The following is a 72089-nucleotide window of genomic DNA, read 5'->3' as shown; positions in this document are numbered from 1 at the left end:
TCATGGAGCCTCACAGATGTTCAAAGCATTGTTGGGACCTCCCAACACCAAACTTAGAGTTTGACTGTGGGGGCTTTGGTTGACTCTGCAGTGAGAGAAGCTTTTTATGCTTCCTCTCCATGGTTACAGAAGGAGATCTTTGAGTTTTAAACACAAGGTTGTCCTCATTTAGTTGAAGGACCAACTCTCCTCTGTCCACATCAATCACAGCTTTTGCTGTGGCTAGGAAGGGTCTTCCAAGGATGATGGATTCATCCCCATCCTTCCCAGTGTCTAGGATTATGAAATCAGCTGGGATGTAAAGGCCTTCAACCTTTACTAACAAGTCCTCTACTAATCTATAAGCCTGTTTCATTGATTTGTCTGCCATCTTCAGTGAGATTCTTGCAACTTGTACCTCAAAGATTCTTAGTTTTTCCATTACAAAGAGTGGCAGGAGGTTTATCCCTGACCCAAGGTCACACAGAGCCTTCTCAAAGGTCATGGTGCCTATGGTACAAGGTATGAAGAACTTTCCGGGATCCAGTTTCTTCTGAGGCAATGTCTGCCTTATCAATGCACTGAGTTCATTGGAGAACAAGGGGGGTTCATCCTCCCAAGTATCATTACCAAATAAACTGGAATTCAACTTCATGATGGCTCCTAGATATTTAGCAACCTACTCTTCACTGATGTCTTCATCCTCTTCATAGGAAGAACAGTCATCAGAGCTCATGAATGGTAAAAGGAGGTTCAATGGAATCTCTATGGTCTCTAGTTGAGCCTCAGATTCCTTTGGTTCCTCAAAAGGAAAACTTCTTATTGGTCAGTGAACATCCCAGGAGGTCTTCCTCACTAGGATTCACGTCCTTCTCCTCCTCTCTGGGTTCGGCTACACCAAGTAAGGTAATGGCCTTGCACTCTCTTTTTGGATTCTCTTCTGTATTGCTTGGGAGAGTACTAGGAGGAGTTTCAGTGACTCTTTTACTCAGTTGGCCCACTTATGGCTCCAAATTTCTAATGGAGGACCTTGTTTCATTCATGAAACTTAGAGTGGCCTTAGATAGATCAGAGACTATATTTGCTAAGCTAGATAGACTCTGCTCAAAATTCTCTGTCTGTTGCTGAGTGGATGATGGAAAAGGCTTGCTATTGCTAAACCTGTTTCTTCCACCATTATTAAAGCCTGGTTGAGGCTTTTGTTGATCCTTCCATGAGAAATTTGGATGATTTCTCCATGAGGGATTATAGGTGTTTCCATAGGGTTCACCCATGTAATTCACCTCTGCTATTGCAGGGTTCTCAAGGTCATAAGCTTCTTCTTCAGAAGATGCCTCTTTAGTACTGTTGGATGCGGTTTGCAATCCATTCAGACTCTGAGAATTCATGTTGACTTGTTGAGTCAATATTTTATTCTGAGCCAATATGGCATTCAGAGTATCAATTTCAAGAACTCCCTTCCTCTGAGGCGTCCCATTACTCATAGGATTCCTTTCAGAAGTGTACATGAACTGGTTATTTGCAACCATGTCAATGAGTTCCTGAGCTTCTGCATGCGTTTTCTTTAGGTGAATGGATCCACCTGCAGAATGGTCCAATGACATCTTAGATAATTCAGACAGACCATCATAGAATATATCCAGGATGGTCCATTCTAAAAGCATGTCAGAAGGACACTTTTTGGTCAGTTGCTTGTATCTCTCCCAAGCTTCATAGAGGGATTCACCTTTTTTCTGTTTGAAGGTTTGAACATCCACTCTAAGTTTGCTAAGCTTTTGAGGAGGAAAGAACTTGGCTAAGAAAGCCGTGACCAGCTTATCCCAAGAGTTCAGGCTATCTTTAGGTTGAGAGTCCAACCATATTCTATCTCTGTCTCTTACAGCAAATGGGAAAAGCATAAGCCTGTAGACCTCGGGATCAACCCCATTGGTCTTAACAGTATCACAGATTTGCAAGAATTCAGTTTAGAACTAAAAAGAATCTTCTGATGAAAGTCCATGAAACTTGCAATTCTGTTGCATCAGAGAAACTAATTGAGGCTTTAGCTCAAAATTGTTTGCTCCAATGGTAGGGATTAAGATGCTTCTTCCATGTAAGTTGGAATTTGGTGCAGTAAAGTCACCAAGCATCTTCCTTGCATCTCCACCATTATTATTATTATTTTCGGCTATGTCTACTTCTTTTTCGAAAATTTCTGTCAGATTTTCTCCAGAGAGTTGTGCTTTAGCTTCCCTTAGCTTCCTCTTTAGAGTCTTTTCAGGTTCAGGATCAGCTTCAACAAGAATGTTCTTATCCTTGTTCCTGCTCATATGAAAAAGAAGAGAACAGAAAAGAAAATATGGAATCTTCTATGTCACAGTATAGAGATTCCTTATATGAGTATAAGAAGAGAAGAATGGAAGAAAGAAAAGATAAGAATTCGAACACAGAGGAGAAGAGTTGGTTCGAATTTTTGAGTAGAAGAGAAGTGTTAGTAGATAAATAAATAGAAGGAGATGAGAGAGGAGAAAATTCAAAAATTAAAAATAAAATAAAAAAAATATTTTTTTGTTTTTATGTTGACTATTAATTAGAATTCAAAATTTAAGATGGGAAATAAAATTGAATTAAAATTTAAGACAATTAGTTAATTAAAACAAATTTTGAAAAAGGGGTTAGTAATTTTCGAAAATAAGAGAAAGAAAAGTAGTTAGGTGGTTTTGAAAAAGATATGATTGAAATAGTAAACTTTTAAAATCAAACAAAAAGTTAAGTGGTTAATTGAAAAAGATTTGAAAATCAAATTTTGAAAAGATAAGAAGTTAGAAAAGATTTTGAAATTAAGTTTTGAAAAAGATATGATTGAAAATTTAATTTGAAAAAGATTTGAAATGGAAATTAAAAAGATTTGATTTTGAAAATTAAAGTTGATTACTTGACTAACAAGAAACAAAAAGATATGATTTTAAAATTTAAAGATTGAACCTTTCTTAATAGGCAAGTAAAATTATTTTTTTTGAATCAATCACATTAATTGTTAGTAAAGATTTTGAAATTATGAAATTGAAATAAGAAAAAGATTTTGAAAATAAATTTTGAAAATTTCAAAAGTATGAAATAAAAAATGAAAAAGATTTGATTTTTGAAAAAGATTTGAAAAAGATAGAATTTTTAAATTGAAAATTTGATTTGACTCATAAGAAACAACTAGATTTTAAAATTTTTTGAAAAAGTCAACTCAAATATTCGAATTTTATGAGAAGAAAAAGGGAAAGATATTTTTTTTATTTTTGAATTTTTAATGATGAAAGAGAAAAACAATGAAAAGACTCAAAACATGAGAATTCAAGATCAAAACACATGATGCATGCAAGAACACTTTGAATGTCAAGATGAACACCAAGAACACTATGAATGTCAAGATGAACACCAAGAACTTTTTTTGAAAATTTTTTAGAAAAGAAAGACATGCAAGACACCAAACTTAGAAATTTTCAAACTTTAGACACTAACAAATTGAAAATGTATATGAAAAACAAGAAAAGACACAAAACATAAAAATACAAAGATCAAACAAAAGAGATCATCGAGAACAACTTGAAGATCATAAAGAACATATGATGAATTTTCGAAAATTAAAGAAAATTATAAAAACATGCAATTAACACCAAACTTAAGAATTGACACTATACTCAAACAAGAAACACAATTATTTTTGGTTTTTTATGATTTTATTAAAATTTTTGGTATTTTTCAAAAATTATTTGGAAAAAGAAAAATAAGGATTTCAAAATTTTTAATGAGAATTCCAGGAATCATGCAATGTTAGTCTAAAGCTCCAGTCCAGGAATTAGACATGGCTTACTAGCTAGCCAAGCTTTCAGTGAAAGCTCCGGTCCAAAATACTAGACATGGCCAATGACCAGCCAAGCTTTAGCATACAAATTAGGCATACAACAGCTGATCAGATGGGAGTCCACGGACTCTTGTGATGATAAGTTGAAATCTCGGTCCAAAGGATTAGACATGGCTTTACAGCCAGCCAGAATTCAACAGATCATCGTGAAACTCTAGAATTCATTCTTAAAAATTCTGAAGCCATAGAATAATTTATTAATTTTTTTTAAAAATTTTTCGAAAATAAAAAGAATAAAAACAAAAACTTAAAATTAAAATAAAATTACCTAATTTGAGCAACAAGATGAACCGTCAGTTGTCCAAACTCGAACAATCCCCGGCAACGGCGCCAAAAATTTGGTGCACGAAATCGTGATCGTTCATTCCTTGGTAACTGTTCCGAGGGTTACCTAAAACTGTAGGTCGATCTCGGACGAGATCTTCTGTACGGGTCAGAGATGATGTGTCCAGCTGATGGGTGGCGGCCGGAGCTGTCGTCTCCGACTTGTTGGACTGGCTGCACTGCTGATCCTTGATCACCGGAAGGTGGGGGGTACCTGCAAGAGACTCCGATGCTTAAGTTAGCATGGGTATTAAACAGGTTTTTAGTAGAATCAGAGTATGAGTTATACCTGGGTACTCCAGTGTATTTATAATGGTGTAGAGTGACCTTTTTAGATAAGATAAGTTAGTTATCTTATCTTATCTTATCTTATCTTTGAGTTGAGGTCAGCTTATCTTCAAGGGAACCGCCCTTATCTCTATAGGCTTGGACTACCTTTGGATTTGGGTCGTGTTCCTCTATTTGGGCCCCTTACTGGGCTTTCCTGTCGATTTGACCGACCTCTTTGAGAAGAGGTCGGATAGCCTGACCTGAGGAGGTCGGTCACTTTATTACTGAACATCCCGGATCGGATAGCTCGACCCAGGGTGTGAACAGTGCCCCTGCTTGAGCTTGGTCTTCTGCTTTGAGGTCGAGTCCTTGAATTCGATCTTTCTTTAGTGAAGCCGAACTCGAGCATTTTGTCGATTCCTTTCTTTGTAGAACCTTTTTTTGAGTGTGGAACATTTTCCTCTAAAAGAGCGTGCTTTTATATCAGCGCTTTGTTCTTAGGAACGTACGAGAGTTTAATACCTTCATTAATTGGTATTAATTGCCCCGTTTTCCTTGGCTTTTATTTTGAATTTTTGCAATCAGAAACGGTTTCACTCCTTCATTTTTCTTTGTAACTTCTCCCTTCGTTCTCTCGCTTTCTGTTTTTCGCCTACATTTTGCCTTTCTTGCGTTGCGGCGTCATTCAGCGATTTTGCCGACGATTCCGTCTTTCCATCTTCAACCTCCCTCGAAGCTTCTTCATTCGTTCAGGTTGGTTTTTCTTTCTTTGTGCCTCTTTCGTCATTTTTGCCTTCGATTTTTTATAGGGTTTCGATTTTCTCTTGAAGTCTGAATCTTTTCGCATTACTGTGTGCCTGCTTGTTTGCTGCTTAAGAGTTTTCTTTTTGCTTTTGAAATGGTCCCTTTGCATTCTTGGGGCTCACACTGCTTGTTTTCTTTGAAAGAATGTTCCTTTTGTCATGCTGATAGCTTCTACTGATGAATTCTGTCATTTTGCTTTTTCTGGGGGTTTTTTATTTCCTTGGAAAAGGTGGCATCTTTGATGACTTTTTCTTTGATATGCTTTGCCATTGTGTTTATTGATAAGCTAAGACTGTGAATTTGGAATATAGCTGTTTTGGCTTTGTCTGATTTGTAGCTTTCTGGGATGCATGCTGCTTTCTTTTTCACTTTAAAGAGTTTTTCTCGTTAGCTTTATAGGTTGTTCCCGAATCCTTGTTCTCTGACTGTCTCCAAAGGACGCCCCTGGACCTTCTGTGCGAGTTCTGGGGTTTTCCTTTTGTTGTTTGTGTCGTCTGAATCATATTAGCCGAGTTGTTTTGTCCTTCATTCGAGATGTTTTTTAGTAATCCGATCTTCTTTTCTTGTTGTAGGATTAGTTGGCCTCATGTCTTCTCGCAAAAATATTGTTGAGACGTCTTCCCAAGTCCCTGAGGGCATGGTTGATTGGGTGGATTCTATGGTTTTGTTGTGTGTTTCTTTGGTTGACTCTGAGTTCTGTCAGCAACTTAGACAATTTCATAAGATCTGTGGTAGTGGTGGTGATGAAAAGAACTATGAACTTGTATCTCCAAGTTCTGAGGAGAGGGTCTGTTTCTCTACTCGGATTGCCGGAGAGAAGAACTTTTGCGTGGTCTAGAAATTTGTGGATAAATCCTCGTTACAAGTATAGTTTCTAAACCTTCAAAAGTCCTTTCATACAAACGTTTTGGTTGTCACAAGTAACAAACCCCTTTAATTTTGATAACCGAGTATTTAAACCTCGGGTCGTCTTCTCAAGGAATTGCAGGGAGGTATGTTCTTATTATTGGTTATGAAGATTGTAAATTAGGGGTTTTAGAAAGTAAGGTAGGGGTTTTAGAAAGTAAGGGAGCAGTATGTTGCATAAGAAGAATAAAATAAATAAACAACTATAAAATAAACTCTTGGCAAGGTATGAGAAATTGGAGGTCCTATCCTAGTTATCCTCATCAGGTGTGAAGAGAATTGGGTTTTAATCCCACTTGGTCAGCCTTTACTAAGCAAAGGAAGGTTGAGTGGACTGATTGGCTTGATTCTCAAGTCCTAGTCAACTCCTGTGGAGAGACTAGCCTTAGAGAAATCCTAGCTCAAGCAGAATCTGCCAATTTCAATCACTTGCTGAGTTTGATAACTCAAGTATTACCAATCACTTGACCAAAGCCAAAAGGGAGAAAAAAATATCTAAATTAAATTGAAAGCAATCTTAAACAGAGCAAAGCAATCTTAAATCTGAAATACCTCAAATAACATTAATTAAGAAAATTATATGTAACATGGAAGAGTTCATAAATTAAATTGGGAAAATAAATAAAAATAAAGAACCTGGGATTGAGAGCCACTCCTAAAACTAAGAGAAATCCTAAATCCTAATCCTAAGAGAGAGGAGAGAACCTCTCTCTCTAAAAACTACATCTACTTCTAAAATTGTGAATTGTGAAAGCTTTTTTTTTGAATGGATGAAATCCCTTTACTTTATAGCCTCTAATCTGTGTTTTCTGTGCCGAGAACTGGGTCAGAAATAGCCCAGAATTCGCTGGTTGTGAATTCAAACACGCTGATTTTTGTCACTGCGACGCGTCCGCATGGAGCACGCGGTCGCATCACTTAGCATCAGGGTGACTATGGTATATTATATATTAAATCGAAGCCCCAGATGTTAGCTTTCCAACACAACTGGAACCGCATCGTTTGGACCTCTGTAGCTCAAGTTATAGCCATTTGATTGCGAAGAGGTCAGGCTGACAGCTTTGCAGTTCCTTCAACTTCTTGTATGCCTTCCACTTTTGCATGCTTCCTTTCCATCCTCTGAACCATTCCTGCCCTGTAATCTCTGAAATCACTTAACACACATATCAAGGCATCTAATGGTAATAAGAGAGGATTAATTTTAGCAATTACAAGATCAAAGAAGCATGTTTTCAATCAAAGCACATAATTAGGAAGGCAAATGTAAAACCATGCAAATAGTATGAATAAGTGGGTAAAGAGTTGATAAAAACTACTCAATTGAGTACAAGATAAACCATAAAATAGTGGTTTATCAACCTCCCCACACTTAAATATTAGCATGTCCTCATGCTAAACTCAAGAGAAGCTATAAAGATGAAGAGGAATGGTAAAATATATGAAATGCAACCTATCTATATGAATGCAACTACATGCAAAATATTTCTACCTACTTGGTTAAAAATAAACAAATCTTTCAAGAACAAATATGAATTGGATTTCACTAATTCAAATCATAAAAATGAAGCACAAATAGACTTGCAAGAAGAAAATAGCTTATGAAAGCAGGGAACAAGGAATTGAGCATCGAACCCTTACTGATAGTGTATACACTCTAATCACTCAGGTGTTTAAGGTTCGATCTCTCAATTCTCTACTAACCTTGCTTTCTAAGGCTTGCTCTTCATCTAACAATCAACACAAATTTAATGCACATATACACATATCAAGAGGTCTTTTAAGGGTCGTAATGGGGTTAGGGTCAAGGTAGGATTGTATTTGGCCAAATGGGCTAAAATCTGAATCCTTAATTAACTTAAACTTTCCACCTAACTTAAACAATCCATGTAATCATAATACAAAACCTAACTATCCATTAACCATATTTTTCTACATATTCATGCATTCAGATTTCAAGTACAGTACATATGCATTGCTTTCAACACTTAACTTTGGGGCATTTTGTCCCCTTTTACTTATTTGCTCTTTTTCTTTTCTTTTTCTCTCTTTTTTTTCTTTTTTTTTTTAAATCTGAAAAAAATGCAGAATGCAATGTTAATATGAATGTGATGCAAAACTCCAGGTTCAATAATAAAATAAAATAAAATAAAATAAAATTCGAAAACAAATAAAACTAAATAAAAATGAAAAAGGAACGATCATACCATGGTGGGTTGTCTCCCACCTAGCACTTTTAGTTAAAGTCCTTAAGTTGGACATTTGGTGAGCTCCCTGTTATGGTGGCTTGTGATTGAACTCATCCAGGAATCTCCACCAATGTTTGTGATTCCAGTAACCTCCGGGGTCCCAAACTAGGCGCAGAAAGCCTTCAAGTAAGTTAAAGCAAGTTACAAGGCCCCAAGAGTGTTGATTGCCAGAATGAATTCCGGGGTCCCAGATCTTGCTTTTACACCCGTCTTCTTGTTGAGCAATATTGTTCCAACCGGGTGGCAAACAGTCTAAATTCTCACTGAAGCGGTCAAACAACTTCCTAGACCCATTCAGTTGAGCTTTACACCAACCTTTGCGTTTAAACTTAAAGCTTCCAACCATGATGAACCCTGTAGGACAATTCTTACCACTGGCCATCTTCCTCTTACTCTTGATGTTACAAAGAGCTCTAAGTTGACCATCCGTCTCCAGTAGCCCATATTCAAGTGGAATTAGAAAGCTAAGGGATATGAATTTTACCCACTTGAATGTTGTGAAGGATGATGGCAACTTAGGGGGAGGTGTTTTTAATGAAATTGCAAGCTCCACTCCCTTGTGCTCTTCTCTGATAATTAGCACCTCTTTGCAAGCTTTTTCAATTTCAACCTCTTCCTCTTGGTAGCTTTCTTCCAATTCAATCTTCTCTTCATTGCTTTCCAAGGGCATGGGAGGTTGTGCTTCTTCTTCTTGAATCTCCATCTCTTTATTAACCTCTTCCAAGTCTTCAACTGTGATATGCCTTGGAGGTTGTACACCCTCCTCAGCATCAATTTCAAACGTCTTGAAAGGGGGTTCTATGACTGGACTTTCCCATGGAGGTTCTGCATCTCCTAAGTCTTCAACCACTTCTTCCTCTTCAATAATTATAGTTTCCTCCACTTGTTTCAGTACAAAGTCATGCTCCGTACTATCCACGGGAGTTTCTAGTATCTCCTTCATACTACGTTCTTCATTAGATTGTCCACATGAAGCCATGGGGTTCCTTGAGTGTCCGAACATCGGGAAGATAATTGATTTATTGCTTGATTCAATTGGTGAAGGGTTGCTTGAAGTTTTGCACATGTTTCCGTGAGACGATCACTTGATTCTTGTTGCGCTCGGCTATCATAAGTAGGATCATAGTGCTCTTGGATTGATAGATATGGAGATGGCAAATATTGAGGTGGTGGTTCTTGGGAGTGATTGGGTTGGAATTGGGGTGGTTCTATATATGGTTCATATGGCTCATAAGGTGGTTGGTGTGGTGGATACGGGTTAGGGTCATGTGATGATGTCTGGTAGTAGGGGGCTTATGAGTATGGTGGTCCAGAGTTGTGTTGAGGAGGCAGTTCATAATCATATGGTGGGCCTTGTTGGTAACTACAAGGGGTCCACCATATCTATCGTCTTGACATGCATTTGTAAATGGTTGTTGTCCATGGTAGTTTGGAAGGTGTTGTTACCTAAAGGGTTGATCAGATCCTGGCTCCATCCATCTCTGATTATTTCTGACCTTGATGTATGTTCCTGTTATAATTTCCATTCCTTACAACAACATTGGAACCAAACTCAAAGTGATAGGGGTGAGAACTCATAGTAAATAATAAAAATTAAAAACAAAAATAAAAAAAATAAGCAAAATAAAATAAAATAAAATAAAGTAAATAAAAGGTTTTTGAAATTTAAATTTTGAAATTTGATTTTGAAATTTGAAATTTGAATTTTGAAATTTAAATATTGAAATTTTAAATTTGATTTTTTTTAAAAAAGATTTGAATTTTGAAAATTAAAACTAAGATAAGGCAGGATAAAACTTTTTAAAATAAAAATTCTGAAATTTTTTTTTAAATATTTACAATAACCAATAATAAGGCACACGTTTGCAATTCTCCGGCAACGGCGCCATTTTGATGAGAAAAACTTTTGCGTGGTCTAGAAATTTGCGGATAAATCCTCGTTGCAAGTATAGTTTCTAAACCTTCAAAAGTCCTTTCATACAAACGTTTTGGTTGTCACAAGTAACAAACCCCTTTAATTTTGATAACCGAGTATTTAAACCTCGGGCCGTTTTCTCAAGGAATTGCAGGGAGGTATGTTCTTATTATTGGTTATAAAGATTGTAAATTAGGGGTTTTAGAAAGTAAGGTAGGGGTTTTAGAAAGTAAGGGAGCAGTATGTTGCATAAGAAGAATAAAATAAATAAACAACTGTAAAATAAACTCTTGGCAAGGTATGAGAAATTGGAGGTCCTATCCTAGTTATCCTTATCAGGTGTGAAGAGAATTGGGTTTTAATCCCACTTGGTCAGCCTTTACTAAGCAAAGGAAGGTTGAGTGGACTGATTGGCTTGATTCTCAAGTCCTAGTCAACTCCTGTGGAGAGACTAGCCTTAGAGCAATCCTAGCTCAAGCAGGATCTGCTAATTTCAATCACTTGCTGAGTTTGATAACTCAAGTATTACCAATCACTTGACCAAAGCCAAAAGGGAGAAAAAAAATATCTAAATTAAATTGAAAGCAATCTTAAACAGAGCAAAGCAATCTTAAATCTGAAATACCTCAAATAACATTAATTAAGAAAATTATATGTAACATGGAAGAGTTCATAAATTAAATTGGAAAAATAAATAAAAATAAAGAACCTGGGATTGAGAGCCACTCCTAAAACTAAGAGAAATCCTAAATCCTAATCCTAAGAGAGAGGAGAGAACCTCTCTCTCTAAAAACTACATCTACTCTTAAAATTGTGAATTGTGAAAGCTTTTTTTTTTGAATGGATGAAATCCCTCTACTTTATAGCCTTTAATATGTGTTTTCTAGGTCGAGAACTGGGTCAGAAACAGCCCAGAATTCGCTGGTTGCGAATTCAAACACGCTGATTTTTGTCACTGCAATGCATCCGCATGGAGCACGCGGTCGCGTCGCCTAGAATCAGGGAAACTATGGCATATTATATATCAAATCAAAGCTCCAGACATTAGCTTTCCAACGCAACTAGAACCGTGTCGTTTGGACCTCTGTAGCTCAAGTTATAGCCATTTAAGTGCGAAGAGGTCAGGCTGACAGCTTTGCAGTTCCTTCAACTTCTTGTATTCCTTCCACTTTTGTATGCTTTCTTTCCATCCTCTGAGCCATTCCTGCCCTGTAATCTCTGAAATCACTTAACACACATATCAAGGCATCTAATGGTAATAAGAGAGGATTAATTTTAGCAATTACAAGATCAAAGAAGCATGTTTTCAATCAAAGCACATAATTAGGAAGGCAAATGTAAAACCATGCAAATAGTATGAATAAGTGGGTAAAGAGTTGATAAAAACCACTCAATTGAGCACAAGATAAACCATAAAATAGTGGTTTATCAAGCGCCCTTTTTTCTACGCCTACGACTTCTTTTTTAGTCAAATGAGTATTACTTTTCTACACTGATTTTGAGACCAACCTGTTATGGTCATGTAATGTTGCTCCTTCCCAACTTCACCCCAATTCCTGGGGTTTCATAAAAATTTTTCAATTGTTGTGTCATGGATTTGGTATTCTTGCTTCACAATCTCTTTTCTTCTATCTCTTTGTTTTGACGAAGCCTGGGGTAGTAAAGAAGAAAGCCGCTTGGGTTTCTTTCCGAGCTTTCCAGGGAAAGAATGTCTTCTCCATGTTTGATGAATCTTTCTGTGATTTTAAAAATTAATTTTTCAAGGTCCGAGCTGTTGAAGGAGCTCGGCCCTTTTTTCTGGATGAAAATGACGAGCCCGCCTTTTCCTTGGAATGGCAAAAGGATGTGAGAGTATCTAGATATACATGGGAAATGTTGGATGAGGCTGAGCAGGCTTTTGTGACTGTCATGGAAGAACACTGGGGTCAGCCTCCCCATCTCGACACAAAGAAATTTTTAACCAATCCCTCTCTCCTCCAAACTGAGCTGGGTAGTTATGTTTTTGATTTTCCTCTATTGTCTGCTCCTATATTGTTTGCAAACTTTTTTCCAATTTGTGACTTGATTCCTTACTGTTGTGTTTTGCTTGCAGAGATGATTAAGAATAATGAATCTATGAAGGCCTTCAAAAGGGCGAGGAAAGATACCGCAGCCCAAAACATCTCGGCCAAGGCGGCCGGGGAGGGATCATCCTAGGCCCAGTCAAAGCCGGCCGTTCCGAGCTCACCTGGGGCGAGAAAGGTAATCTCGACTCCCCGGGTTCGTTTGGTTGATCCTCCCCAAGCCTCTGTTGCCACTTCTGGTGCTCCTCCTAACAAAAAGTAAAAAATAATTGAGCCTTTCAACCTTGATGCCCCTGATTTTGACGCGGTCGAGTTCGTAGCTCAGCAGATCGGTCCTTACGGTGCCCTCCCTATGGATGATGTATCACTCCTTCGCCATTTAGACTTTATAACTCGGAGTAATGTTAAGATGGCGCACATGGGAGCTGCCTTGTACCGAACTGCCCAAAATCTTCCTCTTCATGCCACCAAAGCCTTCATGGAGGAGGCTAAACAGGAGTTTGATCGGATGAAGGGCTTGAAGGAGGAGCTTGAAGTGAAAGTGACTAAACTGGAGAAGGAGCTGGAGAGCAAGAAGGCTAGCTCCCTTGCCTTGGCGGCTTCTGTGAGGTTGGCCGAGGACACGGCATTGAGGCATAAAGATAGCTATGTTACATCCTATCAGGAGGTAATGCGTCTGAGGGAGGAGTTGGAGTCTGCCCGAGCTGATTACTCCGAGCTCCAGGGTCATCTTGTCGGCAGCGTGAATGCTGCTTATGAGAACCTGAAGGAGCAGGTTCGAATTCTGGCTCTCGAGGTCGATCTTTCTCTCTTCAGCCTGGACAATATTGTGAGGGATGGTAAGATTGTCCCTGACGACCCAGATGATGATGATGATGTCGAACCTCCCCCTGTGCCTGCTGCCAAAGTGTCAACTTCTACAGTTCCTTCAGTTGAGGTCAGTCATCCCGTATCCGATCCGGACTGTCAAATCCTGAATCAGGATGATGGGACCGTGGATGCTGTGCCCATTCAGACTCGCCCTCCTTCACCCCGTGCTGATGCTACCGGGAAGGCTTCTGATGTTTAATTGAACTTTTTTATCTTGATTGTGTAGATAGCCCAGCTTGTGGGCTTTTAAACTCTTTATTTTGTAAATTTCATTTTGCTGACTGTTGACACTTGTTTAGTTGCTTGTTTAGCAACTTTAGGCTGAAAAACAAAAAATAGCTTCCAAGTTATTGGGGCTGATTTGGGTAGCCCCTTTGAATTTGTTTTTATCACAACTTTGCGCCTTTAGTATCATGTCGATCTTTATCTCGTCTAGGCACTTTTTCTAGGCTTTTGGTAGTGCTGGAGCCTTGTTGCTCGATCTCTTTGAGTTGCTTTTGTGCTTGTGGCTTTGATTCCTTTGAGGCAACAAACAAAAATCCTGTTTTGTTTGGACCTTTTGTGAGGTCTCTGCCAAGTATTACTTTTTGTAGCCTTCGCACTTTTTGTGGGTCGACTTCATCATGTGGGGCCTTTCTAAGTTACTTTTGTAATCCTCTTTCTTGGACCTTGTTCAGGTCTCTTTCAGGGATTATGTTTATAACTTTTATGTTTTGGGCCGACTTCGTCATGTCGGATCAAGTTATTTTGTAATCCTCTTTCTTGGACTTTGTTCAAGTCTCTTTCAAGGATTACTTCTATAACTTTATGTTTTGGGCCGACTTCGTCATGTCGGATCAAGTTATTTTGTAATCCTCTTTCTTGGACTTTGTTCAAGTCTCTTTCAGGGATTACTTCTATAACTTTATGTTTTGGGCCGACTTCGTCGCGTCGAGCCCTTCTAAGTTAAAGTAATCCTCTTTTATAGGGTTGGCCAGACCTCTTTCCAGGGTTTACTTATAACTTGGTTTGACTTGGTCTGACTTCTTAACGTCGGCCAGTCTTTTAAGTTATTATTTAGCAATCCATCAGGACCTCGTCAGGTCCTTTCTCCGGATCACTTTCGATAACTTCTTGCATTATTCTGCTTTCATCTTTGCCGATTTGTAGAAGGTGGGTTAAATCCTCGTTTAGTCGACCTTTATATGAATTTGGTTTTCATCTTTGTTGGTCTTTATCGTGATCGTGCAGTGAATTTGTTTTTCACTTTCTGCCAATCTGTCGCTTTATAATCGGACGATGAATGTTTCAGATTAATGCGTCTTGAAAACTTTGTAGAACGTCTAATATATTTTATTTAAAAGAAAATGAAAATATGTACATATAGAGTTTTTATCCTTTTGAGTCGGACAATTTCTGGATCTCAACTTGGTGCCTCATTAAAAAACCTTTTCAGGAAAAAGAGTGCATCCTATGATGAGATCTTTTACCTTTTCTAGCTATAGTACTTTCTTAGGTTGCAGGCGTGCCACGACCTAGGAAGTTCTCGCCCGTCGAGTTCGGATAGTCTGTAGTAGCCCTTCCCAAGTACTTCTATGACTCGGTAGGGTCCTTTCCAGTTTGCTGCCAGCTTTCCTTCTCCGGGTTGAGTTGTTCCAATATCATTTCGGATTAGGATGAGATCATTCTCAGCGAAATCTCTTGGCACTACCTTTTGATTATATTTGGAAGCTGTTCATACCCTGGGTCGAGCTACCCGACCCGGGATGATTGGCGATAAAGCGACCGACCTCTTCAGGTCAGACTACCCGACCTCTTCTAAAAGAGCTCGGCCAAATCGACAGGAAAGCCCAATAAAGGGCCCAAATAGAGGAACACGACCCAAATCCAAAGGCAATCCCAGCCTACAGAGATAAAGGCGGTTCCCTTGAAGATAAGCTGACTTCATCCAAAACAGGATAAGATAAGATAAGATAACTAACTTATCTTATCAGAAAGGTCAACCCACACTACTATAAATGCACTGGAGCACCCAGGTATAACTCATACTCTGATTCTACTAAAAAACCTGTCTAATACCCATGCTAACTTAAGCATCGGAGTCTCTTGCAGGTACCCCCCACCCTCCGGTGGCCAAGGATCAGCAGTACAGCATGTCCAACAAGTCAGACACAATAGCTCCGGCCGCCACCAGCCGGCCGAACACGCTATCTCTGAGCAGTACAGGAAATCTCATCCGAGATCGACCTCCAGTTTCAGGTAACCCTCGGAACATTGGCGCCGTTGCCGGGGACCCTGGAAGTCATCCCATCACCATGGCGGACAACCATAACGACGACCACGATTCAGGTCTAAAAGAGAGAACACCGCACAAGAACGCGGATGTCACGCTACAAGACACTCCGGAAATCAACAAAGACAAAGACTCGCCAAATTCAGGGGCAATAGAAGCGCTCCTAGATCGCCTAAAACAAATGGAAAAAGAAACTCAACAACAACGGGAAATCGGAAGGGATCTACAAAGAAAGATGCAGCGACGTTAGGAGTTGGAAGAAAAACTACAGCAATTAGAAGCCGATCTCAAATCAAAAGCCCCTCGGGCCAATCTCGAAGAAAATTCACGCAAAGAGCAAGACCCGTTCACCAGGGAAATCATGAAAACCAAAATTCCAAAAGACTTCAAACTCCCGGATATGACCCTGTATGATGGCACCACGGATCCCAACCACCACCTCAGTAACTTCAGAAGCAGAATGTACCTCACTGACGCCCCAGATGTTGTTCGCTGCAAAGCCTTCCCAACAACTCTCACAAAGACAGCCATTCAATGGTTCGATAACCTACCCCCCAAAGTCCATCTCAAGCTTTGATGACCTAGCTAAAAAATTCCTAGCCAGATTCTCCATTCAGAAAGATAAAGCCAAGCACGCCCCCAGTTTACTAGGGATCAAACAAGGAGATCGGGAGAGCCTCTGCAACTATATGGAGAGATTCAACAAAACATGCATGGACATACAAAGTTTACCCACAGAGGCCGCCATCATGGGACTCATCAACGGCCTACGAGAAGGACCCTTTAGCCAATCTATATCAAAAAAGTACCCGACCTCCTTGGATGAAGTGTAGGAACGAGCAGAAAAATACATCAACATGGAAGAAAACGCTCGGTTAGGAGAGACCTCAAAATCGGGGGCCTCTTACCGAGATAGAGACAAGGAATCCAAGAGGAAAGATGATCGACAAGGGGAGAAAATCAAAAAGTACCATAATTACACTCCTCTCAGGGCATCCTTGGTCGAGATATACAAAGAAGTCTGCCATACAGAAAAAATCCCCCCAGCATGGCCACTCAAAGGCAAAAAGGGAGGAGGAAGCCGGAAGGAATATTGCGAATACCATCGAGTCCGAGGACACTCCACAAACGAATGTTTCGACTTAAAAAATATCATAGAAAAATTGGTGAGAGAAGGAAAGTTAGATCGATTCCTGGCCACCCGAGATGATGATCAAAGAAAGAGACGAAGGGATGAAGATACCGAACGAACATAACGATCACCTCGGACACCAGAAAGACATGTCCACATGATACATGGCGGACTCACAGCAGGTGGGATCTCCAAATCCTCTCGCAAAAGATATCTCAAAGAAGTATATCATGTCGAAGGAGAGGAGGAAGCACTCAACATCTCGGCAATAACATTCACTAAAGAGGACGCATCCGGCGTCATCACAGGACACGACGATCCCATGGTCATCACCATCATATTAGCAAACGCCAACCTACACCGCACCTTAATAGACCAAGGGAGTTTTGCCGACATCTTATTCAAAACAGCCTTCGATAAACTCGGCTTAGAAGAAAAAGAACTTCAAGCATATCCAAACAGTCTGTTTGGACTAGGAAACACCCCGGTTCGACCACTAGGATACATACCATTACATACAACCTTCGGAAAAGGGAACCAATCCAGGGCCCTTAAAATAGACTACATCGTGGTCAATGTAAGTTCAGCCTACAATGCTCTCATAGGTCGGACAACACTCAACCAACTCGGCGCAATAGTCTCGACCCCACACCTATGTATGAAATTCCCAACACCAAAAGGGATAGCCACGATAAAAGCTGATCAAAAGATGGCACGTCGCTGTTACAAAGAAAGCCTAAACCTCAGAGGCAAAGGAGAAGAGTTCCACAAAATCGAGCTGGGCGGAGTTCAATGACGAGAAGAACTTCGTCCCCAGCCAGAGGGTGAGATAGAAAAGATTCAGATCGGGGACACCTCGGAAAAAATAACTAATATCGGCACAATCCTAAAAGGAGACTCAAAGAAATTACTAATACAAGTCTTGCGAGATAACGTCGATCTCTTCGCATGGAAAGCCGCAGATATGCCAGGCATAGACCCTAAGCTGATGTGTCATAAGTTGGCGGTCTATCCAGGATCTCGGCCGGTACAGCAGAGACGAAGAAAATTTGGGCCAGAGCGATCCCAGGCTGTGGAAGAACAAGTATAGGCACTACTGGAAGCAAGATTCATAAGAGAAGTCAAATATCCACTATGGCTAGCCAACGTTGTCTTGGTGAAAAAATCAAATGGGAAGTGGCGAATGTGCACCGACTACACCGATCTCAACAAGGCTTGTCCAAAAGACCCTTACCCACTCCCAAATATCGACGCTCTGGTAGACGCTTCCTCCGGATATAAATATCTCTCGTTCATGGACGCATACTCGGGATACAACCAGATCCCCATGTACCCACCAGATGAAGAAAATACCTCGTTCCTAACACCGAAAGCAAACTACTGCTACATTGTGATGCCTTTCGATCTCAAGAACGCAGGAGCTACTTATCAAAGGCTAATGAATAAAGTCTTCTCGGATCACATCAGAAAGATCATGGAAGTCTACGTGGATGACATGCTAATAAAAACACAAAGTGAAGAGACATTATTGTCCAACCTGGCCCAAGTATTCGACAGCATATGGAAGCATGACATGCGACTCAATCCAGCAAAATGCACCTTTGCGGTAGAAGCATACAAATTCTTAGGTTTTATGCTCACACAAAGAGGAATTGAAGCAAATCCAGACAAATGTCAGGCTATACTCAACATGAAGAGCCCAACTTGTGTCAAAGAAGTACAGTAACTCAACGGGAGATTGGCAGCCCTATCCCGATTCTTAGCAGGAGCTGCGATAAGATCTCTCCCCTTCTATGCTACTTTAAGAAAGGGAAGGCAGTTCGAGTGGACGACAGAATGTGAGCAAGCCTTCCAAGACTTTAAAAAGTTCTTAGGACAGCCACCTATCCTCTCTCGACCACGAAAAGGAGAACCACTCATATTATATCTCGCAGTAGGAAGCCGGACAGTAGCGTCAGCACTAGTCAGAGAAGACGAAAACGGACAACAACCCGTCTACTTCATTAGTAAAGCACTACAGGGATCCGAGCTGAACTATCAGAAAATAGAAAAATTTGCATATACTCTCATTCTAACATCTAGATGACTCAGCCCTTACTTCCAGGCCCACACCATCAAAGTTCGCACTAACCAACCCTTGAAAGGAATATTGCAGAAAACAGATTTGGCAGGTAGAATTCTACAATGGGCATTTGAGCTGTCAGAGTTTGACCTCTAATATGAAGCTCGGATGGCCATTAAGTCACAATATCTGGCCGACTTTATCGCAGAATTCACAGATGCCCTGGAAACCCTCACAGAGTGGAATCTCTATGTGGACGGTTCTTCAAATAAAACTGGAAGCGGCGCAGGAGTGATAATAGAAAGCAGTCAGGGAACCCAAGTTGAGCTCTCCCTCAAGTTCGGGTTCCCAGCTTCAAATAACCAGGCAGAATACGAAGCACTGCTAGCTGGTTTGAAGCTGGCTAAAGAGGTTGGAGCTCGAAAACTCAACATCTACAGCGATTCGCAAGTTGTCACATCACAAATAACAGGGAGCTACCAAGCCAAAGATCCCACCATGAAAAGGTATTTGGATAAGACCAAGCAACAGCTCGGACAAATCGGGGAATATAAGATATACCACATACCCCGAGAACAAAATGCTCGAGCTGACGCACTCTCAAAACTAGCCAACACCAAACCAAGGGGCAACAATAGAAGCCTCATCCAGGAAACGTTACAGAACCCGTCAATCTCGGAAGAGGAAAAAGTCCTAGCCATAACAAGCCAGGACCAAGGATGGATGACTCCCATAACCAACTACCTCAGAACAGAAACACTCCCCACAGAAGAAAAAGAGGCAAAAAGGCTAAAAAGGGAGGCACAGTACTACACCATTATAAACAACATCATGTACAAAAGAGAGATCTCAGTACCATTACTGAAATGCGTACCGACCTCCCACACAAAGGAAGTGTTAGAAGAAGTACACGGCGGCATTTGTGGCAATCATCTCGGAGCACGAGCTCTCGCCAAAAAAAATACTCTGGGCGGGGTTTTATTGGCCAACTCTACAGAAAGAAGCTACAGAATTTGTAAAGACATGCCCACCATGTCAGAAACATGCCAACTTTCACATCGCCCCGCCAGAAGAGCTCATCAGCGTAACTTCGCCTTGGCCGTTTGCAAGGTGGGGGCTCGACCTTCTTGGCCCCTTCCCCCAGGGGTCAGGACAAGTTAAATTTCTCATAGTAGGGGTAGACTATTTTACAAAGTGGATCGAGGCAGAGCCCCTAGCCAACGCCACCGCTCAAAGAAGCCGGAAATTCCTATATAGAAACATCATCACAAGGTTCGGGGTTTCATATTCAATAACCACAGACAATGGCACTCAATTCACAGATGCAGGCTTCAGAAAACTAGTAGCCGAGTTAAAAATAAAGCATCAGTACACCTCCGTGGAACATCCACAAGCCAATGGACAGGCCGAAGCTGCCAACAAAGTCATATTGGCCGGATTAAAACGGAGATTACAAGATGCAAAAGGAGCTTGGGCAGAAGAGCTTCCACAGGTCCTATGGGCATATCGAACGACGCCACATTCCACCACGAAGGAATCCCCCTTCCGGTTAGCATACGGAATAGAGGCAATGATTCCAGTAGAAATTGAGGAAGGATCGCCTAGAGTAGTTCATTACAATGAGGGAGCAAACTCCCAACTTCAGAGGGAAGAGCTCGACCTACTACTTGAAATCCAAGAAAGAGCTCGGATCAGGGAAGAAGCTCTAAAGCGCCGAATGGCTTCCAGATATAATCAAAGGGTAGTGCCAAGAAGTTTCACAGAAAATGATCTCATCCTAATCCGAAATGATATCGGAACAACTCGACCAGGAGAAGGAAAGCTGGCAGCAAACTGGAAAGGACCCTACCGAGTCGTAGAAGTACTTGGGAAGGGCTACTACAAACTGTCCGAACTCGATGGATGAGAGCTTTCCAGATCATGGCACGCTTGCAACCTAAGAAGGTACTACAGTTAGGAAGGTAACAGATCTCAATATTGGATGCACTCTTTTTCCTGAAAAGGTTTTTTAAAGAGGCACCAAGTTGAGACCCAGACACTATCCGACTTAAAGGGATGAAAAAATTCCCACATGTATATATTTGCACTTTCACTTTGAATAAAGTTTATTTAGATATTCTACAAAGAATTTAAGACGCATTAATCTGAAGAATTCATCGTCCGATTATAAAGCGACAGGTCGGCAGAAAGTGAAAAACAATTTCACTGCACGACCATGATAAAAATAAACCATCCGATAAAGGTGAAAGCTCGATTCACCCAAAGGACGATCTAAAGATGCCAACCACTTTCTACAAATCGGCAAAGATGAACACAGAATAATGTAAGAAGTTATCGAAAGCAATCCAAAAAGAACCTGACGAGGTCTTACGGATAGCTAAAATAATAACTTAAAGACTGGCCGATGTCCAGAAGTCGGACCAAGTCAACCCAAGTTATAAGTAAACTCTGGAAAGAGGTCTAGCCAACCTTATTAAAGAGGATTACTTTAACTTAGAAGGGCTCGACCTAACAAAGTCAGCCCAAAATAAAAAGGTTATAAAAGTAATCCCTGAAAGAGACCTGACAAAGGTCCAAGAAAGAGGATTACAAAAATAACCTAGAGAGAGAGATCGACCTAACGAAGTCGGTCTCCTAAATACGGAAAGTTATAAAAGTAATCCCTGAAAGAGACCTGACAAAGGTCCAAGAAAGAGGATTACAAAGTAACTTAGAAGAGATCGACATAAAGAAGTTGGTCTCCCACAAACCGGTTATAAAAGTAATCCTTGAAAGAGACCTGACCAAGGTCCAAGAAAGAGGACTACGAAGTAACTTAGAAGAGATTGACATAAAGAAGTCGGTCTCCTACAACGGAAAGTTATAAAAGTAATCCCTGAAAGAGACCTGACAAAGGTCCAAGAAAGAGGATTACAAAGTAACTTAGAAGAAATCGACATAAAGAAGTCGGTCTCCCACAAACCAGTTATAAAAGTAATCTCTAAAAGAGACCTGACCAAAGTCCAAAAAAGAAGATTACTTTAAATAATTGAAAAAGATTGACATAGGTCAACTACTTAAAAGGACAAAGAAGTCGGGCATGGATTGCTAAATCGGATCCACGCATCGACAACAAACCAGTTCAAAGAAGCTAAGCAAACAAGCCCTCAAAGAAGCTAAGACAGCTACAAGCAACATAAACAGATAAACACAAGATACCCAGTTCAGTTTGAAGAAGAGAAGGATTGGTTAGAAATTTCTTTGTGTCGAGATGGGGAGGATGACCCCAGCGTTCTTCCAAGACAGTCACAAAGGCTCGTTCAGCCTCATCCAACATTTCCCACGCATATCTGGAGACCCTCACATCTTTTTGCCATTCCAAGAGAAAAGCAGGTTCGTCATTTTCATCCAGAAAAAAGGGCCGAGCTCCTTCAACAGCTCGGACTTTGAAAAAGTAGTTTTTAAAATCACAGAACGACTCGTCAAACATGGAAAAGACCTTCTTTTCCTGGGTGAAACGGAAGGAGACCCAAGCTGACTTATTTTTTACCACACCGGGCTTAGTCAAGACAAACAGATAGAAAAAGAGAGATTGGGAAGCAGGAATACCAAAACCATTGCACAACAATTGGAAAATTTTTATGAAACCCCAGGAATTGAGGTGAAGTTGAGAGGGGGCAACATTACAGGACCATAACAGGTCGGTTTCACATTGAGTAAAAGGAAGGGTGATACCCAGCGGACCGAAGAAAAAATCATAAACATAAAAGAAGGGGCGATCATCAACAACCCGAGTAGAAAAGCAGACTCTCTCATCAGAAGAGGGAGGGACAAGCTCATAGTTCTTCTCATCACTGGAATTACTACAAACACTATGAAACTGTCTAAGCTGTGCACAAAACTCAGAATCAACCAGAGAGACACACATAAGAACCATCGAGTCCACCCAATTGGCTATACCCTCAAGAACCCGGGAAGGCATCTCTACAACGTTATTTCGGGAAGACATGAGGCCAACTAAACCCTACAAAAGAAAAGAAGAATGGATTACTCAAAAACATCTCGGCGGGCGAATACACAGAAAAGGAAACCCCAAGACTCAAACTAAAAACTCCTGGGGCATCCTTTGGAGGCAGTAACAAAGTGAGGTATCAAGGAAAATCTACTTACGTCCCGGCGTCTCGCAAACAAGAATAGAAGACCTCAAACAGCAAGCATTTCTCACAGGAGAAAGACAAAACACAAACAAAATAGAAAATCATCTTCCTACAGTCTATCAGCAAGAAACAACAGCAAACATACCAGGCAAAAATCGTCAAAAATGCAACCTTTTTTCAGAATCAAACAAAACTATCATTCCAAAGCTTCAAAATCAAAAGCATTTCACAACATGCAAAAATCCTAAAGGCATCAAGCAACAGAAAAAGCGAAAAAGACCATGCAAAAGATGAAGAAATTACGAAACACATAGTGATCAGGCACAGAGTAGAAAGATCCAAACTTTTCCCAACTAAGATAAAAACTTTCTCAAAACAGACACAAAATGGCGTAGAGGGAGAAAAGAAAGAAGAACCAAACCTGGAAATGAGAAAGCTGCAAAGAAAGGCAGAAAAGCAGAAGGCAAAATCCAGAATCACCCCTTCCCCCACGAAAAAGCAAAGTCACAAAGCAACGTCACTGGGCTAAAACGCGAAAGCTACAGGCGGAGGCTTCAGAAAAATCAAAGGAAAAAGTTGAAAGTGAGAAAGAAGTTACGAAGAAGAAGCGAAGAAGAGAAACCGTCTTTTGATCGAGAAATTCAAAATAAAAGCCAAGGGAGAATGGGGCAATTAAATGCCAATTAAATGCGGATATTAAAACCGCTTGCGTTCCCAAAAAAGTGCTGATATAAAAGCGCGCGCCTTTAGAGGAAAACGTTCTACATTCAAAAAGAGTCTACAAAAGGAAGAAATCGACAAAATGCTTGAACTCGGTTTCACTAAAGATCGAAGTCAAAAGGACTCAACCTCAAAAAAGAAGACCGAACTCAAGCAGGGGCACTGTTCATACCCTGGGTCGAGCTACCCGACCCGGGATGATTGGCGATAAAGCGACCGACCTCTTCAGGTCAAACTACCCGACCTCTTCTAAAAGAGCTCGGCCAAATCGACAGAAAAGCCCAATAAAGTGCCCAAATAGAGGAACACGACCCAAATCCAAAGGCAATCCCAGCCTACAGAGATAAAGGTGGTTCCCTTGAAGATAAGCTGACTTGATCCAAAACAGGATAAGATAAGATAAGATAACTAACTTATCTTATCAGAAAGGTCAGCCCACACTACTATAAATGCACTGGAGCACCCAGGTATAACTCATACTCTGATTCTACTAAAAAACCTGTCTAATACCCATGCTAACTTAACCATCGGAGTCTCTTGCAGGTACCCCCCACCCACCGGTGGCCAAGGATCAGCAGTACAGCAAGTCCAACAAGTCGGACACAACAGCTCCAGCCGCCACCAGCCGGCCGAACACGCTATCTCCGACCAGTACAGGAAATCTCATCCGAGATCGACCTCCAGTTTCAGGTAACCCTCGGAACGGAAGCCATTCGACGTTTTAGTGCTTCTTCCCTGATCCGAGCTCTTTTTTGGATTTCAGGAAGTAGGTCGAGCTCTTCCCTTTGAAGTTGGGAGTTGGCTTCTTCATTGTAATGGACCACTCTAGGAGACCCTTCCTCGATCTCTACCGGGATCATTGCCTCCGTTTCGTATGCTAATCGGAAGGGTGATTCCTTTGTGGTGGAATGTGGCGTTGTTCGATATGCCCATAGGACTTGTAGAAGTTCTTCGGCCCAAGCTCCCTTTGCATCTTGTAATCTCCATTTTAGCCCGACCAATATGACTTTTGTTAGCAGCTTCGGCTTGTCCATTGGCTTGGGGATGTTCGACGGAGATGAACTGGTGCTTTATGTTCAAGTCGGCTACTAATTTTCTGAAGCATGCATCTGTGAATTGGGTGCCATTGTCTGTGGTGATGGAGTATGGAACCCCGAACCTTGTGACAATGTTCCTATATAGAAATTTTCAACTTCTTTGAGCAGTGGCATTAGCTAGGGGTTCTGCCTCGATCCACTTTGTGAAATAGTCTACCCCTACTATGAGGAATTTAACTTGTCCCGATCCCTGGGGAAAGGGTCCGAGAAGGTCGAGTCCCCATTTCGCGAATGGCCAAGGTGAGGTTACGCTGATGAGCTCCTCTGGCGGGGCGATGTGAAAGTTGGCATGTTTTTGACATGGTAGACATGTCTTTACAAACTCTGTGGCCTCCTTTTGTAGAGTTGGCCAATAAAATCCTGCCCGAAGTACTTTTTTGGTGAGTGCTTGTGCTTCGAGATGATTGCCACAGATGCCACTGTGTATTTCTTCTAGAACTTCCTTCGTGTTGGAAGTCGGTATACATTTTAGCAATGATATTGAAATTCTTCTTTTGTATAGAGTATTGTTTATGATAGTGTAGTATTGTGCCTCCTGTTTTAACCTTTTTGCCTCCTTCTCATCTGTGGGAAGTGTTGATGTTTTGAGGTAGTTAATTATAGGAGTCATCCACCCTTGATCTAGACCTGTTATGGCTAGGATTTTTTCCTCTTCCGAGATTGACGGGTTCTGTAGTATTTCCTGGATGAGGCTTCTATTGTTGCCTCCTGGTTTGGTGCTGGCTAGTTTTGAGAGTGCGTCAGTTCGGGCATTCTGTTCGCGGGGTATGTGGCGGATCTCATATTTCCAAAATTGTCCAAGCTGTTCCCTGGTTTTACCCAGGTACTTTTTCATATTGGGGTCCTTGGCTTGGTAGCTCCCCGTTATTTGTGAAGTGATCACTTGTGAGTCGCTGAAGATAATGAATCTTTGAACTCCGACCTCTTTAGCCAGCTTTAAACCAGCTAGTAGTGCCTCATATTCCGCCTGGTTGTTTGAGGCAGGGAACCCGAATTCGAGAGAGAGTTCAATTTGGGTTCCTTGATTACTTTCTATTATCACACCTGCGCCGCTTCCAGTTTTATTCGAGGAACTGTCCACGTAGAGATTCCATTCTGTGGGGGTTTCCAGGGTATCTATAAATTCTGCAATAAAGTCGGCTAAGTACTATGATTTGATGGCTGTTCGAGCTTCATATTGGAGGTCGAACTCGGATAACTCGACTGCCCATTGTAAAATTCTGTCTGCTAGATCTGTTTTCTGCAATATCCCTTTTATGGGCCGGTTGGTCCGAACCTTAATAGCGTGAGTTTGGAAGTACGGGCGAAGTCGTCGAGATGTTAGTATGAGAGCATAGGCAAACTTTTCTATTTTTTGGTAGTTCAGCTCGGATCCTTGTAATGCTTTACTGATAAAGTATACGGGTTGTTGCCCACTGTTCTCTTCTCGAACGAGTGTTGAGGCTACTGCCCGACTTCCTACCGTGAGGTATAATATGAGTGGTTCTCCTTCTCGTGGCCGAGATAGGATAGGTGGCCGTCCTAAAAATCTTTTGAAATCTTAGAAAGCTTGCTCGCACTCCATTGTCCATTCGAACTTCTTTCCTTTCCTTAGAGTAGCATAGAAGGGGAGAGATCTTATCGCTGATCCTGCTAGGAATCTGGATAAGGCTGCCAATCTCCCGTTGAGTTGTTGTACCTCTTTGACACAAGTTGGGCTCTTCATGTTGAGTATGGCCTGGCATTTATCCGGATTTGCCTCAATTCCTCTTTGTGTGAGCATAAAACCTAAGAATTTTCTTGCTTCTACTGCAAAGGCACATTTTGTAGGATTGAGTCGCATACCATGCTTCCTTATAGTGTCGAACACTTGGACCAGGTCGGACAATAATGTCTCTTCATTTTGTGTCTTTATCAACATGTCGTCCACGTAGACTTCCATGATTTTTCCGATATGATCTGAAAAGACTTTATTCATTAGCCTTTGATAAGTAGCTCCCGCGTTCTTAAGACCAAAAGGCATCACAATGTAGCAGTAATTTGCTTTTAGTGTTAAAAACGAGGTCTTTTCTTGATCTGGTGGATACATGGAGATTTGATTGTATTCGGAATATGCATCCATAAACGAGAGGTATTTATATCCGGAGGAGGCATCTACCAGAGCGTCGATGCTTGGGAGTGGATAAGGGTCTTTTGGGCAGGCTTTGTTGAGATTTGTATAGTCGGTGCACATTCGCCACTTCCCGTTTGATTTTTTCACCAAGACGATATTAGCTAACCACAGTGGGTACTTGACTTCTCTTATGAATTCTGCCTCTGGTAGAGCTTGTACCTGCTCTTCCACAGCTTGGGATCTTTCGGGTCCGAGCTTTCTACGCCTCTGTTGTACTGGCCGAGATCCAGGGTAGACGGCTAGCTTATGACACATTAACTTGGGGTCTATGCCTGGCACGTCTGCAGCCTTCCACGCAAAGAGGTCGACGTTATCTCGTAAAAACTGTACGAGTGTTTCTTTTATGTCTTCTTTTAGAGTCGTGCCAATATTGGTTGTTTTGTCCGAGGTGTCTCCGATCTGAACTTTCTCTACTTCACCTTCGGGTTGTGGACGGAGTTCTTCTCGTCTCTGAACTCCACCAAGCTCAATTGTGTGGAATTCTTCTCTTCCGCCTCTGAGATTTAGACTTTTGTTATAACAGTGGCGCGCCATCTTTTGATCTGCTTTTATTGTAGCTATTCCTTCTGCAGTTGGGAATTTCATGCATAGATGTGGAGTTGAGACTATTACGCCGAGTTGATTCAATGTTGTTCGACCTATTAAGGCATTATAGGCTGAACTCACGTTGACCACGATGTAGTCTATTTTGAGAGTTCTGGATTGGTTTCCTTTTCCGAACGTTGTGTGTAGTGAGATGTATCCAAGTGGTTGTACTGGGGTATCTCCCAGTCCGAACAGGCTGTTCGAGTATGCTCTAAGCTCTTTTTCTTCTAAGCCGAGCTTGTCGAAGGCAGTTTTGAATAAGATGTCAGCGGAGCTCCCTTGGTCTATTAATGTGCGGTGGAGATTGACGTTTGCCAGTATGATGGTGATGACCATGGGATCGTCGTGTCCTGAGATGATACCGGATGCGTCTTCTTTGGTGAACGTGATTGCAGGGATGTCGGACGCTTCCTCCTTTCCTTCGACATGATATACTTCTTTAAGATATCTTTTGCGGGATGATTTGGAGATTTCTCCTCCTGCAAATCCTCCGTGTATCATATGAACATGTCTTTCTGGCGTACGAGGTGATCGCTCGGTTCGTCCGACCTCCTCGTCCCCATTGTTAGCAAAACCGGACAGGACCGACCGGTTCGACCGAAAAACAGTGAACCGGATCCTAAGCCGGTCCGATCTGATGATCTGACCAGATGAGGCAATGAACCGGTGCAAACCAGTCAAACCCGGAGTGAACTGGTCAAACTCGGTAAGACCGGTTCGACCGAACCGCTTGAGTTTTAAAATTTTTTCAAAATGTTGAATTTGGGGGTTTTTTTTTTTTACCAAAGATAGGAGACTCGAACCCGCAACCTCTTAAATGAGTATGGGGAGACTATGCCATTTGAGCTATAACTCATTGGCATGTTGAATTTGGGGTTTGAACCCCCTTCATCCAGAAAAAGCATGATACTCAACCACCAAGCTGTTAAGCTTGTTATCAATATATATGCAAATTAATATATATATATATCTTTCAGCAAATAATTTACTTCTATTTAATTTATTTTAATTTTAGTTATAAACTCATTCATTCTTAAATTAATTATATTTTTATTTAACAATAATTATAAACTCACTTATTTTTTTATAATTATATAATATCTATTAATATTATTTTTCAATAAATACTTGTAGTATATAATAGTATAATAGATATAAACTAATTAATAAATTATTAAAATTCGAAAATAATAGTTATTTTAATATAAAAAATAAAAATATTTATGATAGAGTAAAATTAACAAATTACTTATTGTTCCTATTTCATATTGTTTTAGAATAGCTAGATATTTTTAAAATATTAGTGAAAATATGTATTTTAAATTTTAATTTTAAATTTATGACTATATTTTATTTTTTATTTACATAGGACCGGGTTAATCGGTTCAACCAGTAAGCCACCGGTTGAACCAATGACCCAGTGACCCAGTGACCTGACCGGTTCGATCACCAGTTCGATTCTGACAACTATGCTCGTCCCTCCTCCTTTTTCTTTGCTCATCGTCTCGGGTGGCCTAAATACCGATCTAGTTTTCCTTCTCTTTATAACTTTTCTATGACATTTTTTAGATCGAAGCATTCATTGGTGGAATGTCCACGGACACGATGGTATTCACAATACTCGTTTCGGTTTTCTCCTCCTCTTTTGTCTTTGAGTGGTCGAGCTGGGGGTATTTTTTCTGTGTGGCAAACTTCCTTGTACACATCCACAAGAGACACCCAAAGGGGGGTGTAATTATGATATTTTTTAATTTTTTTCCCTTGCCGATCTTCCTTCTTTTTGGACTCTTTATCTTTATCCCAGTAGGTGAATCCGGATTTTGAGGTTTCTCCTAGTCGAGAATTTTCTTCCATGTTAATGTATTTCTCCGCTCGTTCTTGCACTTCGTCCAGAGATGTGGGGTACTTCTTTGATATGGATTGGCTAAAAGGTTCCTCTCGTAGGTTATTGATGAGGCCCATGATGGCGGCCTCTGTTGGTAAGCTTTGTATGTCTAGGCATGTTTTGTTGAATCTTTTCATGTAGTTGCAAAGACTTTTCCAATCTCCTTGCTTGATTCCTAGTAGACTGGGGGCGTGCTTAGCCTTGTCTTTTTGGATGGAGAATCTGGCCAGAAATTTTTTGGCTAGGTCATCAAAGCTTGAGATGGACTTCGGAGGTAGGTTGTCGAACCATCTGATTGCTGTCTTTGTGAGAGTTGTTGGAAAAGTTTTGCAGCGAACTGCATCTGAGGCGTCGGTGAGGTACATCCTACTTCTGAAGTTGCTGAGGTGATGGTTGGGATCTGTAGTGCCATCGTACAAATTCATATCCGGAAGTTTGAAGTCCTTAGGAATTTTGCTCTTCAAGATTTCCCTAGTGAATGGATCTTGATCTTTGCGTGAGTTGTCCTCAGGGGTGGTCCGAGTAGCTTTTGCTTTGAGATCGGCTTCGGGTTTTAGAAGTTTATCTTCTAATTCTCGACATCGCCTTACCTCTCTTTGTAGATCCTTCCCAACTTCTCGTTGGTGCTGGGTTTCTTTTTCAAGTTGCTTTAAACGATCTTGAAGCGCTTCTATCACTCCCGGATTTGATGAGTTTTTGTCCCCGTTGGATTCCAGAGTATCTTTTAGCGTAGTGTCCGCATTTTTGTGCGGTGTTCTATCCTCTAGATCCAAATCGTGGTCGTTGTCATGATCGTCCGCCATGGTGATGGGATGACTTCCAAGGTCCCCGGAAACGGCGCCAATGTTCCGAGGGTTACCTGAAACTATAGGTCGATCTCGGATGAGATCTTCTGTACGGGTCAGAGATGACGTGTCTGGCTGATGGGTGGCGGCCGGAGCTGTCGTGCCTGACTTGTTAGACTGGCTGCACTGCTGATCCTTGATCACCGGAAGGTGGAGAGTACCTACAAGAGACTCCGATGCTTAAGTTAGCATGGGTATTAAACAGGTTTTTAGTAGCATCAGAGTATGAGTTATACCTGGGTGCTCCAGTGTATTTATAATGGTGTAGACTGACCTTTTTAGATAAGATAAGTTAGTTATCTTATCTTATCTTATCTTTGAGTTGAGGTCAGCTTATCTTCAAGGGAACTGCCCTTATCTCTATAGGCTTGGACTGCCTTTGGATTTGGGTCGTGTTCCTCTATTTGGGCCCCTTACTGGGCTTTCCTGTCGATTTGACCGACCTCTTTGAGAAGAGGTCGGATAGCCTGACCTGAGGAGGTCGGTCGCTTTATTACTGAACATCCCGGATCGGATAGCTCGACCCAGGGTGTGAACAGTAACGGCGCTAAAAACTTAATACGCACGTTCATAATCTTAATTCTTTGTCACAACTTCGCACAACTAACCAGCAAGTGCACTGGGTCGTCCAAGTAATAAACCTTACGTGAGTAAGGGTCGATCCCACGGAGATTGTCAGCTTGAAGCAAGCTATGGTCACCTTGTAAATCTCAGTCAGGCGGATTCAAATGGTTATAGAGTTTTAATAATTAAAAGATAAATAAAACGTAAAATAAAGATAGAGATACTTATGTAATTCATTGGTGAGAATTTCAGATAAGCGAATAGAGATGCTTAGTTCCTTCTGAATCTCCGCTTTCCTACTACTTTCATCCAATCCTTCATACTCCTTTCCATGGCAAGCTGTATGTTGGGCATCACCGTTGTCAATGGCTACATCCCATCCTCTCAGTGAAAATAGTCCAAATGCGCTGTCACCGCACGGCTAATCATCTGTCGGTTCTCGATCATACTGGAATAGGATTCAGTAATCCTTTTGCGTCTGTCACTACGCCCAGCACTCGCGAGTTTGAAGCTCGTCACAGCCATCCCTTCCCAGATCCTACTCGAAATACCACAGACAAGGTTTAGACTTTCCGGATCTCAAGAATGGCCGCCAATAATTCTATCCTATACCACGAAGACTCTGATCGTAGATCAGGAGGCTAAGAGATATGCATTCAAGCTTGTTTGCATGTAGAACGGAAGTGTTTGTCAGGCACGCGTTCATAAGTGAGAATGGTGACGAGCGTCACATAATAATCACATTCATCATGTTCTTGTGTGCGAATGAATATCTTAGAGAAGAAATAGGCTTGGGTTGAATAGAAAAATAATAGTACTTTGCATTAATTCATGAGGAACAGCAGAGCTCCACACCTTAATCTATGGTGTGTAGAAACTCTACCGTTGAAAATACATAAGTGAAAATAGGGTAGACATGGCCGAGTGGCCAGCCTCCCATGGAGGTCTCAGAACGTAAAAGTTACATAATGTGTTCCATAGATGAAATAAATCACTAAAAGTAGTTTTTATACTAAACTAGTAACTAGGGTTTACAGAAATGAGTAAATGATGCAGAAATCCACTTCCGGGCCCACTTGGTGTGTGCTTGGACTGAGCATTGAAGCTTTCACGTGTAGAGGTCTTCCTTGGAGTTGAACGCCATTTTGTAACTTGTTTCTGGTGTTTAACTCTGCTTTGCAACTTCTTTCTGGCGTTTAACGCCAAAATAGGGCAGAAAGCTGGCGTTGAACGCCAGTTTGTGTCATATAAACTCGGGCAAAGTATAGACTATTATATATTGCTGGAAAGCCCTGGATGTCTACTTTCCAACCCAATTGAGAGCGTGCCATTTGGACTCTTGTAGCTCCAGAAAATCCACTTTGAGTACAGGGAGGTCAGAATCCAACAGCATCTGCAGTCCTTCTTCAGCCTCTAAATCTGATTTTTGCTCAAGTCCCTCAATTTCAGCTAGAAATTACCTGAAATCACATAAAAACACAAAAAATCATAGTAAAGTCTAGAAATGTGATTTTCATTTAAAAACTAATAAAAATATATTAAAAACTAAATAAACCGTACTAAAAACTATGTAAAAACAATGCCAAAAAGCGTATAAATTATCTGCTCATCAATTTTGTTAAACAAAATATTACATATTCACAAATATGAAGTCAAAATATAAAGTTAGAGATCATTTGATATTCAGATTCTGATTTTGTTGGATATGAAGGCAATTTTGATTCATTGTAGGTATAATCATATGCTCGCTGAAAAGAGTTCTTTGAAAAGGTGTTGAAAAGACACTTATTACTCTTTTCATTAAAATAAATTATAGTGTACAGACCATCAAATCATACAAATTTAAAGATATGCTTTTTTTGTTCATACACTATACAACACATGGCTTGAGTGATGTAATAATATTATAATAATGTAAGAAAGAGAAAATAAACTTTGTAATTATAACCGTATCGTTAGAGACTATTATTTTGGTTACAGAATAGTAAAAACGGAATTTTTGGAAATTAAAAGATTACTTATGTTAAAGTTCTTTCTAGTATAGTATTAAATAAAAATTATTACAGCACATTGTTTATACTATATATAAAATAAAATAATTTTAGATATAAATTAAGAATAATTTTTTTAAAATAACAGTTAAGACATTATTTTTAATTAAATTTATTCGAACAACTTAAAAAGAATAATTGACAAAAATAATACTAATTTAATATTAGCTGAATTTATTTTAATTGTAACAAGTAATCAGCATGCAAAAATAATATTCTTAATTTTTTTAATAATTTTGCTTTAAATAAATTGGACAAATTACTTTAATAAACCAAATGGCACTCAATATTATTTGAATGTCCCAAACCAAAAAATGTAACGTCAAAGTCTCAAAGCACATTTCTACAATTCGATTTAATAAAACACGTAGTAAATCGAATTTATTGGATTCAAATTAGGTGTAAAATGTTCTTGAATGAAAATCGAATCAACTGAGTTCGATTTGACATTTTACTACTAAATCGAAACAAATAGATTCGATTTATAAATGAACGTAAATCGAATCATTTTAATTCGATTTATCCATTGCTTCAATTTATTGTGTTTGTTACTATAGGAATAATTCGAAAACACTTAATTTGATTTACAGAGCACTGAGGTGTATAAAAATGAGCTCATAATCAAACTTTCTGTGGTCACTAGAGATCGTGGCTAGACAAGTATAAGGACCATTGTACCGTTTTACCTCCCAACTACCTTTGCGCTGGTGGAGGCTAACCTGGATGAACCATGTGCACCCGCCCCCAAACTCCTTGCACTTGCTATAGTACTTGCGATGATCCAATTCCAATACCTTGTACTCAACACCACGGCGAATGCTATAGGTCTTCATGCTGAACACGACTTCCTCTTTATCTTGAAACTGCTGACCGACCTGAAATTCAGATACACCTCCTATATTTTGCGTGTCTCTTGCCCCAAAGCCAACAGGTACACTGAGATCCTCCTGAGGTGTCATGGCATCCAAGTCCAGAGCAAAGAAGTGCGGGGGGTACTGATTAATACCTGAACTAAATGCTCCACCACCCACAGCTGGAGTCATCCATGGTATCTCATCGTCGCTATCATCAGCTATCGTTGCGGGCAGTGGCGGAACTTGAAACAAAATTTTGGGGGGGCCAAATAGAAAATAATTGTCAAAATATTTTTTTATATGGACCTCATTTAAGATAAACTCGTCTAACCTCATCTCTCTGGTTTGGGTGATACTGCCAAATTTAAAGCCCTTTTTCAAGATCTCGTTCTAAAAAGTTAAAGTTAAAGTTAAAGTCATCAGATATAACTTTTTGAATTTTTGAAGGTTATATCTCGCTTTTTTTGTGATTCATTAAAGTAGAAGAACTATCTACATGTGTTGATATTGTATAAGTTATATGTTCTCCTTCTTAAATATTAGCCTTCCTCTTAAAAAATGTATCAATTCTTTGATTTTTCATTATTATTTTATATAAAAATTTAAATATATATCCTGTAAAATATATAAAGAAGAAGTTAGAAGGACAAATATTAAAATTTATAATATTTATTGAATTTTTTTTATCAATTTATACAAATACAATAATATTAATACTTATTGAATATTCTATTATTTTTTATCATATAAAAAATTAAATTAAATAAATAGTAAAATATAAAATAATATTAAATTAAATAAATAAAAGATATCTAATTTTTTATATTTGAACCTAAAGATAGAGATAGTGTTGTTTATTGAACTTATTAGATACTTTAAGTCATAGTAACGTATTTAAGTCAATTGAACTATTTTTTATCTTTTGAAAAAGTACTACTAAATTTTTTATAAAAAGTTTGGGGGGACCATGGCCACCCTTTGTCTGAACTAAGCTCCACCACTGGTTGCGGGCTCCACATCATCATCATCATTATCATGCAATGCATCCTCAATCCCATCAGGTACTCCAACCTCTCCAAAAACCGGAACCATCACAGGAGAACTAGGCGTCGTGAAAGCAACCTCCTCCAATGGTCCAGTCTCACCAACTGCTGCATCACAATTGCGATTCAAATTAATTGCAAAAGACGGTGAAACTACTAAATCTGGCTCAAGTGCAATTACCGGCACTGCTGACGAGGATCCAACAGGCATGGCATTAGAGCAGGCTGAATGTCCTTTAAAGTGGGTATTCCTATTCGAACCTCCAGAACTAGATGCCACATCAACAAGCTTCGCCAACAGTTCCGGAATCCTCACCTCGAAAAACTGACGGCGACAATAGATGGAAATCTTCGTCACTACTAATAACAAATGAATCATATTTGACATCATCGCGTAACGAATGATATATGATTTTGTTGCATATAAAAGATATATTTCATGGCTGAAAATTTTATTTAAATTAAACTGTAAAAATTGGGCTATCTAATTTTATTAAGTTGTTTGAAATCTTGTATTAAGAATTTAATTGCTAGATATATAAATTTAAAAAATTATTTGAAGTAAAATTAAAATTATCTTTCATCAGTAAAGACAATATAATTTTAATGGAGAAAAAATAATATAATTCATATACTTTAACTAAGTTATATATCATGTTAGAATAGTTTCTGTTAATTAATAAAAATTAAACATAAATGTAATAATATCTTAATTTTGTTTAACATGTTTAATTATTTCCATGTAAGAATGAAAAGAAAGCAAACTAATAAAATGTTAAAATGTTTATAACAAATTAACAATACACGTTATAATTATTTTTTTAAATATATACTTATAAATAAATATTTAACAATTTTTTATATATCATACGAATATTATTTCTTTATAATTATCATTTAAAAAGTTGTAAATAAAGACGTAAAGAAAAAATCAAAAAATGTGTTATTATTGTTTAAATGGTTAAATATGTATTATTTTACCGTCATATATAATTATAATTTATTTAATCTATTAGTATATTACATTAAGAAAAGAAGAAAGAAAATAAACTTAAGTTAATAATTCGAACCGAAAAAACCATGGTTGTTGTATAAGAAAAAAGAAGTGTAATAAATTTTAACCATTTTTAACTGCTTTAACCATTTTCAAACGGAGTTATTAATTAATATTTAATAATCTGCAAATAGTTGTACCATATTATAATTTGCATTTATATTGGAGCCCTCTCTAATAAAAGAAAAAAGGACACATGTTATTAGTTTTAACCACAAAAAAATATCTATATAAGATCTGTATGAAGTAAATCTTTACACTAGTGTGAGCCCCTTTTTTTTATTCCACGATATCAATGCTGCATTTTGCATTTTAAAAGATTTAGGCCAGTTTGGATAAATAACTTAAATAAGTTCTTTTGGAAAAGGAGCTTAAAACATAAGGACTTTTATTAAAAAGAGCTTATAAATAAGTTATTTTGTGTTTGGTTTTTTAGTTATAAAAGTACTTATTTTAAAGTTGTAGCGTTTGGATAAATAACGCAAAAGATATTTTTTTTTTTATAAAAGAGAATGAATATTAAAATAACCATAATAACAAATATTTTCCAATATTGAATGTTGATTTTACATAACCTAATCACTAATATTGTGTATGATATGGTAGGTGAAAATAAAAAATAAATATAAAATGTGTGTCAATGTATATTTTATTGCTGATTTTTATTTTTTATTTTTACTCCTATTAGAACTCTCTTCTCCTTTATTGAGGTCAAGAACTTGTTATAATTAACTATGAAAATAATAATAAGCTATAAAATTACATATGAAAAAAATAAAATTAAAACTGAAATTTCATACCACACTTGAATACAAATTTAATAATAAAAAATAGTGACAAAATGATAAAAAAAATACTTAGAAGGAATATATGCAGTAAGTTGTTCAGATGTAATATTGTCTGAAAATGTGGTGGAGGATCAATACTTCCATCAGATGTTTCATTACGTAAAAATGGTGAGACTTGGAACATTGCGTGAGAATGATGGTGGAAAGCCTAGTGCTTCTAGCAGACCTTGTATGAAAATAGTGATGAAGAGTCAGTATTTTTCATAGAATCAAGAAGAAAAGTAGATTTTTTTTTGTTTTAAAATTAATTTTTTTTTAAGTAAGTGGTAGAATGACTTCTCGAGAAACAAGAAGTCATATATTTCTACTTCTTCAAAAAGCTGCAAATTAACTTTTCAGGAAGTTAAAAGCTTTTTTTAAAATAGTGCTAAACACATAAATGGTGACTTTTTATAATTCAAAAATAAAAAAAAAGTAGCTTCTACTACTTCCCAAATAGGCTCTTAATCAATTGGTTAAAGAAACAATAATTATTTATTTAGGTCAAACATTCATACTAAAATTCACCTACTATTTTAAGGGTAGTGAGACCATTAGAACGTTTATTCCCTTGTATTTGGCCATTTTTTTAGAGCACAAGAGAATCAAAACTACGAGAAAATTATCGATATTTGATATGCATTTATGAGATTCAAGTAATAAGAAGGACAATGTCTCATATACAGTACTTGATTGGGTATCGTTAAATTTATAAAAAAAATTATATTTTTTTTATTTTTTAATATGTTTAACAAATTTTTAATAATAAAAATAAAAATATTAAAAATTTAAAATTTTTTTTAATAAATTATAATTTACATCTTTTTGAAAAATTTTTTTTAAAAGAAATATATTTTTCACATAATAAATAAATAAAAAACTTTTATATTATTATATTCAAATATAATTAATAGATAAATTTTTTATGAGATATTTAAATATAAAATCATTTTTATTTTTTTAAAAAATCTTTTAAAAAAATAACTCAAAAAAAAACTTTCTTAAAAGTTTACACAATCAAGCCCATAATGTGATTTACATAAATATTTGTCTAGTAGAATATTCTAGAACAAATAAATAAGTCAACACAATATAAATTTGATGAATAAATATATGAAAATTATCTTTAATTAATATTAATTTATTTTTATTGTAAAATAATTTTTTAATTTTTATTTTTTTAAAATTTAAAATTTAGAATTTAAAATAAAAATAAAATAAAAAAAATTGTAACTTAAAAAATTAACTTCTTAATTGAACTCAAATTTGATATAGTAGTAAATATGGTGTGATCTATTCTATTATATAAAAATCAAATTTCTACACTTAATAATGGAGCTGACGTGGCATGCTTCTGAGAGTGTTTCCGATTTATTTCTTTTAATTCTATAAAGCAAATCAATTATAACTAATTAATGATATCAATTAATTAATTTGATTAGACATTCAAATTTCACAATTAATTATACCAATTAATTTATTTAGTTAATTATATTAATTATTTGATTTGATTTTATTAGATTAAATATCAAATTATTTTAGTAAATAATAAATATGATAACGAAATACATGAATTAATTTAATTAGTTTATTTTTTTCAATGTCATCTATTTATACAAAATTATAATGTGTTTTTTATTCATTCCTTCTCTTTTCTTTCTTTCTTTCTCTCTCTTGTGTTTAGGGTACAATTTTTGTAATTTTTTTAATTTTTATTTCTTTTATCACTACTTATACATTTTATTTTTTTATATTTTTTAAAAAATTTTGTCTATTTTAGTTGTTTATTATTAGGCACATATTTTTTTCCTTCTGACTTTTGATTAACAAAAGATATGTGTCTTTTTTATGGTATTTTTAAATAATATTACTATAATTTTATTTTATAATATTCTCTTTTATCATGTTTACTTTATGTGTTTAAGGAGGTGACTTAAAGTTATAATATGATATATAAAATTATAGTATGATTTACAGTATGCTAAAATATCAGGACATTATCGTATAGATATTTTTAATTTGTCCATTAAATTCAATCATATAGGATCTTGAAAATTATGCAATTCTGTAATTATTTATTTTTTCATTTAATTATTGTATTGGTCATTTACATTAGTGAGACTATTTTTATTATTAATATTTATAAATATACTATTATCTGTATAATTAATTAAATCATCTTATTCATTTAAGTTTAATTCTATTGAATTAATTATTCGAAATGTCATCGTTATTTCTATTTTTAAATATTTTTTTCCAATATTATTTAACAATTATAATAACATGATAATAGTTAAAAAAAGACAGAATAAAAATTTTTTAATATAAAAATAAGGCAAAAAGAATAAATTTATTTAATAACTTTTTCAGAATATATATGTTTCTTCTTTATAAATAATTATTGTAAGGCATCAAAAACTCTAACAATTATTAAGAATAAATGATCGTTATGAAAACAATGCCAATTTAAATGATATATAAATAAACCATGCCAAACATAACCTACAACTTACAAAGGTTACTTATGAAAGAATATAGTTTATAACATTTATTTTTTTTACTATTTATTTCAAAAAAATCTTAATTACTTAACGATGTTTATTTTATGGTGAATTCTACCCAACCCTCTCTAAAATAACATGTAAGTTACCCTTCATGATGTGTCGCATTTTAATTGGTCATTACTTAACTATAGTTGGGTTATTTTGTAATTTATTATTTGAGATGGGTAATTGTATAATTTCTTAAAATATTAAAATTCTACCCCATTAATTGAAGCACGTTCTCATGCAATCTCTTTCTACAGTGCATCATTCCTTAACGAGTCGTTGAATTTCCATGGCTTGTAACTTCTTCGTTCTTCCCAGTATAGTCAGCACCGACTTCCAGTATAGTCAGCACTGACTTCATTGCTATCTCATGTCCTCTCACTCAATCTCTTTTTTTTTTACCATGGATCATTCCTTACCAATATAATTAATGGTTAGTTTGGTTATTAAATTTTTTTCATTAAAAATAATATATGGAATATATATTCATATGTAAAATATAATATAATATAATATAATAAATTTATTAAGAGTACTTAAAAGTATAATTAAAATCAGAAATATATAAATATAATAATAAAATTTGTACTCTAAACAAGTAAACATATCTTTTATCATACATAAATTATTTAAAAAAATATAAATTGTTAAAATTAATAACACAAATTTAAAATGATAAAATTCAACTTTCTTACAAGTAATTTTTATAGTATTTTTATTCTTTTAATTTTTAATTTATTAATATTTTATTATTTAATTAATGATTAAACAAATTATTTTCATGAGAAATATTTTTTGTATAATCTTAAAGAAGAGACCAATATACCAATTTAAAAATTAATGTAAAAATGATATTTTAAATAAAAAATAGTTAATACTAAAATTTTTAAATACAAAAGCAAATTATATAGATATTCAGGATATAAATATAAAATACATGTTTAAAATAAATAAAGGAGACAAAAATAATTATTTATTTCTCATGAATACTTCCATTTTATCTGTTTTATTTATTTTATGCATATATTTTATATTTATTTTTTAAATATTTATACAAATTATTTTTATATTTAAAAATTTTAATATTAAATATTTTTTATTTAAAATTTCATTTTTACTTTATTTTTTAAACTAATATATTGGTCTCTTCTATAAGATAATACAAAATATAATTTTTTATAAAAATAATTTGTTTAATCATTAATTAAATAATAAAATACTAATAAATTATAAATTAAAAGAATAAAAATATTATAACAAATACAGTAAAAAATTGGATTTTATTATTTTAAATTTGTATTATTAATTTTAATAATATATTTATTTTTTAAATAATTTATGTATGATAAAAAATATGTTTACTTGTTTAGAGTACAAATTTTATTATTATATTTATATATTCATGATTTTAATTATACTTTTAAGTATTTTAAATAGATTTATTTTATTATATTATATTTTAAATATGAATATATATTCCATCTTGTAATTAAATAAATATATATTTTTTTAATGAAAAAATTTAATAACCGAACTAATCATTAATAATGTTGATGTTGGTAAAGAGTGATTCATGGCCAAAAAAAAAAAGGGGAGATTGAGTGAGAGGACAAGAGATAGCAATGAAGTCCGCGTTGGCTATACTGGGAAGAACAGGGAAGTTACGAGTCATGGGAATTCAACGACCCGTTAAGAAATGATGCACTGTAGAAAGAGATTGCGTGAGAACGTGCTTCAATTAATGGGGTAGAATTTTAATATTTTAAGAAATTATACAATTATATTTAATTTTATTTTATTAAAATAAATAATATTTTATCATTTAATATTTTATTTGATTCATTAAATTACATCAATCATAACTAATCAAATATTTAATTTAATTAAAATAGATATTAAATTATTTAAAATTTTGTTTGATTCATTAAACTACATAAATATTAAATGATTTAATAAATAATATATAAGGCGATGAAATAAATAAATTTATTTAATTTAATTTATTATTATTATTATTATTATTATTATTATTATTATTATTATTATTATTATATATAATAAAACGAGTATTAATTAATTGATGCTTAAAAAAATGAGTATTAATTATTAAGAAGGTAACGAATTTATACTTTATATTAATTAATAGATACTTAAATAAATGATTTAAATTGGTCACATATATTTTTTAATTACTCTTTTATTAGTACGGTCCAGTAAATAAAACAGATATTAATCATTGTAGTGAATAAATATTTATTATTCTTAAATAAATTCATTTAATTCATTTAAAAATATTGAAGGATTCCAATTCTATATGCTACGATTTTATTTTGTTATTAATGTATATATATTCCTATATTATATATTCTATGATTCTTATATTTTCAGATAATATTTTCAAATTTTCTTTAGTTTAATTTATTATTTTTAGTCGTCAGAATTTATTATTTTTAGTAATTATTTTTAGACATTAATTCAATTTTTTTAATTTAATAATTTAATAATATATTTTAATTATATATAATTAGAATGTCCTTTCTATCCCTTTTTCTTTTTTATTTTGTGCTTTGGATGTAATGTTTGTAGTTTCTTTATTTTTATTTTTTCTATCTTAATTTTGCTAAATATTTTAATAATTTTGTTTTATATCAATTATTTTTTTTATGTATTTTGATTAATAGAATTATTTTTTAAAGACGTTTTAAATTTGTTATAATATTTTTATAAAAGTTGATTAATAAGTTTTTCTTCAAAAAAAATTTCTTAAAATTTGTTTAATGAAATCGTATTTTAATTTTTCTCCTTTATCTGTTATATTCATTGATTATATTAATCTTCTATTACAATACATTTTTTTTATTTTACATATTATTTATTTTACCTTCTTTTACTTCTTTTAATTATTCTTTTTATTTTATTTTTAATTTTTTATTTTATTTTTACTCCTCATATATAAATTTATTATAATTCATCACATGCATGTTTTTTTTTAATTTAAGTAACTTTTTTAGGTTATATTTTACCATTGATGCTCTATATTGTTTAGCGTGTTTGTTTTTAATTTTATTATAATCAAACTAAAAAAATACTAATTATCTTTTTTTTAATTTTAAATATTATTTACTATCTTATTGAAAAAGTGAATAATAATAATCACTCACATAATTAAAATATATCATCCTAATATACACATGACACTACATATATCAAGGATTATTATATGTGATAAATTATTTCTTTATTTTTCTAAAGATAATTTATATGTAATTTAACTAATTTTTATAACATACGATTTATTGCATAATTTTTCTCTTCTTAATATGAATAAATTGGTGAATTTAATATATAAAATATAATTTATATTATTTAACTTACGAAATAAGTAACTTAACCCAATTATCTAAGACAATAAATATAATAGTACAAGTACCTATATATTTATTAGTATTAAAAAATATACAAATAATATAAACATGATTTTGTTTGTAGAATAACAATAATAAAGGTTATTAATTAAGTTAATTACATAATAAAAAATTATAAATAATTTTTTAAATAATAATAAAAAATAAGATCACTATTTTCACATACTATAAAGTTTTTAAAAAAAATTAGACAATAAATCAATCCTCAATAAATTATATATTAGCTCTGTTAAAAAAATTAAATGATATATTAGACATTACTATTTGTGTACTAATATATATATATATATATATATATATATATATATATATATATATATATATATATATTGATGTGCGGAAAACGATCCAACACAAAACTCACCGGCAAGTGCACCGGGTCGCATCAAGTAATAATAACTCACGGGAGTGAGGTCGATCCCACAGGGATTGAAGGATTGAGCAATTTTAGCTTAGTGGTTGATTTAGTCAAGCGAATCAAGATTTGGTTGAGAGATTTGTGATTTGCAGAATTTAAATTACATGGAAAGTAAAGGGAATGGGTAATTCGCATGAAATTAAAGAGAACTGAAATTTAAAGTGCTGAATCTTAAAGAGCAAGAAATTAAAGAGCAGAAACTTAGAACGCAAGAAATGTAAATTGCAGAATCTTAGAGTGCAAGAATTGTAAATGGCTTGAATTGTAAAGGGAATTGGGAATTGGATTTGCAGAAATTAAACAAGGAAGAGTAAAATTCAACACACAGAAGAATGGAAGATGCCTTGGGTTGAATCGGATCTAAAACAGAAATATAAAGAGCTTGAAAAGCAGTAAACAGAGAAATTGAAAATGGAAATCCAGATCTCAGGACTCAAGAGACTAGATAACCAAGTCTAGATCTCAATGCCTTCCTAGATCCAACAAGAGCAATTGCAAAGGAAATGTAAATTGCAGAGAAAGTAGAAGAAGAAGCAATTAACAGAAACTGAAATTCAATGATGCAGAAAATTATACAAGATCCCAAGGTGAGATTGAAACAGAATTTCTTCAATTCTCCACCCAAGATCCGAAGCAAGAAAAGTAAAGAGTATTCAAGCAAGAACAAGGAAGAAGAGAGATCAATTCTCCTCCCCAAATTCTCTTGAATTAAAACAACAATGCCAAAATGTAAAAGTGAGCTCTCTACAAACTACCAAATCAAAACCGAAAAGAAAAGCTCCCCGAAAACTCTCCACGAAAACTAAAAGAAAAGCTCCCGAAAAACTTAAATCCTATGCTATTTATACACTTTCTTCAAATGGTCTTCAAGCCTTCAATTGGGCCTTTGCTCTTGATGGAATTGGGTTGATAGAGGCCTTGGTTGAATGCTCTTGGAGTTTGGAGAAGAACCGAAGTGAACCGGGTTTGGAATCATGTAAGCTTGAGTCAAACTTTTCATATCAGCCACCCCATCCTTGCTGCTACCAACGTTTGAGCCAAAGTTTGGGGTCAAACTTTTGCTCAAACGTTGGCTCCCCCTTGCACACTCATGGCGCCAACGTTTGCCAAAAAGTTTGAGGCAAACGTTGGCGCAAACTTTTGCTCTCTAGGGTGTGTTGTTCATGGCGCCAACGTTTGCCAAAAAGTTTGAGGCAAACGTTGGCGCAAACTTTTGCTCTCCAGGGTGTTGATTTGTGATGCCAACGTTTGCCAAAAAGTTTGAGGCAAACGTTGGCTCAAGCTTTTCTCCCAAAAGTTTGCCAAAAAGTTTGAGGCAAACTTTTGCTCAAGCTTTTTGCCCAAAAGTTTGTGCAAAAGTTTGAGGCAAACTTTTGGTCAAGCTTTTTGCTCCCTGGTTTGTTTTCACTTATTCCAAAAGTTTGAGCTAAAGTTTGAGGCAAACTTTTGCTCAAACTTTTTGTCCTCTCTTCCTCCTAGCCATTCCTTCTTGCTTCAACCTTTCTCCAAGCTTTCTTCACCTATCATTAATCAACCAAACACATCAAAGCTATGCTCAAAATCATGAGTTTGTCATTCTTTCATAATATGTGGCAATTATAGCATAAATCCTCATGAAATTGCATTAATTCATCTATGGTTGATTAAATCAAAGGAAGCATGAAAATCTACCCAATTGGCTTGCTTATGGCTCAAGAAAGTGCATAATTCAATTGAAAATAAAAGAAAAAGGTTAGTGAAACTAGGTTAAGATGACTTGTCATCATATATGTGTATGTATTATCGATTATTAGGTTATAATTAATTTCTAACTCAATTTTTGGTAATTAAAATTTAAATGATTAAAATTATTAAATGCTAAATATTTTGCCGTTAACTAATTTTGTTTTTGTTATTAAAATTTTAAAAAAGGTGAGTTGTTAATAAATTCTGAATTCAAATTTAAATTTAAATTTGTGTAAGAAAATATTTTGAATTTTTTTCACTAACCAGAATTAATTTTTGAAATAAAAAATTATTTTGTACATCATATTATAAAATAGTATAGTCATTCATTTTTTATTGGCAATTATTGTCAAATAAAATGATATAAAAATGGAAAAAAAATATATTCCAATATAGGAATAATAATTTATTTTTCAATAGAATAAATTATATATTAGGGCAATTTACGTTAGTAAATTGTTTGATCCCCAATATTACGCAAATACATTGTTTCCAAATTCAATACGCAAATGCGTTGTTTCACTATTTTATGTAAACCGCTACTGGCAGTAGCGGTTTACAGGTGTGCATAAACCGCTACAACCAGCCGCGGTTTATGTGTGTGAGTGTGTGAGTGTAAACCGCTGCTGCCAGCAGCGGTTTACGTGCGTGTGTGTGTGAGTGTAAACTGCTACTGGCAGTAGCGGTTTACGTGTGTGTGTGTGTGTGTGTGTGTGAGTGTAAACCGCTACTGCCAGTAGCGGTTTACGTGTATGTGTGTGTGTGTGTAAACCGCTACTGCCAGTAGCGGTTTACGTGTGCTGCTTTGTCTATATAAACCGTGATTGTAGCCGCGGATTATGCATTTAGATGGTTTGTGGAGTTTTTTAGAGAGAGGAAATTCTAGAGAGAGGTTAGAACAAGTTGTGAGCGGGTCCGAGGTATCTCAGCGGTGACTTCTGGCCAGTTATCATGGCAGGCAGGACCCTGTACCGACTGAACGGTGTTGCGCATATTGCCGGTTCTATTGGGGACGAGGTTAGTTAACATTTATTTTTTTTCTAGGCTTTGCATATGTTAGTCAGAAAATGGTAGGTTAGGTAGACGAATTAGAATTTATAGAATATTCCCTCTAGTTTGAAATTAGGCTTTGCATGCTAGGATGTTAGTTCACTGGTTAGGGAAAGGGATAGCTGACGTTAGTGAATTATTTTAGTTTGGTTAGGGTATTTGTATGATATGAAGTTTTAAATTTTAAAGCTTTATAGTATTTTAACATTTCTGGCTGTTATTTATTAAAGTATGGATGTTGTTATTTTTTCTATCGTGACTAGGAAATTTTTTTATTTTTTATTTAGGAGAATTTGTTGATGTTTAATATATTTGTATCCGGTTAGTTATGGCAAATTTTTTAAGGATAGGAGAATTTAATTGGACTCTGTATATCTTTCTTGTTCTGTGCAGCCCACTAGGTGTATATACAGTGTGAGACGACAACAGAATATGCCCTTACATGATAGGATCATCCCGTATTTAGAGAGGGCTGGATTGTACCATTTGGCCAGGCTAAACAGCGAATGGTTCTGGTTGGATGAGCCACTGGTTAGTGCGTTCGTTGAGAGGTGGCGTCCTGAGACGCATACGTTCCACCTGCCTTTCAGAGAATGCACAGTGACATTGCAGGACGTGGCATTTCAGCTAGGGCTGCCTGTGGATGGGGAGGCTGTGAGTGGTTGCCTTGGTGAGTTTGAGACATACATGGAGGGTGGCCGACCAGCTTGGAAGTGGTTTGAGGACCTATTCGGTGAGCGGCCTCCACTGAATAAGGTCAAGCAGATGACAGTACACTTTACATGATTTTGCGATAGGTTTACGGTGCTACCAGCAGATGCGAGCGAGGAGACTGTCTGCATCTACGCACGGGCCTACATCATGATGCTGTTATCGACTCAGTTATTTGGGGACAAGAGTGCGAACCGGGTACATATACGGTGGTTGCCATTTGTGGCAAACCTTGATGACATGGGGAGGTATAGCTGGAGGGTCGGCCGCTCTGGCATGGCTGTACCGATGCATGTGTCGGGTAGCGAATAGAAATGTGACTAATCTTGCGGGCCCGCTCCAGTTGCTACAGAGTTGGATATTCTGGCGGTTTCCGTCTTTGAGGCCGGAAGGATTTGAGACTTTCTCTTTCCCGCTGGCATCCAGGTATGCGTTATGTTTTTTTACTGTTAACAAATTTCTTTGGCGTTTTTATGGTAGTTTGTGTCTCATATGACTTAAATTTAGGTGGTCTGCCTACTTACCTCCTAACGATGGAAAGGAGCAGAGAGTCATAAGGTATCGGCTTGCATTGGATCGATTGACCGCTCGTGATCTAAGTTTTATAGCAGTTAGAGTTTCATTTTTGGTTTGCTATCTAGTCGTGACTAGATATATACTTGTTGTTGTAATGTATGATGAGTTTTGAAGTTTCAGATTGTATGGGAGCCCTACTCCGCACTTGATGTACTTGCCGTTGTCCATCCAGAGATACTTACAGAGGAGCATAGTCGCCTATGGCGAGCGGTGACCAGTTTGATATACTTTGCGGTCATCGAGTGGCATCAGGTTGACAGGGTTGTTCCACAGCTGGGTGGAGTACAGCATATCCCCGAGGACGGTTTGAACGTAGACTGGCTGTATGCTAAGGACGGGAGGGGAGGGGACAGGTGGTTCCCCCATTACTATCAGGTCTGGCATTTGCACTGGGGGAACCGACTTGATGCAGTCATTTCCATTGATCGAGTGGCAGATCCTGGCCCATCTGCTAATTACCTAGATTGGTGGTTCCGCGAGGCTCAGCAGTTCCTTAGTCCGGGGGCTGCATTCGCGGATCCCAGAGGCACCCAGATACCTCCAGAGGCGTTTCAGAGAGGATCCTCCCAGGTCCCACGCAGATCACAGTTACCTGATATGCCGGATAACCGTCGTGTGGAGAGACGCCGTCGTGTTGGCACTAGGGACACCGGGAGAGAGTGGTGATGGTTACATGATGCGATGCAGGAGGATGATGCAGGCGGAGAGGCTAGAGCTGAGGTCGATCACCGTGTTCGTAGGTCTAGTGCCAAACGCGGGAGAACAGTGGATCCTACACAGTTTGGTGTTGGAGTTAGTGGGACCGCAGCGAGTCAGGCTGGAGGGGGGACATTCACCAGCAGATCTTACTCTCCGATGCCAGAGCCCAGCTCTCACATGTATGCACAGCCTGAGACGCCGACGATGACTATGGATTTAGATGATCAGCTGGTGAGTCCACGATTTTATGCAGATTTTGCTGATTTGATTAGGGATGATGCTGGCACGTCCAACGTGTAGTTTGGTGGCCAGTCTTACCAGCCGCAGATGCCCGAGGTGCATTTGGAGACCGCAGCTTACCAGCCACACATGACGGATATGCATTCCCAGCCAGCTGATTATTAGGGCGAGTATGTGGTAGATTTGAACATGCCTGCAGGTAGCCCGTTGGATACGTGGTTCACCATGGGGGGAACCCCCCAGTCCGCGATTGGTCTAGACCATCCAGGTGATGACATTGGACAGCAGGCGGCCCGACCGACTCGAGTCAGGCGTCCCGCCCGATGTGGGACAGGATCGCATCTCCTTGGTGACTTTCATGATGCAGCTAGGGATGATCGCGATGATTAGCACCATGTGTTGTTGTTTTTCATCTCTCGTTATGTTGTTTATGTTCCGGTTATGGACTTTATGTGTATGCTCTTTGGATGACAGTTAGTTTGGCTAGTTATTACCATCCTGAGCGATCGCCAACAACAATGTCCCGCCATACTTGCCATAGAGGTGTGTTCCATCGATGCTTACGAGCGGCTTACAGTGGCGGAATGCCTCAATACACGGAGGGAATGTCCAAAACATCCGATGAAAGTAGACTCTATCTTCATCAACTTGGTCACCCACCCTAACCGGGGACGTCTTTAGTAGAGCAACGGAACCTTCCATCGTGCATGAGACCCCAAGGATCCACCGAGGCAGATCAGCATATGACTCCTCCCAATCGCCATATATTTGCGCTACTGCCTTCTGCTTCGCCAACCACACCTTCCGATAACTATGCCGGAATCCATAAGTCGCCTCCGTTGCCTCTTGCAACACCTTGATCGACACCGACGCATCAGCTCGAACCAACGGATAGATTGTCGCACAAATGACATGATAATCAAGCTACTTGTGGTCGCTTGATATCGATGTGGCCATACACGTGTGCGGACCATTGTACCTCCTAACTTCCCATGTGCTCTTCCTTTTCCGCATGACTATCCGAATCAACCACGTGCACCCGTTACCAAACTCTTTGCATCTCCCTTGGTATTTCAGATTGTCGGACTCCATAACCTTGTACTCAACTCCACGCCGAATACTGTAATCTTTTACACTCAACACGGCTTCCTCTTTACTCTGGAAAGATTGGCTAATCTGAAATTCAGTCATAGGTGTCCCATCATGCATGCCCTACCCATCGAATGTTGCATCTACATTCTGTTGTTGGCCGACGACTTCCAAGTTCAAGGAAGAGAGGTGGGGAGGGTACTCTTGTGTTGCAGAACCGAAACCTCCATGGGCTGAACGTCCACCTCTTGGAATATCATCATCACTATCCCCACCAATATCGACAGGCTCCTCATCTAAATCATCGTCAAATAGTGCATTCTCAACTCGATCCGGTCCGGCATCGCATTCAAAATCAGGAACAACATGACCAATATATGCATGAACAGCCCCAGCACGTTCGGGCTCCGCATTCGGAACGGCCACTGCTACCACAGGCATCGATGTTGATGCACCACCAGCTGGGGTCGACTGAGGATTAGGTGCCGATGCTCCAGAGCTATCCACACCATCTTCCAACTTCGCAAACAGCTCAGTTATCCTGACCTCCGGAAAACTACGCCTGCAGTGAAACAAGATCTGCAAGTCTTCATCCGACCCGATCACGAAGGTCTCATATCTCACACCAGTTGAGACAACGTCAATGGGAATCTTGTAAAATAATTTTTTTACCCACTTCGTCCCACACGTACCGAGCTTTCGTAATATGCTTTGCTTAATCTCCGCCAACATATTCAACGACCGGATAAAAACACTAAGCGGTTCTCTATCTGTGAATTTTACACCATGCCTTTTGCTCTTTTGAATTTTTCCAGAGCAGTGAACCAGAGCCACAAAACTATCCTCCCCTTCCATTTGTGAATAACACTCTACCTCTCCACATTTGGCCCCTCTATGGTTTATATAGGCAGCCCCATTCAGCCCATCACACGTAAACCGCTACTGGCAGTAGCGGTTTACACACACACACACATACACGTAAACCGCTACTGGCAGTAGCAGTTTACACTCACACACACACACACGTAAACCGCTACTGCCAGTAGTGGCTTACACTCACACACACACGCACGTAAACCGCTGCTGGCAGCAGCGGTTTACACTCACACACTCACACACATAAACCGCGGCTGGTTGTAGCGGTTTATGCACACCTGTAAACCGCTACTGGCAGTAGCGGTTTACATAAAATAGTGAAACAATGCATTTGCGTATTGAATTTGGAAACAATGTATTTGCGTAATATTGGGGGTCAAACAATTTAGATGCGTAAATTGCCCTGTATATTAAATAACAAAAGTTATTATAGTTTCTTTTTACATAATTTAATATACTCAACTACGGTGTTTTGGTAATATTACCAAAAAATATTAATCAATCTAATAGCTTTTTTAATGACATAAGTTTATAAGTTTAGAAGTTTGAAAATCATATCATAAAATATAAAATTTTAACCGGTAATAACGTTGATCATATTGGTTGACTTCCTGAATGAATATGATACCAATAAATAAAACCGTCACAATTAAATTTTAACAAAGGCAAATCTCCATAAGTATTGCTACATCAATGAGAATTGTTCTACTTTCAAGACAAATACTATTTTCTTTCACTGTATTTTCCAACTCGGCAGGTCGAGAACTAATCCTCCACGAATTGAAGCTCAATTTATTAAGGGTCTGTCGCTAACCAATGAGTTGTTACATACGCAAGGCGAAATTCGAAACTCTAATACTTACTTAGGTAAATGAGTGAGATGACTACTCAATCAATCCAAACCAGTTAAGACAAATACTAATTATTTTTAATATTTTTAACATTAAAAATAATTACATTTTAATTTTAATTATAACTTTGTAAAATATTTATAGTAATAATTATTATATATATCTTTTATTTAATTTCTTTTAATAAAAAAATTATATATTTTTATTAATTATCCCGTACAGTGTACGAAAATATATACTAGTTGCATCAAAAAATGATTGTCATATATTAAAGAAACACATATCTTTTTACTCTAGATGAGTTAGAATTCGAATAAAATAGATCGTATTCATCATAAAAAATAAAATAGATCTTATTCATCATAAAAAATGATAGAATAAAATTGTAAAGAGAAAAAATGTATGTAAATTATTTTTTAAATCGAAATATTAAATGTTATTATTAATAAAATCAAACAAAATAGATTTCATTCGGTAAAATTTTTATTTTTAAAAATAATTTATTAAAATTAATTTTTAAAGATATTTTTAAAAAAATTGTTTTATTTATATTTGATAAATCAAACTAAACATAGTTTTCGATAAAAATAGAAATAGCAATAATTGTTTACTGTGTTATATATTCAACCATTTTTAATTGGATGAATAAATAAGTCAACCTCTTAAATCCTTGAAATTGAAATATATGTTGCATTAAATTTTCAAAATCAAATTCAAAATCCTTTTGACTTTCCGGAATTATTCAGGGAAACATTTAATTTAGTATATTACTAAACTTGGCTACTAATACGTTTTAGAAGAAGTGAATAAATCTCTAGTTTGACTCGGAAATCAACCATTAGTATTTAAACAATTATAACTAAATTGACTCAATAGTTAGTTCACTAGTTTATTTAAAGAAGTATTGAAAGTTCGAATTTTATTTTGCATATATAATAATTTATTGGTCATCGATAAACTCTTAAATAAAGTTTCAATTCGTATGAATTAATCATTAACCTGTCAGACTAAAAAATATTGTAAAAATAAAAAAATTAAAAAAATTATTACTTAAAAAGATAAAATATTAAAATGATATCCAAAAATTTATACCACTAACAAAAATAATCTCAAAAGTTATAAACGACAAATAAAGTCCATAAATTATTTAAAAACATGACAAAAAATTTTTAAAATATCACTTTTTTTAATTATTAGTAAAAACTCACTTTTATATTTAGCAATCAACTTGTCTATTTGATATGAATGTAGAAATATTTTGATAATCATTTGGAAGGTGCAAAAAAAAAAAAAAAGGAAACAAAATTTGATCTATAGAATTTTTTATTTTTAACATAATTTTATTAGTTCACAATAATAAAATAAGATTATTTGATGTAATATTATCAAATTTTAACAATAAAAATATCTTATTTTCTAATAATTTTTGTAATAAACCGTATCAAAATATAATTTTGATAACATTTTTTGAGAATATATATTCAATAGTTACTTATTTTTATCGGATTTCAAAATTTTTCGAAAAGTATTTGTCATTGATATCATTTAAGATTATTTTTGTCACGAACATAAACTTTTGGATACAATTTCAATAATATATCTCTACTAAAAATTTCATTAATTTGACTTAGAAATGTGTCATTACACATAATGTAATGGGTCTCTCCTATATGTCAATTTCTTTTTTTATTCCACGCTGAAAAAAGAGTTTTGCATTTAAAAAGATCTTAATCAATTGATTAAAGAAACAATAATTATTTATTTAGGCCAAACATTGATACTATTTTAAGGGTGTAAGTTGTGAATGATGATATCATGGATGAATTGGTTGATGTGCTTGTCAGAAGAACCTCCATTTTGTAACGCTTTTCTTGCTAAATCCTTCATCTCCATTGCTCTGTTTTTAATCTCTTGAGCATTTGGCCCGTCCATGACCTCCCAAATGCACCTTTGAAGCTCTTGTGCATTGATAACTCCATCTTCCTCAGACTTAGCATTCACTCCAGTCTTGAACACATTTGATATAAGCACTGCATTTGTTGGCTGATCAGTCCATTCGGGACAAGCGATGACCGGCACGCCGGCCACGAGTGTCTCCAACGTTGAATTCCACCCACAATGACTAACAAAGCATGCCACAGAAGGGTGCATGAGAACCCTCTCTTGTGGGCACCATTTCACAACCAAACCTCTCCCTTTTGTCTCTTTCAGAATTTCAAAAGCTAATTCATCAGCACCATCTGCCCCAGGGTTCAGCACCCACAAGAATGCTTTGTTGCTGTTCTTCAAAGCAGTAGCTATGTTTTCAATGTTCTTATTGGACAGCACAATCAAACTCCCAAACGACACATAAATCACTGAGGAATTTGGTTTATTATCAAGCCACTCTATGCAAGAATATTCAGCATTCCACAAGTCCACACTAAAGCCATTGGTTTCTGTCTCTCCTAACAAAAATGGAGATACTAGTGGTCCAATGGGGTAAATAGGGGTAAGTGAAACCATGGATTTCACTATCTCTTCCTCAGCTTCATAAAACGATGTGCCAAAAACCCATTTCACTTTATCAAGTGATTGGTACAAATGCATGAGTAATCTTTTAAAATGATCAGGACTTGAAGGAAGCATAAGAGTTGGAAGATCTCTAACCTTAAATGTTGGAAGCCCAGGTAATTGCACCTTCTCATTTGGATCCTCCAAATTGTGAAAATCATCATCAGTGTTCTTGAAATATCGGTAATAAATAGAGAACACTGCAGAAGCTTGGATCCAAAGCATTGCACAGGGTATGCCATGTTCATTGGCAACATCTATAGCCCAAGGAACAAAAGGGTTAACAATCATGCAAGAAAATTCTTCAACTTTGGTGAGGTTGGTGATGAGAGTAGACAAATTTTTAGACCCTTTAGTATAAAGAGAATTTATTAGTGAATTTTGATCACTACGATCAAAATCAAAGCTAAGGCCATCAGAAAAGAACTCAAGATTAATCTCTGAGCTCTGAGAATTTGGCATTTTAAGCAAACGATGGCGTGCATTTTCTGTGGTTGCAATGGTAACATGAACACCCTTTGAAATAAGACGTTTGGCTAATTTTAAGAAGGGATTAATGTGACCTTGAAAGGGTAGTGAGACCATTAGAACGTTTATTCTCTTGTCTTTGGCCATTTTTTTTAGTGCACAAGAGAATCAAAACTATGAGAAAATTATCGATATTTCATATACATATATGAGATTCAAGTAAGAAGGAGAACATGTTATATATAGTGCTTGATTGGGTCTCGTTAAATTAATTAAAAAAATTCATATTTTTTTTTATTTTTTCGCGTGTTTCATAAATTTTTAGTAGTAAAAATAAAAATACTAAAAAATAAAAAAATTCTTTTTTAGGAGTTACAATTGATACCTTTTTTAAAAAAAAAAATTGTTTAAAAAAATATATTTTTGCATAATAAATAAATTAAAAATACTTTTACATTATTGTATCTAAACATACTTAATAGATAAAAAGATCTTTTTATAAGATATCCAAATATAAAATAACTTTTATTTTTTTAAAAGATCTTTTAAAAAAATAAAAAAAAAATTTAAAACTCACACAAACAAACTTATAATATAATTTACATAAATATTTGTCTAGTAGAATATTCTAGAACAAATAAATAAGTCAACACAATATAAATTTGATGAATAAATATATGAAAATTAACTTTAGTTAATATTAATTAATTTTTTATTGTAAAATAATTTTTTAATTTTTAGTTTTTTAGAAAATTTAGAATAAAAATAATTTAAAAAAATTGTAACTTAAAAAATTAACTTCTTAATTGAACTCAAATTTGATTTAGTGATAAATATAGTGTGATTGCATTAAAAAATGATTGTCACATATCAAAGGAACACACGTCTTTTTATTTTAGATGAGTTAGAACTCGAATAAAATAGATCTTATTCATCATAATAAAAATGATAGAATAAATTTGTGAAGGAAAATAATATATGTAAATTATTTTTTTAAATTGAAATATTAAATGCTATTATTAATAAAATCAAACAAAAAAAATCATGAAATTAGTAAATATATAGATTTGATTCGGTAAAATTCTTATTTTTTGAAAATAATTTATTAAAATTAATTTTTAAAAGATATTTTTACAAAAATTGTTTCACTTATATTTGATAAATCAAACTAAACAATTTTTTATAAATATGGAAATAGCAATCATTGCATAATTTTCGATGAAAATAGAAATAGCAATAATTGTTTACTGTCTTATATTATTTAACAACTTTTAATTGGATGAATAAATAAGTCAACCTCTTAAATCCTTGAAAATTAAAATATATGTTGCATTAAATTTTTAAAATAAAATTAAAAACACTTTTAACTTTCCGGAATTATTCAGTGAAACATTTAATTTAGTATATTACTAAACTTGACTACTAGCACGGACACTTTCCTTATTTATTGTGTCCGTATGTCGAACACATTTCGGATACGTTATTTATCAATACTTGTCAAATATGTGTGTTTTTTATATTCAACCGTATTTTAATTAAAATAAAATTTTTTTTGGACAAACCTAAATATCATCACATGTTATCATGCCAAACCTTATTCTTAACATGTATTCTTGACATGAGTTTATAAATAGTATATATTGTTAATTATGAAAACAAAAAATATTTTAAATATTTTATATAATTAAGAAAATATTAAAAATAAATAAAAAATTAATTTATATTTAATATTAATAAAATACTAAAATATCATTATAATTTATTTAAAAAAATAATATATATTTTATATATATTATGTCCCCGTATCTTATAAAAATTTTAAATTTGTGTGTCCGCGTGTTTCATATCGTATCGTGTCCTGTGTCTGTATCAGTATCCGCGCATCACAACTACTAGTACTTTTTAGAAGTGAATAAATCTTTAGTTTTACTTCGAAATCAACCATTAGTATTCAAACAATTATAACTAACTTGAGTTAACCTAATAGTTAGTTCACTAGTCTGTTTAAAGAAGTGTCAGAAATTTGAATTTCACTTTGTACATACAGTAATTTATTGATCAGCGATAAACCCTTAAATAGAGCTTCAATTCGTGCGAATTAATCCTTGATCTGCTAAATCAGAAAATACCACGAAAATTAAAAAAATTCAAAGAATTATTATTTAAAAGGATAAAGTATTAAAATGATATCCGAAAATTTAGACCGCTAACAAAAATAATCTCAAAAGATATAAACACAACTAAAGTCCATAAATTATTTAAAAATAAGATAAAAATGTCTAAAAAAAAATCACTTTTTTAATTATTAGTGAAAACTCACTTTTATATTGAGCAAATGACTTATTTATTTGACATAAATGTAGAAATATTTGGATAATCATTTAGAAGGTGCACCCAAAAAAATGAAACAAAATTTGATCTATTGAATTTTTTAAATTTTTAAAAGAATTTTATTAATTTACAATAATAAAATAAGATTACTTGACGTAATATTATTAAAATTTAAGAATAAAATTATCTTATATATTCTTTAATAATTTTATGATAAACCGTATCAAAATATAATTTCGATAATATTTTTTAGAATATATATACAATAGTTGGTTATTTTTATAGAATTTTTAATTTTTCGAAAAGTTATTTGTCAATTAATATCGTTTAATACACGACAAAAATTACATAGATGAAAGAAAGGCCTTTAACTATAGTAAGTGTTGGATTGTCATATATTCCATCTCCGATTAAAATGAAATTAGAATTATGTGACTGTGTGATCTTTATATTTTATTCAAAAATTGACATATTGTTGCAACGTTTTTGTCCGAGATGGTATAATCTGTAGACGATCGTAGGATGAAAATAATATTCGTTATTTTTGTAAGAGATTGTGCTATAAAATTTGAAGTCACTACCAATTAATTTTTTTATAAAAATAAAATGCTAATTAGATACTAAAAACAAAAAAGGTCTGTCATATCAGAATTTAAGTTTGGGAATCAATTACGAATAAAAAAGGAATTAATACTCTATATCATCTATTTTTAAACAATTATCTTTTATCTATTATATTATTTGTAAATATTTAATTTTATTAGTCTTCTTTAAAAAAAATATATTTTTTATTTATTTTTATTATTTCTAATAATTTTATCCAAAAGAAAGATATTTATTTTATATTATTATTATTATTTGTTATGAAAATCAAATTTAATCAATGCTATCATGATTAACTTTAACATATAATCTTAGGAATATTAAAAAAAAAATTTAATTGATATCCTAATTTTCTGTTAATTTTTATTATATTGGTTAATTTAAAGAGTTATAAAATATATGAAGTTATATTGTTCATAATTTTGGCAATATTATGTTATTTATAAGGATATTAATTAATATAAAAACGTAAAAAAAATAAAGTTAAATAATTATATTATAGCTATCACCATGCTAAATTAACAGCCACCAAACCGGATTCGATATTTAGCTACAATGAATGTTAAATAATCATATGACAAGAATGTCCCAATTATCCTTATAATTTGTGCTTGAATTAATATTATAGGCCTAAGTAATTACGTGACTGAACTTCACAAATTTAATATGAATTGAACGACGACTTACATGAGCTTTAATCCATGATTCACATATATAGTAATTTTTTAGTTAATAAAAAAAACGCTTTTACGTGAATGATTAAGAGAATCAAATATTAACAGGTTGGGACTCTCATACAATATTATATCAAGAGATAAAAAAAATTAGATAGAAATCAGAGAGGATAAAATAGAAATTTTTAAAATTAAAATAAAAAAAATTTAGAATTTTAATTATATTATCTATGTTTATATTATTACATCATATTTTTGTTTATAGTATATTATTTCTCTAATTAAACTATAGATCCAATATTAAATTTAACAGACCTATTCATTATTTTTTTAGTGAGTTCTAGATACACTTATTCTTATAAATTTAAACTAATATAACCAAAAAACCTATGTAGATGGACAGAAATTAGGTACTGTGTTCTTTCAAGGTCAAGTGCAATTTTAAAATATGTAAGAATATTTTTGTATATTTTATATATATTTAAAAAAAAAAAAAGAAAAAAGGTCCACATGACAGCTGAATTTTTTTAAAATAAATAAAATAAATAATTTAATTACCAATATACACTAATTTGAGAGTATTTACGAATTTCTATTAAGTGAGTTATCTCGTTTATACTATAAACAAGATAAGTCTAGTCATATTATTAAATCACTCTTCCACCTTAACCCATGACAACAATAAAGACGTCTCACGGCCCACAAATTCAGCCCAACAGAATACACAAATTAAATTATAATTTAGTCTTTATCTTATCTTATAGTTATCTTTATCTTTATCTTTATCTTATCTTTATCTACTTTTATTTTTCATAGGCCAATACTCTATATATACTTAGTTTTACCTTCATAATTTACAATTCATTCAATCAACAATCAATAAAATTTCATCTTTTCTTTTTCATAATTCTTTTATTTTCCTATTCTTTCATAATTTTATTATGGTATCAGAGCTCCTCTTGAGCTCTGCTGACATCCATGGATCAAGGAGAAAAGGCACACCAGCAACTTCATCCGGAGCCTCTTTTGGACCTTTCGTCAGCCTAACACTTTTCTTTCATGGCACTTCCTTTCAATGAAGAAGATCGTCCTTCAAACCAACTTGAACTTTTGCCAAGTCCAACTACTCATTATCTTTGTTTTTTCAATACCTTTTCTACTGTTAACAATTCTTCAAATCGAGATTCATTCTTGAATACTTGAATCATTGATTCTGGTGTCACAGATCACATTGCATCAAATTTGTCTTGGTTTATTTCTTACACACAAATTTCTCCTATTATTGTTCATTTACCAAATGGTTCTCGAACTACTGTTTCTTATAAAGGCATCATTTAATTTTTACCATCATTGGTTCTTCATGATGTTCTTTATTTACCTCATTTCAACTTTAATATTATCTCTGTTTCAAAAATTACTTCAGCACTCATATGTGAACTCACTTTTTCATCTTCTTCTTGCACTCTACAGAGCAACAATTTGGGGACAATTGATTTGGCCAGAATGAGAGAGGGATTATATGTTTTTGAACCCAATTTCGGTAAAAATTCATCCACTACACACTCCATAAATTCTATCCAATCTCCACCCATTACACCTTCCAATATATGGCATTTTCGTTTAGGACACCTTTCTGGGCAAAGACTTAATCATTTACATAAACAATTTCCTTTTATCTCTATGCATCATAACGAGGCTTGTGACATTTGTTATCTTTCTAAACAAAAGAAACTTTCATTTTCTCAAAGTTTTAACAAAGCCAATGAAAGTTTTGATTTATTACACTTTGATATTTGGGGTCCGTTTCAACAAAATTCTATTCATAATCATAAATATTTTTTTACTATTGTTGATGATTTTAGCAGCTTTACATGGGTTACTTTATTAAAATCAAAAGGAGAAGTACAAAATCAAATAAAAAAATTTATTACTTTAATTGAAACACAATTCAACTCCAAAGTCAAAACTATTCGTTCCGATAATGGACCAAAATTTATTTTACCTGATTTTTATGCTTCAAAGGGCATTATTCATCAACGTAGTTGTGTTGAAACTCCTCAACAAAATAGAAGGGTAGAACGCAAGCATCAACATATTTTGAATATAGCTCGTGCTCTTATGTTTCAATCTAATTTACCATCATCTTTTTGGTCTTATACTGTTAGACATGCTGTTTATTTACTTAATAGAGTTCCATCATCCGCAATTAATTTTAAAACACCATTTGAGATTTTATTCAATCATCCACCAAATTATCATGACATTAAAGTTTTTGGATGCTTATGTTTTGTTTCTACCCAAATGGCAAACAGATCAAAATTTGATCCAAGAGCCAAAAAGGCTGTATTTATTGGCTTTCAATATGGTTTTAAAGGGTATATTGTTTATGTTTTAGAAGATAAAAGAATTGAGATTTCTAGAAACGTGATTTTTTATGAAAAAATCTTGTCCTTAGTCACAACAAATGTCCAATTCGAGACACTCAGCCCAACATTGCCAAACACACCTTCTCAAAAACAAGATTCAGTTAGTCTTCCAGTTGAACCCTCACCTATACCCATTAACCCAACTCCACCTAGTTCTTTATTTTCTCCAACAACCTCTCCTTCTTCTTCACTATCATTTCCTAACCAAGTTGAACCCATGACCATCGAATCACTTTCAACACTAGACACCAGTCCACCATCACCTTCTTATCCCCCGTCACCTTCTTTACCACCTGGACAACCCCATCCTCATCATTCCGACCGGCCTCACCGACCTCCAGCATATCTCTCTGATTACTTGTGTAATTCCTCTCTCATATCTACAAATCAATCTCTCTCAAAGTGCAAGTATCCTTTGTCTTCAGTCAGTCATGTCTTTTTCTTCTCTTTCATCTTCACATAAAAAGTTTCTTTTATCTCTACATTCTGACATTGAGCCAAAGTCTTTTAAGGACGCCAATCAACACTCTAATTGGCGTAGTGCTATGAAAGATGAGTTGGATGCTCTTGAGCTGAACAAAACTTGGCGTCTTGTTGATTGCCCTGCAGGGGTTAAGCCGGTTGGCTGTAAATGGGTTTATCGCATCAAATGTAATCCTGATGGTTCAGTTGATCAATATAAAGCACGCCTTGTGGCTAAAGGGTTCACTCAAACTAAAGGTGTTGATTTTTTGGAAACTTTCTCCCCTGTTGTCAAGCCTGCCACTATCAGATTAGTTTTGACAGTGGCCTCTATGAAGCATTGGCCTATACATCAGTTGGATGTCAATAATGCTTTCTTACATGGGGATCTTTCTGAGGATGTTTATATGACTCTGCCACCCGGATTTATATCTCCTCAACCGAATCAATGCTGTAAGCTACTAAAGTCACTGTATAGTTTACGACAATCTAGTCGTATGTGGTATGACAAACTTTCTCATCTTTTGCTATCTCATGGATATCAGCAGACCTCATCTGATTATAGTTTATTTGTCAAATTCATTGGTGATCAAATTTCTATCCTTTTAGTCTATGTTGACGACATTGTTCTCACTGGTAATTCCATTTCTGAACTTGCTGCCATTAAGTCTATTTTGCACCAACACTTCCGAATTAAAGACTTGGGCCCATTAAAATATTTTTTGGGTATTGAAGTTGCTCAATCAGAGAAGGGAATTTGCTTATCTCAGAGAAAATATTGTCTTGATCTTTTGGAGGATTCTGGTTTATTAGGTTCTAAACCTGCCGCTGTTCCAATGGATAGTACCACAAGACTATATCAAGATAAAAGTCCCCTGCTATTCGACCCTTTTGTATATCGTCGTTTGGTTGGTCGTCTTATCTATCTCACCACTACTCGACCGGACATCATGTATGCCACTCAACAATTAAGTCAATTCATGGCATCTCCTACTGAATCTCATCTTCAAGCTGCCAAGCATGTGTTACGATATCTGAAAACTAGTCCCAGCAAAGGACTTTTCTTTCCAAGGGAATCAGAAATTCAGCTTCTCGACTTCAGTGACTTTGATTGGGCCGGATGTCCTGACACTCGGCGATCTTTAACAGGTTATTGTTTCTTCTTAGGCAGTTCTTTAGTCTCTTGGAAGACCAAGAAACAAACCACCGTTGCCCGCTCTTCCACGGAAGCAGAATATCGTGCACTTGCCAATACAACTTGTGAACTTCAATGGATACTAAATGTGTTACAATTTTTACGCATCTCTCATATCCGCCCACCAGTTTTATATTGTGATAATCAGAGTGCTCTTCATATTGCTGCTAACCCGGTTTTTCATGAACGGACCAAACATTTAGAGGTTAATTGTCACTTGGTTCGACAAAAAGCTCAAGCTGGAGTGATGAAACTTCTCCCAATTCCCTCTTCTGGGCAACTAGCTGACATCTTCACCAAGCCTTTGTCTCCTCAACCCTTCCATCTTAATCTGAAATAAGCTTAGTGTTCTTGACATCTTTCATCCTCCAGCTTGCGGGGGGCGTATTAAACCACTCTTCCACCTTAGCCCATGACAACAATAAAGACGTCTCACGGCCCACAAATTCAGCCCAACAGAATACACAAATTAAATTATAATTTAGTCTTTATCTTATCTTATAGTTATCTTTATCTTTATCTTTATCTTATCTTTATCTACTTTTATCTTTCATAGGCCAATACTCTATATATACTTAGTTTTACCTTCATAATTTACAATTCATTCAATCAACAATCAATAAAATTTCATCTTTTCTTTTTCATAATTCTTTTATTTTTCTATTCTTTCACAATTTTATTACATATTTCATTTACAGTGTAAACAAGATATCTCTAGAAAGCAACTCTAAATAGAAGTTGTTTAGAGCGTCTCTGACCCCACATTTCTCTCATTCTCTCTTTCTTGCACCGTTATGTTAATATTTATTAGTTCCCCGAATGTTATAGCACACAGGGATGCACGCATGGACGCACGAGACCCTGATATCAACTGCCTCAACGCTAGTTGGCATATTGCAGGAGCTATCAACTTTGAAGTTAGTGTTATTTTTATTGTTTAAATTAATAAGTGTATGTAATTTTATTTCGAAAACTTTTATAGAGTTAGTGTTTTAACAGATGAGTAGATTGGATGATATTGAGGTAACACAATTTAGGTTAGTTGACAAGTTAGTAACATGAGTTAGGTGTATAATTTACTCATAGTAAAAGTTAGATAACTAATTACTTTGATTTGATTAGTTAATTAAATATTTTTATTAGTTAATATTTTCTTTAAATTCGGAGAGGATTTTTAAGTATTGGTTTTGTATTCTGTTTATTATGTTGTGATGTTTATTTGAGTTGCATTTTAAATTTGTTACAATAGATTTGGACATGCTAGAGAACTTAGTTTGGAATCGAATCTTTACAAAAGTTTTTCTTTTAAACAGAGGCCTCGCCTGCTACTACCTAGGCGGGTTAGTCACACACTTGCACCCCCAGACGCCATCATCCACCTGAGGGAGGCTGAGTTCGGCGACACGATGCAGTTTAGGGACTTTGTGTTTGACAACTCCCTGATCACTCCAATCGTGGAGCGCTGGCGTCCAGAGACCCACACTTTCTACTTGCCATCGGGTGAATGCACCATCACCCTGCAGAACGTTGCATACCACCTCGAGTTACGCACATATGGAGAGCCAGTGGGTGGGTGCCTGCATGATTTCCAGACTTGGTACCAGCGACTGACATGGGAGTATGATAAACCACTATCTTATGCTAATTTGAGTGGTTTTTATTAACTCTTTACTCACTTATTCATATAAATTGCATGGTTTTACATTTTCCTTCCTAATTTTGTTCTATAATTGAAAACTTGCTTCCCAATCCTTTAAATTACCAAAAATTAATTCTCCTTTATACCATTCGATGCCTTGATATGTGTGTTGAGTGATTTCAGGATTTATAAGGCAGGAATGGCTTAGAGGATGGAAAGGAAGCATGCAAAAGTGGAAGGAATACAAGAAGTTGAAGAAATTGCTAAGCTGTCCAGCTTGACCTCTTCGCACTCAATCAACCATAACTTGAGCTATAGATGTCCAAATGAGGCAATTCCAGTTGCGTTGGAAAGCTAACATCCGGGGTTTCGAAATGATATATAATTTGCCATAGTTTCCCTGAAGATAAGTGATGCGCACGCGTGAATCCACGCGCACACATGGTTCTGCAGAAATTTCAGCGACCTGTACGTATTTGAATTCGCCCCCAGCAATTTTTGGGCTATTTTTGACCCAGTTTTTGGCCCAGAAAATAGATATTAGAGGCTATAAAGTGGAGGAATTGATCTATTCATTCACACAACATTCATCAATTCACAATTTTAGGTTTTAGATGTAGTTCTTAGAGAGAAATGCTCTCTCCTCTCTCTTAAGTTTTAGGATTTAGGATTTCTCTTAGTTTTAGGAATACCTATTCTCAATTCCATGTTCAATATTCCTTTAATTTAATTTCTCTTCTACTTTTATTTGTTCTAGCTTTCCAGTTTATTTATTTTTCTTGTTAATTACTTTATGTTGACAATTTGGTTTATGAACTCTTCATGTTAGATTTGAATTTCTATTTAATGCAATTTGAGGTATTTCAGATTTATGATTTTAATTTAGCTTTTTACATTCTTAGCTTGAATTGATTAATTGGTGACACTTGAGTTATCAAACTCTTTGTTGATTGATAATTGGAATTTGCTTGTTGATTTGGATCCCTCTAAAACTAGTCTTTCCTTAGGAGTTGACTAGGACTTGAGGAATCAAATTAATTAGTCCACTTGACTTTCTTTTATTTAGTAAGGGTTAACTAAGTGGGAGTAATGAACAATTCTCATCACAATTGATAAGGATAACTAGGATGAGATTTCCAGTTTTCATACCATGCTAAGAGCTTTATTAGTTATTACTTTAATGCATGCAATTTACTTTTCCTGTTCATTATTCAAAAACCCCAAAAAGATAATCTTCCATAACCAATAATAAATACACCTCCCTGCAATTTCTTGAGAGATGACCCGAGGTTTAAATACTTCGGTTATCAATTTTATTAGGGGTTTGTTACTTGTGACAACCAAACTTTTGTACGAAAGGATTTCTTGTCGGTCTAGAAGCTATACTTGCAACGAGAACTTATTTGTGAAATTTTTTACCGACAGAAAATCCGATCGTCAGAGTACGTGGAGGAGCTCTTGGGTGCCAGACCCCCACAGGGTCCGCAGCAGGGTGCCCAGAAGAAGGAGTCATTTAGCATCAAGATGACATGGTTTTGGGACAGAATTTGCCACATGCCTCCGAGTACCACGGATCCATCCACCCTCCGACAGTACACTAGGTGTTACATCATGCTGTTGATCGGTGGTTACCTGATTTCTGACAAGTCCAACAATTAGGTGCATATCAGATGGTTGCCACTGTTGGCTGACTTCGGGAGGTGTAGCGGTCTATCGTAGGGGTCCGCTGTACTTGCATGGACGTATCACTCCTTGTGCCATGCAGCCACTGTAAATACCGATTACCCGCTACCATTTGAGCATGTGCCTCCCTACCCTTCTGAACGAACAACTACTACAATCTCTCGTACATACATCTAACAATAGCTGAAATTGGTAGATATCTTGTACCTTTCAAAAAGCACGTTGATGCACTCGAATATGTTAGTTGTCATGTCCCCAAACCGACGTCCACCATCACAATGTTACAACCATATTTTCTTATTAAATCTACCGGCTCAGTCAGTCATCTCACACGATAATGTCATCAGAAGATCCATGTACCACTCGTACCCAGCATTGCTAGGACTCTATGCAGTATTAATGAGATACCGCTTATCCTCGGCTGACTTGAACCGAGACATGAAGTTCGCAACCATATGCCTGACACAATACGCATGGTGTTCCCTAGGAGGCTTCTAGAGGCTGTCATCAGCTCTAAGTGTAGCCTTGATTTCTTGGAATCTATCAGATATAATCAGTAGCCCTTCTTGCAGTGTCACATGGCATCTTATATTGGTAAGGAAGAATGACCATAATTTCGTACTCTCAAACTCAATAATGGCGAAGGCCATAGGGAGGATGTTACTGTTACTATCCTGTGCAACTGCAATTAGAAACACTCTACCATATTTACCATACAAGTGCATGCCATCTATGGAGACAAACGGCTTATAATGCTTGAAAATTGCAATGCAGGGAGGGTATGACCAGAACGCCTTGTCGAACTAACCGCAGTCGCGCACCATCAAGTGGCCATCATAATATGGCACTGCACTGATATCACATACCGTGCCAAGGAGACAACTCTGCAGTGCTTGGAGCAACTGTGGCACCTTGTTGTATGACTCCTTCTAATCACCATATATCTACGCAATTGTCTTTTGTTTTGTCATTCAAACCTTCCTGTACGACGGCTTGAAGTGATAGCTCTATCTCACTATACTCTATAGAACAGGAATGGTCACTGATGGAGTGGAATGTATGAGTGGCAGGATGATTCTGCATATGAGGTTGCTGCCCAGCTGTCAGTGATCCTATGACATGGTAGGGGCCAGACACGTGTATGGTCTGCCGAATTTACGCACCTCCCTAACCATTTTTAAATATAGTCGAATTAAAATCTAACCAAAATAAGAATGACGAAAAAGATAATAAATTAAAATACAATAACACTCACCAATATCCCAGATTCGGTCGGAAGGCGACACAGAGACTACAAGGACAACCATCTGTAAATTATTGGCAACATACATGGTACTTTAACCGATCCGACTCGACTACCCGATACTCGACACTTCTCCGAATGTTGTAATTCTTCACGTCTTGCTGCACTGCCTCTTTGCTCCTGAATCTGTGACCAACCCGAAACTCCACACCACCATCGGTGTTGTAATTGTCAGCTCCCATATTCGAATACAGAGTTTCCTCGTGCAGTGTATCCAAATCCAATGTATGGTAGTTGCTGGGTACATATGATAACTTTAGAATTGGACATGGAGCAGGGAAAAGGTATTGAATTGATCCACCAACAGGAGTCTCAGGTATGAACTCATCGTCGTCGTCATCGTCAGAGGAACCACTTTTGTGGCTATCGGCAACGTACTCTTCGTTGAATTCCTCATCCTCAACGTCCATGTTCTACACTGGACTAGCATAGTATAATGGTCGTGGTGTGAGCGGAGAGTCATTCGATACAAAGTTCAAGCCGCTAGCACCACCACCACTACCAACATCACGAACCTCCATAGAAAGCTCCATCACTTATTCAACCATAATTCTACCATGCACGTCAAGCATTAGGCACACATGCTCATCGTCATTGAGTCAGAATAGACAAAATCGAAATGCACCATTCCCTATTGGTGCTAGCATCCTATACCTAACTCTACCAGTCTCTTTTCTTTCCCTACCGCCGACGTGCGTCAATATCATACTCTTTAACTCGGACAACGAATTTTCTCTTCAAGTTCGAAACAACATAGGACTCTCACACTCAAATATAACCCTGCTATCACTATTTTTTATCTGACAGTTGGGATACACCATCACAACAAAGAAACCATTGCCACTAGATATTTTTGATAAATTTTTCAAAGAAAAACGGAAGAGAAAGAAGAATTGAGAGATTTCTGAGGAATACCAACGGTTTTCTGATCCTTTTATAAGGGGTTGATTTTAGTCATATTCTATCTCATTTATTGTGTAAATATTTTTTAATCCCATGTATCATGTTTATTGTGTAAACGTGATACGTTACCACATGTTCATGCCTTATCTCGTTTACACTGTAAACGAGATAAATCACTTAATGAAAATTCATAAATACCCTTAAATTAACGTATATTCATAATTAAAATATTTATTTTATTTATTTAAAAAAATCCCATGCCAACTGCTTTTGGAATTTAGAAAGAGCAGGTAAAACAACGTGCAAAACAAAAAGTAGTGGAAAAAAAGAGGTAAATACTAATTCGGTACCTGAAGATTTAAGCACTAATAAAATGGTACCTAACAGATGTTATCGACAAAATGGTTCTTGAACGATTTTCAAATTTGACAAAAGTGATTATCCGCCATTTGACTCTGTTTTCATTGATAGAAAATGATGAGTTGACCAACAAATTTGATAAATTTTCTAATTTACCCTTAGTCACAAATCCTAATCTCATCCTCTTCCACCCCTAACTCTCACCACCACCATCCTCTCACCTTATCCCGATTCTGTCATCACTCTAACTTCTCACCACATAACCTCATCATCATCATCATCATCTTGTTATCCATCAACAATAAGAAAAAATGAATTTTTTTTTACAGAAAAGAAATGAAAAGACAGAGGCTCTAAATTCGGCTATATTTTTCAAATTCACGCTCTCGGTTAAACAATTCTCCATGAAGTTTTCCAGAGGCTTCACCGACAAATCAAACCATGTGATGGCGAACCTCAATTCGCTGTGAAGGATCAAGCCGGAGGAATCTTCGGAAAATTCTTCGTCGCTAGGGAAGGGTTGTAACTCCCTGCTTCTCTTAAGGGTTCTCTTTGTTTCCATCGCAACATGTTTTCTGATGTTGGGATATGATTTTTGTGTTCTTCTTCTTCTTCTTCTCATCTTCGTTGTGGTAATGGTGGTATTCTTCTTCTCGTCTTCAGCGGCGCTGTTTTTATTTTTCATATTTTTTTATTGTTACTTAGCTTTAATATGTTTTGTTTTGATTATATTTGATTGTGGTTGTTTTTATTTTTCTTTTTAGTTACGTTGTCACTGCTTTCATTTTTCTTCTTCCTCACTTCCCTTTTTTGGGAATTTTTATTCATTCATAAATTTTGATTATCGTTTAACTACTAAAGTCTTAATCTTTCTTCCATAAAATTAATGAGTTTGGCCTATTGATAGTGATGCTGCAGGGTTGATGATGATGATCCTCCATTTTCATTTGTGAAGAAGAAGAAGAAGGAGGAAGAAGAATACAAAAGAGAGAGAGAGAGAGAGAGAGAGTAGAACCAAGGGTAAATTAGGGATTTTATCAAATTTGTTAGCCAACTCAACGTTTTCCGTTAATGAAAACGGAATCGAATGACGAATGGTCACTTTTGTCAAATTTAAAAATTGTTCAAAGACTATATTATCGATAACATTTATTAGGTACCTTTTTATCAGCGCTTGAATCTTTCGGTTACCAAATTGATATTTACCTTAAAAAATTATAAAATAATAAGTTAATGAGACTATATATGTAGCAAGAGACACTCATATAAAGTGTTTAAACAATATAAAAAAGATACTACTATCACTTCTAATACACCAAACAAAAAAGTAAAAGAACCATAATTTCAAACACGCTCAGAACAAAATAATAGCAAAGAGAGTCAATACTTCAAAGTTATTTCTAGATGAGCAGTCCCTTCTTCCTTTTTATTTTTAAGTTTTTTCTTATGAAAAATAAACCAATCTTATATAAAATTTAAATATATACATAGGAAGTAATAAGATACAAAAATTTTCAGCCTCAATTGATTCAAAAGTATTTTGCTCCACTAGCTCTTTGAAATACTTTTAACGAATTTTAGAGAAAGCTTCTTCTAATATTTCAATATTTTTTTCTAAAATTTTACTAAATAATCTCTATTGAGTTTGGAAAACTAAATTAAAATTAATATGATGAACAAACATTATTAAAAATATTTTAAATTGTTGATTTGATGTATTTGGTTAGTGTGCAGAAAAACAAAATTCAGCACCATAACAAATTGATCCAAAAATAAATGGCTGAACCTTGAAACTAAGAAAAAAGACAAGCCCATTTATAAGTCCATGAAGCAAACTTAATGAATTAAAAGGAAGAAATTCAAAGAGGCCCAAAATCACAAGTCCATGAACCAAAATTGATAAATCAAAGAAAGGAACCCAAGGTTTACAAAACATGCTTTGGTTACTACATCTCTTCTGGAACTTGGAATTTAATTTGATTTAATTTCATTGAAAGCTTCCACCGAAAGCTTTTCCTCTTTTCTCTTTCCTCTCTCTTGCTTCGGTCACATCACTCATTCAAAAAAGAAGAAAGAAGAAAAATGGAAGGCACAGAAGGAAGGTCTATGAAGAAAAGCTAAAAGATTTTTGCTACAGAAGGAAGATTTTTGAAGAAGGGATAAAAGATTTTTGCCAAGGAAGGAAAAGAAAGGCTTCGATCAAGAAGTAAATCTATCTTGGTAAAGGCACAACAAAAGTTTATTTCCTTTTTTGTGCTACAGAGAAAAGGAAAGCTTCAAAGCCTCAAGCAAGAAAGAAGCAAAAATAGAAAACGTGAAGTCATCTTGGGTCAAATACTCATCAACGATCAGAATCAAAACTTGGGGCTAAAGTCAAGCTCAAGGGTCAAGATTAAAGAAGTTTGAAGAAAAAGGATGAGAGAGAAGAGGTGAGCTTGCATGCAACAGCCTCGGTCCTCTCAATCCTCTCTGATGAAGCCGCTACTACTCTGATGTTGGAAAAGAAAGATAATGTGAGGGTTGAACTTATATCAACCTTGGAAACTTCACCCTTCTATATTAAGGGTAAACGACTAAGGAGAGTAAATGAAAAAACATAGAGTTCTCATAGCTACCCAAAAGCTGTCTGAGTTCTTCTCTTTTAATGATGTTCTTTTAGTTTCTTTTTCTTAGTATTGTCTATCTGAGTCTCATGGTAAAAGGCAAATATGGTGAGGTTTGTAAGAAAAAGCCAATGAGAGGTAAAAGGCAGTGAGCAATATTAGAGAAAAAGCCATAGATGTCTTAGAGTTTTCTTTGTACATCTTTCTGTTGTGTAACATGATTATATGGGGATTCCCTTACAAGTTGGGTTAGCACTTTGTAGTTAAAAAGCTAGGTTTTAAGTCCTAGTCAAATTCAGATTGAGTTTAGAATCTGGATTTGTCCCAGATAAGATTGGATAGATCCTAGGGAAGTATTGGTGTTTGTAATCTTGAAAAAGAGATAGTGAAATTCCATCATTATTGTGATGAAGATTAGATGTAGGCTACATTTGTAACGACCCACATTTTTGAAAATATAAATATAAATAAGTTATAATTTATTTTATAAATTGGAGTTTTTTATTTTTAGAAATTATTTTATTATAAGTAATTAAATTAATTTTATAACTGTTTGAATTCAATCAAATTTATATTCTTATATATATTTTTGTTATGATGAAATATTTTACAAAATTAAAATTATAATTTTAGTAATTTATAAATAATAAAAATTATATATATTTTTTAATTTGAGTAATTGATATTTTTAATTTAAAAATAAAGTTTAGTTAATATTTTATTATCGAGCTAGATATCCACCGATATGAGTAAATATCGGTACTTTTCGGTGAACTTAGCTTTGCTAATACTTTATCATATATCTTTTATTATTATGTTATTAACGTCATTTATATTAGTAACTCATATATATTATTACTTGTGCTTTAATATATCCAGTTTTCATAGTTATCCGTTTAAGATATTTATAATTTGAATCGCTGACTTAGCAGTTTAAGAACATGACACGTGTCTCCTAATGTGACAGATGCCCCTATAACACATATAATCACATTAATCTCATCATTCTCTTCATTTTGACTGAAGCCAAGAAAGGAAAAGAGAGAGAGCACGGGAAACTCCATGGAAGCCACAAACCTTCGGCGTTCGGTTTCTTAAAAATCGTAACTCCAATAAAAAATATAATCAGATAAAAGTGTTCGTATCTTCTTCCTCTTCATGTTGATATTACTTTTGTTCAGTAGAAGTTGACGGTGATATAGCTCCCCTTTCCCTTGAGTTCGGCCAATTGGATTTCTAGGAGGCACAAATGATTTCTTACGTTTTCTTCTTTAATAACTCGGTCAGAAAGTTTCTCTGGAGTTTCCGTTGTTGTGATTTCTATACAGAGGTAGGGTTTAGTAATTTTATAACAATTGAATGTGAATTAGATAAGTGAAGGTTCATTTGATTGATTATTGATTGAATTTAACTGAATTTATGTTGAACTTTTGTGATATATTGATATTTGTGATTAGTTTAGGATTCGGTCAGTTTAAGTGCAGCTAAGAACCGAATTATTTTGATAAATTTGGGACTGGAATGTTGTTGGTAATCAAGTGGAATTGTTGAGATTTGATTATGACATTGAGATTTAATAAGAAATAAATTGATGACATGCTTTGAGATATGGAAATGGTTTAATTTTATAAATTTTTTGGATATTAGAAATGATTTTGATTTATTGGAAATGATTTGAAAGAATTTGAGAAATAGTTTGGATGGGACCCGAGAAGGGTGGCAATGTCCGAGTTTTAGGGGAGATGCTGTCGAAATTTTGTTATAAAATTTAAGACTTTGTTTAAAATGTTATTTAGAAAAAGATTGGATTTGAAAAGTTGTATTATTTGATTTTTGATTTATTAAGAAAATAGTTATGTTTCGAGTTTAATTCATTTAAGAAAAGTATATGTTTTGAGTTCGATTTATTTAGAAGAATTATTTTACGATTTTAAATTATTTAAGAGAAGTATTATGTTTTAAGGTTGATTTAAATATGAAAAGGGCTTATATTTTGAATTTGACTTAAAAATTTTATTCGGAGAAGTTTTAGTAAATTTTAAAAGTAATTGAATTTTGATTGAATGTTTTCGTTTTGCGACATCTTGGAAAATGTTAAAGAATTAATTTTAAGGATGACACTCGGA

General features: G+C 35.4%; 4 protein-coding genes and 1 non-coding gene across 5 annotated transcripts; 3 read left to right on the top strand and 2 right to left on the bottom strand.

The window, feature by feature from the left end:
* Positions 1-1637: 1637 nt before the first annotated feature.
* Positions 1638-1745, top strand: LOC148575933 (small nucleolar RNA R71). Its single transcript, XR_015903357.1, has one exon. It is a non-coding gene; the product is annotated as a small nucleolar RNA R71 (small nucleolar RNA).
* Positions 1746-33357: 31612 nt separating this feature from the next.
* Positions 33358-35061, bottom strand: LOC148575932 (uncharacterized). The gene is made up of 2 exons (XM_088502626.1): positions 34626-35061; positions 33358-33869 (listed from the first exon to the last, which is right to left on the bottom strand). The coding sequence occupies exons 1-2, from the start codon at positions 35059-35061 to the stop codon at positions 33358-33360; spliced, it is 948 nt and encodes a 315-aa protein (XP_088358752.1).
* Positions 35062-45619: 10558 nt separating this feature from the next.
* On the top strand, positions 45620-47671 carry LOC107648021 (serine/threonine-protein phosphatase 7 long form homolog). The gene is made up of 5 exons (XM_016352052.1): positions 45620-45685; positions 46112-46434; positions 46516-46677; positions 46937-47057; positions 47126-47671. The coding sequence occupies exons 1-5, from the start codon at positions 45620-45622 to the stop codon at positions 47669-47671; spliced, it is 1218 nt and encodes a 405-aa protein (XP_016207538.1).
* A 4874-nt stretch (positions 47672-52545) lies between these two features.
* Positions 52546-53938, bottom strand: LOC107647999 (UDP-glycosyltransferase 84B2-like). Its single transcript, XM_016352034.3, has one exon. It carries the CDS (start codon positions 53926-53928, stop codon positions 52546-52548), a length of 1383 nt encoding a protein of 460 aa, XP_016207520.1. The 5' UTR covers positions 53929-53938.
* Positions 53939-62266: 8328 nt separating this feature from the next.
* Positions 62267-64770, top strand: LOC148575931 (serine/threonine-protein phosphatase 7 long form homolog). Its single transcript, XM_088502625.1, has 3 exons — positions 62267-62389; positions 62786-63037; positions 64537-64770. Exons 1-3 carry the CDS (start codon positions 62267-62269, stop codon positions 64768-64770), a joined length of 609 nt encoding a protein of 202 aa, XP_088358751.1.
* The last annotated feature ends 7319 nt before the right edge of the window (positions 64771-72089 follow it).

The sequence above is a fragment of the Arachis ipaensis genome, chromosome B1 (genome assembly GCF_059453495.1).
Source record: "Arachis ipaensis isolate K30076 ecotype BB chromosome B1, ASM5945349v1, whole genome shotgun sequence".
NCBI lineage: Eukaryota > Viridiplantae > Streptophyta > Magnoliopsida > Fabales > Fabaceae > Arachis > Arachis ipaensis.
This window is presented reverse-complemented; position numbering and strand designations above follow the sequence as displayed.

What these genes read in the sequence shown, in the direction of transcription:
- LOC148575932 (XM_088502626.1), bottom strand. Translation starts at nt 35,061, where the DNA reads ATGATGTCAAATATGATTCATTTGTTATTAGTAGTGACGAAGATTTCC. An exon ending in TGTGGAGCCCGCAACCAGTG is followed by an intron (nt 33,870 to 34,625) that starts GTGGAGCTTAGT and finishes TTTTGTTTCAAG; the next exon opens with TTCCGCCACTGCCCGCAACG.
- LOC107648021 (XM_016352052.1), top strand. Translation starts at nt 45,620, where the DNA reads ATGGCAGGCAGGACCCTGTACCGACTGAACGGTGTTGCGCATATTGCC. An exon ending in GGCCGACCAGCTTGGAAGTG is followed by an intron (nt 46,435 to 46,515) that starts GTTTGAGGACCT and finishes ATTTTGCGATAG; the next exon opens with GTTTACGGTGCTACCAGCAG. An exon ending in AACCTTGATGACATGGGGAG is followed by an intron (nt 46,678 to 46,936) that starts GTATAGCTGGAG and finishes ACTTAAATTTAG; the next exon opens with GTGGTCTGCCTACTTACCTC.
- LOC107647999 (XM_016352034.3), bottom strand. Translation starts at nt 53,928, where the DNA reads ATGGCCAAAGACAAGAGAATAAACGTTCTAATGGTCTCACTACCCTTT.
- LOC148575931 (XM_088502625.1), top strand. Translation starts at nt 62,267, where the DNA reads ATGTTAATATTTATTAGTTCCCCGAATGTTATAGCACACAGGGATGCA. An exon ending in CAGGAGCTATCAACTTTGAA is followed by an intron (nt 62,390 to 62,785) that starts GTTAGTGTTATT and finishes TCTTTTAAACAG; the next exon opens with AGGCCTCGCCTGCTACTACC. An exon ending in TACGCACATATGGAGAGCCA is followed by an intron (nt 63,038 to 64,536) that starts GTGGGTGGGTGC and finishes TTTTACCGACAG; the next exon opens with AAAATCCGATCGTCAGAGTA.